Raw genomic sequence first — 72,089 nt, 5'->3', positions numbered from 1 at the left:
AATAGCGAGTATTTAGTCCTAGATAGTCTCAAGAAAGACGATTCAATTACTATCCTGCCAGCGGACAAGGGTAGATGTACAGTGGTCCTGAATTCAAAAGACTATGATCAGAAAGTAAAGACACTCTTGGAGGATACTAAGACCTATACTCCTTTAAAGAGAGACTCAACTGGCCCTTGTAAGAGTAAAGTTACTGCGAAACTTAAGAATTACAGGAGGACGGTGCAATTGATGTGAAGCTTAAACTTCAATTAAACCCCACAGCGGAAACCATCCCAACTTTCTATGGTCTTCCTAAGATGCACAAAGCTAATGTCCCTTTTAGCCAGGATCCTAGGGCCATTAGTCGGTCAATCAGAGCACCATATCCTGAACAGATAAGACTTCGCTGATAAGATTCGTGACTTAACTCTAGAACCTGACGAGACAATCACATCATTTGATGTTACGGCACTTTTCACCAGTATCCCCCCGGTTGATGCGGTTAAAGCGATACGTGTTGAGACAAGATACGAGCTTGCACGAACGTACTGATTTGTCTCCTGATCAGCTGTGTGATTTGCTTCAATTATGCTTGGATAACACCTACTTTAGCTATGCCGGTCAATTGTTGTAGTATGGGTTCAGCAATTCCTCCGATAATTTCCAACCTTTGTATGGAGAACTTTGAACGCGTAGCCTTGTCGACGTTTGACGGTATCGGTCCATCCAAGTGGTATCGTTATGTGGATGATACCTGGGTGTTAATTAAAGCCTGTGAACTAGATCGGTTTTTCAACCACATAAACCAAGTTGACCCCAACATCAAGTTCACTCAAGAAGGCTTATCAGACAATAAGCTCGCTTTTCTTGATTGTCTTGTTCATGTAGAGGAAGACCTTTCCTTGTCAGTATCTGTTTATCTAAAACAGACTCATAATGACCAGTATTTGCAGTTCGACTCAAACCATCCGCTCATCCAGAAACTCGGTGTGGTAAAGACTCTTTTTATAGAGCGGAGTCCATTGTCACTAAGGAATCTGAAAAGAAAGCGGAACAAGATCACCTGCGTAAAGCCCTCCACCATTGTGGTTTCAAGAACTGGGCCATTGACAAAGCCCTGAACTCAGGTGGAAAGGACGGTAAAGAGCCCACCAAACATTCCAACAGGAATTCTGGTAGAACAGCACGTGCTACGATACCTTACCACGGTGATTTACCGGAGAAACTTAAGCGCATATTCAGAGAGTATAATATCACAACTCACTTTAAACCAGTCAATACCATACGCCAAGCCTTAGTCCACCCCAAGGACAAGCAACCCAAAGGCAGGCAGAGTGGACTTGTATGTGGTATTCAGTGCGCGGAGAGTTTCAACTGTTCTGACACTTACATTGGAGAAACATCCCAGCCACTCAAGAAACGGCTACAGCAACATCAACGCTCCAGTTCGGGGCCTGCGGAATCAGCGGTTTACACACACCTAAAAGCCAGCAAACACGAGGTGGACCTAGAGGACGTCAAAGTCCTCGACCGCGAAGCACAGTGGTACGAACGGGGAGTTAAAGAAGCCATCTGGGTGCGAGCAGAACAACCATCCCTCAACCGTGGTGGAGGACTCAGAAACAACCTATCACACGCCTGGGACAGAACCATCAGAACTCTACCTCGCCAAATGGGGTGACGTCATCGGGACTCAAGGTGCTTAACATCACAACCCAGCTGAAAGTCAGTGGTACTGACCGCAACGCTCCAAGGTATGTGGATTAATCTGGTTGAATAGATTGAAATCATTCTCTCATTGTATGATTCCCAGATGATTGAGAGTATTCACAACTGCAGTGTAATTCTTTTTCATATTAATTTATAGGAAGGTTTCAATAAGAGGAACCCCATGTCAATAACTCATAGATCTATATGTTGTTTTTCGCCCCCCCCTCATGCGCCATTATTCGTGATTCCTTTTTCCGATGACGGCACCAGCCGAAATGTCGTATTCCCAAAATGAAATGAACAGAACTCTGTACAGAGATGATGTGTTTTGCGATACCCGACAGGCGGAAGTACCCCCTGGAAAAGTGCATGATGGGAAGTAGGGAAAAGGTCTATATCAAGTCTTGGTATCGCCCAAAGATGTTTTACTTTAGTAAAACCTAGATACGCTTATGCGTATACTGATGCATGTCCTTGAACGTAACCGTCCTGGCTGAAATCCAGAAATGACGTCATTTGTTCTGGTGCTGTCACTTCCGGGTAACGCAGGAGGAAGAACATGCCTTTTGCAAACAAAATGGCCGACAAGTCCCGGCCCCTTTCCAGGGAAAATACAGCTTATTTAGCCAATGTGAACATGGGGTCATCGCCAGAAATATTTTCCTATTATTGGACTAACACGTCAGGTATATAGTATTTCACAATATAACAAGAATGGAAAGAAAAGTGGAAATGTTTTTTTTTGTCGGATCTTTGACGAAACGACCATTTCTAATGACGTCACAATGTAAACAACGTAGCGGTATTAATAATTAATTAGGTAATACCAAATATGGAGATATCCAAAAGTATGCTAATTAGAAGGTTCAAAGAATCAGAATACGATCCTGGTATCCAAAACTATGCAATGAGTTGAAGGAGGTTACGTGAAAAGTATTTCTTCTCTTGTTTATAGTGGACCTCTGTGGTATCGCCTTTATAGCACCCATATCGTCCAATATGTATTTTCAGGTTGTCGACAGACTGAACTAAATCCTGAAAGGTGGATACTAAAACTATGATATATCCCCTTTAAGGGGTCGGATAGCGACGTTTACACAGTATTTTTAGGACATCCTACACACCAAATTGAATACCGTAAAGATTCGCCTTATGGCGCTATGGGCTCTTTGGAATTTTTAGGCACACCCTAACAGTGCCCTCTAGTAAAATTCCCACCAGCAAATAAAGGCACGGAACTTTAATTCTTGTTTTGATTTCAGAGTTGGGAGCTCCTCTCTATTTGCACGTGAAATTTACCCCAAGGCAGATGGTATAAGAGATATACATTCTAAATTAGAGCCCTCTATAGTTTAATCGGTCCATCCAAATAATTAAATATGAACTTTGATGCATTTTAAGTTTGGCCAAAAAGTCCGATGGGGCCAGGCAGTGTTTCTAAATACAAACACGTATTTCTCTTGTTCAAAATTTATTAACCTGTCCTAGATTATCTTGACTTGACCAAGATTATATTGACCTGGCCAAAATTATCTTGACCTGACCAAGATTATCTTGACCTGTCCACATTACTTGATATAATCGACAGTTGATCAGACTTTTAACAAAAGAAATACAATGGATAATGCAACAAAAGAATATGGGTAGACGTATATATGTGGATAACTTTCCTTTTACTTAAGGCCCCAATGGTTACATCATGGAGGTATATAAATAAATGGAGAATGATCGCCAGAATTCTAATCTCTTAAGTGGAGATTATCCTATTACCTCTATTCAATGAGTCACCAAACTTGAATGACTAGCCACTTCAGCCAAGCTATTGATCTCCACGATGGTTATGAGACTCTACCATGGTTCATTGATCGTCACTCCCAAAATTTCCTCATAGGAATTGACCCTACATTGACCCGTACCGGAAGGCTTGTAAAAGAGACTGTATAATGACGTCAGCTAGTCAATTAGCTGTTCAAAGTCGCCAGTTTTGATAGCTTATAGTTTCAATGTATGATTGTGCGAAAACCCGATGAAATTTGGATGTTCTGTTCTCAAGTTATGAAACTGTTTTCTACACTAGTTGTGCCGTAACTTGACAAATATACTTAGTTTTCATGTTCATATATTAAGCTTTTAAGGGGTCTGAGGGAGTTCAAATATAGTGCAAATGAAAGCAAAACGTTTTTACCTTCCGATTGTGAAAAAAATTATGTTGGGCCAATTTGGGCCAATTGAGTTAAGAGCGAGTAAGATTTACCGGAAGTACTTCGGAATTCAGCTAAAATCTTTTCATCATCATTAAACTTCTCATTTTATAATAAATAATTATCAGTATTTAGGCCTAAATGATTATTAATATTATTAGGGCCATCATTTTCTTTGGAGGGGGGTTCCAAATAGGCCTATACCGGGGGGTCATAACTTTTGGAAAGAAAAATAGGGGTCATAGCCTAATTTAATTTGTCAAGAATCATGACCAAAATGTAGGGGGTCACAATATGACCACAGATATAGGCCTACAGATAGGGTGTTTATTTTATTCAAAAGACTGATTTCAATGCAATTTTTGGCGAAAATGACATTTTGATATCAAATTTTCTGAAACATGAGCACTTTCCAATAAACATTATAAGTAACTGCATTTAGCACCCCATTGAAATAAATGACCAGTGAAACAGACTTAACAATGTAATCAGCTTAGCATAATCAATCAATATCCCCTGAAATTGCCTATTCAACAATAATTGGTCATAACCAACGTAGTACAAAAGATGCTTGGCTAGATCATTCTCCATTTATTTATATACCTCCATGGTTACATAAGTGATACTTTAAAGAATCTCTCCTGAAAAAGGGTTTGCAAAAGAGCGATAACTGTATAAATGTAAAGAAATAGAAGGGACAAATAAATCAAATTGTATGCTAGAATTGTGCTGTAATCACCATCCTTATTGATTAAATCTTCGCAAATGATAACGTAATTATACAGACGCCTTGCTAAAAAAAGTTTTGAACATTAACAATATAAATTCCTTGCCGAAGGCTTTATTTTAAGATTATGATAATTAAAACAAAATTATGTGTATTTTAACGAAAAAAAATAATTACATTTATGACTTGTATTTCGATAATTTGTTTTCATATCATGCTTAAAAACAACTTTTATAACTGGAAATCAACTTTAGATAATTACCAAAGGCAAATTGGTATTTTCTGTGCTGAGAACCTCAACTGAAAGGTCCTGTACAAACCAATAGGGATTTCGCGAGGGTGTTCCCTTTGACAGACGTGAGAAGTGAAGTGGCCAAGTGCAATTGATGGAACAGCCCCGAGAGATACGATCACTGCTACAGGCGTCGACAAAACGAAACTGACTCCCTACACGATCCGTACCGGAAGAAATCTATGCAAAGCTATTTTGTAGTGAGTATAATTATGTAAAAAAAAAAGACATAGTTTGCGTTCATCATCGAAAACCAGTTTGAATTCGGACATTTTTTGTCAAAGTTACAACACTATTTTTGTTATAGTGTCAATTTGTAAGTAGAAAAAGTTCTTATTTCTATAAAGTCGGAGAAGTGCGGAAATTGAAATTGCGGTGGGTGACATATGAACATGAACACTTAACTTTAAACAATGATTACAAGGATAACCCACTTCTGCCCTTTTCGCGGAAAATTTGAAAATATACCAATGAACGATGACATCTGGCACGAATTTAGTTTTACAAAAAAAAACCGTTTTTAGACAGTAACATTAAACAATTTTTGTAATTAATGATCAGGGAAACAAACTTTTATAACAAAATACCTGTGTAGCTGAATGCTATAATCAGTTTCCAACACGGGAATAGTGTCTTTAAATGTTTCACTCATTCTGAAAATGTAAAAGAATATTGCTAAAATCAGTTTCCTTATCAAGTAACCAAAGACGATATATGTTCAATAAAATGTGTGTCAATCTGATCTTTAGTAGTTAGAACAAATATTTAACCTATTCAAAATGTAATCATTAAGTACTGAAGGGAAGTAATTATCGTTACCATAATCAAAGTTTTATACTTAAAATAGTGCTAACAAAACCTTATTCTTATAAATTATCGATGAGCGCTTTGGGTGGTAAGAAATTATGAAATAATTAGAACAGCGTGTTTTTGTAAAAGCTCTTTTTGCTATTTTTTTACATCTTTACTCTTAAAATATAGTTTTATCCAATTTAGCCCGTGGCAACACTTGGGTAACCAAAACAAAAAAGATTGGACTACTTAGACAAAATTTGAAAAATTGCCAAAATCCAGACAAATCGTCCAATCACCTGAGGATAACACAGATAAGTTGGAATTTGACAAGGTTGATAAGTGTTCTCCCAATAGTCAAACGTATTAAGCTCAGATAGCAATTTAATTTGAGTTACCCGATTGCCCAAGGGAGCTACTTCGTAAGATATAGGACAACTTTGCTAGTGTGTCAGAACTCCCCTTATGAACAATATTTTTAGTAATCAAAGACCTTAGCCCGCAAGGTGTGTGAATATATAGGCTATGCAATATTATGATTTCATCGATTTGGGTCTTGAATGGAAAAGAGTCACTATAATTATAGACAGAGATAAAAAGAATTTATCGCGTCTGACGTCATCTGTCAATCATATTCGAGCACGGTTTGTTTACAAATGTCGAGATGATGACTTGCTAAACGCAGCGGTTTAACCGGGCGCCTTATTGTTAATTTTGCACTTTCAAACATGCAAACCATCTCAAAAGTTAGGTCTTTATAGTAGGAAACTTTCTTTACCGAAGGCACCATGTCAACAATGCCTAGAAAAGCTGCTTTTTGCCTTATAAAAGTACATAATTTTTCGCCATTTGCTGCTATTCCTTTTCTCCAATCAGCACCAGATAGATCGGTCTTTTTACGCTCTGATTAACCTGTGTAAACCAATCAAGGATCGTAATTGACAGTGACATCATACGCGATAAATTGTTTTTATCTCTGTCTTTAATTATAAAGTGGTTTCATTTTCAATGGCACAGTTTATGGACCTCCGATTTCACAATCACATCTCAACAGTTGACTTCAAGTTGTTGAGTGTGACCTCTTGTATCCAACCCATTCAAATGTCATCGTATGAATGTACAAACATATTGAGGTTACAGAACTGCGTATTGTACGATGAGAATGTTTGGTATCCGACTGAGTCAGTAATATATCTACTTCATGACATAATATTGAGTAGTAAATCACATTTGTGTTAGAAATTATTGACGCAGAAGAGGTGGTTGATTTATATTACTTTTCAACACAGAAACATAAATCAGTACTATGTTGTACACTAAGCCAAAAAAGAAACTTATAATTTTTCTCAAGGTCATATCTTAAAATCCTCTCCATAAAAATGAACAAAACTTGCACACAGGATTACTTCAATGCTCTACTCTAAACACTGGTCAGTAACCAAACAGTTGCCCAACTGACACAACAGCAAAATGCACTGACATGCAACACCTTCCTGGACCACATTCACAGTGCAACAGATTTCTTTGGCTGGGTTCCAATTATTCGCCTGTACATGAACAAAAATTACACACAGGATTACTTTTCAATACTCTACTCTAAACACTGGTCAGTAACCAACCAGTTGTCCAACTGACACAACAGCAAAATGCACTGACATGCAACACCTTCCTGGACCACATTCACAGCGCAACAGATTTCTTTGGCTGGGTTCCAATTATTCGCCTGTACATGAACAAAAATTACACACAGGATTACTTTTCAATACTCTACTCTAAACACACGTCAGTAACCAAGCAGTTGTCCAACTGACACAACAGTAAAATACACTGACACGGAACGGCTTCCGGGATCACATTCACAGGCGAATAATTGGAACCCAGCCAAAGAAATCTGTGTATTGAGGCAATCCTGTCTGTAATTTTGGTTAATTTTGATAGACAGGATTTTAAGATATGACCTTGTGAAAAATTATAAGTTTCTTTTTTGGCTTAGTGTATTATGTTCTGTGAAATACAATATGTCTTAATGTATTGGATTATAATGATTGTGTGTGCCCGGGGACATTTGCCCTACGTAATTGTCAACATGGATGCTTTTAATAATTTAAATGAGATGACTGACATTACAATTAGATTTAGAGGTGCCTACCACAGATTGTCGATTGATATCTTGAATTGGTATACAAATCTACAATCTTAGAAATAATTGTTCGAACACTTTAAAGGCCTTATTGGAAATGGTCTCCCTTTTATCCCGTACAATATTGGCATGCCTTATATGCTCATCTTCACCGTATCTTCTTCCAACATTGTTTGGTGGGGAAAGGATAGGGGGTACGCGTAAGATGAACATTGCGACAACACTATTATAATTCTTAGTTTCCAGTGACTCATATAGCGTGCGCACTAGGCCTATAGTAACAAGAACATGGAAATTAGAGTAAGTGTTCGAACACATTTTTTCCGGGATTGTAGGCTGAGTCTCAATCAAATTTGAAAGATTTGAAACTCTAGAGAACATATGATGAAAATAATTTTTAAGTCCAGATATACAATGTAGGCATTTTAGAAACGTTCTGGCGTTCAGGATGTGAAACGGGTATCCGGTGTACAATTACTCCCTAAAATGTCAGACTTTTTAAAAATAACTTCTTCATATTGTAATAGTTTGCATGTTTTATAGGTAACGGTGTGCAACTTGAATTTGTCATGTTTGTTGGAGAAGAAAAGTTTTAATTCATTCATTTAATTCAAGTCATCAACTTTTTTTCAGATAATTACTCATTTATTTTTTTACGTTTCTCTACTGTGAATAATAAAAAGTAAATAATTTTTAAGGAAGGTGTGCTTATCGGTTTCCGGCACGGTTATAATTGAAGACCGAACAAAACAGACTAGTTTGCGTCTGACGTCAGGGTAAAGGCCCGACGTGATTGGTTGGTGACCTGCGCAGACGGCATTTTGGTCTTGTTGACAGGACGTCATACGCAAACTAGTCTTTTTAATTCGGTCTTCAATTATATTATGTTTGAATGGATTGTGCGGAAATTAGTTTGCTGAACAATTTGGCAAAACTAATATTTGTTCATGAAATGTATGTTAATCAATCTAATCTAAAATAAATTAAGCTACAAATTAACCCAGTAAAATGTGATTATGTCATAGTGAAATAAGTTTTATTCGTTTTAATATGATCAAAATTTAGTTAAACAGTGATAAATTAACTTTTTCGACAAGTTTGAAAACTACCGTCGAGTGTTTTGAAAGGTAAATAATTGTAAAAGTAATTAGGACAAATTAGGTGACTGCGGAAACCTCGTAGTTCTTAAATAATAATAAAAAACACGTTACAGAATAAGGAACACGTTGCAGTGGCGTACCGTGGCCGCTCCTACCCAGGGGGGCTGAAGAAAATTCAATTTTGCCGCCCCTTTGAATCTGCTATGTACAGTGTTACGAGTCGTACTTCGACTCAAGGCCAAAATCACCTTTTACCCGAACTCACACGAATGCACAACACAAATACACTGTTTGATTAAGCTAACATAATCTAAGTCTTTAATTGAAAACAAAGTATGCTTGGTACATTATAACAACAATTACAATAAAATCACTCAATCAGTTTTATACTATAGGTACTTAACCAGCGGTCTTCTTGTTGGTGATTCTAGAGTTCTTGCAAAGTTCTGGACGACTGATGTAATATCCTTATTCACTTGTCCTGCGAAAATCAGCGATGTCCATTGTACACTTGCACTTATAAATCCTTGCGTATAAAGTCCTCATACGAAAATGATGATGCTTTCTCCAATCTCCTTTGCGCTGCTATCTCCACAAATATATCTCCTTGAGCTGCTTTCTCCACATATATATCTCCTTGCGCTGCTTTCTCCAAAAATGGTGTTTCTTTCACCAATCACTATTTCTCCAGGGAACAGGTTTCTTTAACACAGCTCCACTGTTTTTTTTTTTGACAGATGCGTGGCCTTCACAAACCCAGCAAACTCCAGCAATTTGACAGAAGAACTTTTAATCCTTTGATGAGGAAGAGCACTTTTGTGTGCTCGCTGTCTTCTTCGTTGCTGTATTAAAATTAGCTCAATTATTGGCTATATAAACTGGTTAAAATGTACTTCTTTGAAGCACGAAGACCATCACACACATGTGGAGTTTTCAATCTCCCATGGCATTCTGTAAAGTCCCAACAAAAACCTCCAGCTTTTTATATCAGTACTCATGCACAAAACCCATCATCTATTAATAAACCATTACTTCAATCACATTTTCACAACATTGCTGCAATCTTGGGATTTCCCAAGATTAATTATACATTCACATTACATCACTTCCTGGGGGTTTTCCTGATGGTGCAATAATGAACTGGGGCTTTACAAGTTCCAAACATAGCTCTGACTTTGTTTACAATAATTTGGGGAACTCCAAAATACAAGGGGTTTCCCATCTCATGAAATACTTTCAGCTTGTAAACAAAGTTAAATAATTAAATTAAATCAAATTACTCAGGGCACATCACAACAGCGATACACGTGTATTGATTTTCAGACAATAAATCTTTGGATACTGGGGTAGAATATCTCCCATCATTCTAAGGAAACCAATTATAAGCCTTGCACTTGAATATATGTGTTGAAAGAACATGATAGTCGTAAGCGTGCGTATTGGCAAACAACCGTGCGTTTTGAAATCAAAACTGACAAAAATTCGGATTTTATATTTGCAGAACAAAAAAATGGGCGAACTTCGCTATTCCGAAGGTTCGCTATTCCGAAGGTTCACTACTCCGAAAATTAAAAAGGTTCTCTATTACGAAGGTTCTCTATTCCGAATATGAAAAAGGTTCTATGAAAAAATGGGTTCTCTATTCCGAAAACGAAAGAAGGTTCTTTATTCCGATATAAGCCACCGTGTTCTCTACTCCGAAAATGAAAAAAGTTCTCTATTCCGAATATGAAAAAATGGTTCTCCATTACGAAATCGGGGGCCCGTGACCTTTGACCTCTGGGGCCAAGATATATAGACCTTTTTCCCTCTTTCCCATCATGCACTATTCCAGGGGGTATGAGTGTCGCAAAATACATCATCTCCCCTGGGAGTACAGAGTTATGTTCATTACATTCTGGAATACGGACATTTCGGCTGGTTCCTTCATCACAAAAAAGGAATCCCCGATCATCACGATAATGGCGCGCGATCACTAATACCTTTCGGGGGCAAAAAACAACATTTCTATGCCTTATGGACATGGTGTCGTCGCCAAAAAAAGTTTCCTGTTATTGAAACCTAACTTTGTATACATTTTATAGACCTAATGGTGAAAAACTGATGGCGGGACACGCAGTGATATTTTACCGGCGTCCGTTTCACTTATTTTTCGAAGTTGAAAATAAAACGAAAACAAAATCTCTTACACAGATGTTCTGCATTGCTCCGTACCTGCATCACTCGTGCATTCAATAATTGCATAATTAGTAACATCGATGGCCTTTACGATTATCCGCATATATGGAATCAGTATGCCCATATTAAGACAAAATAATTGCAAAGGCCTGGTAAAGACCATCGGATGCACACGATCTATGAGGTTGATGAACTACGTGATACCCTCCTGGAATAGTGCATTGTGGGATAGAGGGAAAAAGGTCAATAGCGAACCATCGGAATGGCGGACCTTCGGAATAGCGAGAGGACCCAAAAAAATGACTGCTACTCTCATTCGTCAACCCTGCAGGGCTACTGAACATAACACGGTACTAGCGCAGTGTAGACCACTGATAGAGGTAGTCTAAAGCAGATGACGTACCATGCTCACTGACATCTACAGAGGTCACAGTGGCCAGGATATTGTCAATGGTCTCAAAACTATTAAACAGGTCGGAACAAAATGGCCATGCGTGGCTGTTGAAGAACTAGTGGATTCTGTCATGAAGATTTCTGTCATGAAGATATCGGGGCGATGACACTGTGCCACAGCGAGTCTGTTACCTTCCCGGCATAGAATTAGCCGGTACCCATTTGTACACTAGGGTATGGAGAGACAATAGGGGTGAAGAGCCATGCCTAATAAATTGCACACATGTTGACCAAGACGTCGACGCTCGGGGTTTCAAACTTATGACCTCGAAATTATGTGTCTCTCCCGGGAGTCTCTATGAGCCAAAATGTTCATTTCCAGTTGCATAGTCCATTTATCAAGCAGGTATGAACATATATTAGATCATATTATGTCTCGCCCTGAAGACGATATTGTCAGTGAATGCAGTGTTTATGAAAACCTAATGTCTTGACCATTTCAGAGTCTCCATAAGTAACTCTGTTTGAATCCAGAGACGAATAAACTTTCAAGGTTTCAAGAAAATGATGGTAGATTGATTCATGGATGTGTCGGGTGGATGAAATTATCAGTCCTAGAATATTGGCTGCTGCTTCCAATTATGATACTATGATATCTGTTTTTGTTTTGAATATACAGGGGTGAACATAACTGGTACCTTTGTGTAGAAACCACGCGCGTAACCATATCATTACAATCGAAATTCATGAGTCCCCAACCCTTGCAAAACGTCAGCCATATTTTATTGTTATCTTCATCCAAGCCCACTTCGGCGCAACCTTCTTCCATCTCCCTGATACCTGCAGAAAACAATTAAGGGACCATTTGCTGGCTGTAGTAAAGGCATCTGTGTACTAAATACTGTCCAAACGTTGCTATCAGATTCCTTAAAATAAACTGGCCTCAAAAAGAAACTTATAATTTTTCACAAGGTCATATCTTATTAAATCCTGTCCATAAAAATGAACAAAAATTACACACAGGATTACTTCAATACTCTACTCTAAACAAATGTCAGTTGTCCAACTGACATAACAGCAAAATGCCACATTCACAGGCGAATAATTGGCACCCAGCAAAAGAAATCTGTGAGAATGCGTACAAGATCCTTACACAGGTGATTATTCCAAAGAGTAAGTGGAATAGTATGGAACGGGGCTGCTTCTGCTTTTCATACACTTTATTCAAGAAACAGGTCTTGATCCACATTATTCCAGTGACTCACAGATTTCTTGTGTTGGGTGCCAATTATTGGGCTGTGTGTCAGTTGGACACCTGTTTGGTTACTGACCAGTGTTTGGAGTGAAGTATTGAAGTAATCCTGTATGCAATTATATTATTATTTTCATGGACAGGGTTTTAAGATATGACCTTGTGAAAAATTTTAAGTTTCTTTTTGAGGCCAGATTATTATATTGAATTGTTTTGAATCGGTACTAATGACTAAGTAATTTCAATGTCCACAGTTCGGTTCCTCTGATTTCAACGCTGAATATTGTGTGCGGTTTCCTTTGTCCGCTGAATATTGTGTGCGCTTTCCTTTGTCGACGATAAATAGAGGAACTAAAGACAAAATTGTACATGAACTCAAAATGCAGAATGATGTAGTGTAACTTCCGGTTGTGTCGTATGCCCATCCTGTAATGAGATGAAATTATAAGAAAAATAAGTTCCCGTCTGACGCCATCTGTCAATCAAACTCAAAACGGTTTGTTGACGATTTTTTGTGATAACTGAAATGTCTGAACGCAGTGGAAAAAACAGGCTAGCGTGCCCTATGGTTATGGTTAAGCTTGCATCTTCAAACGATCTCAAAAAGTTAGGGCTTAGTAATAGTATCGTGTCAGCAAAGCCTTAGAACTTGGTCAGTTCCTCCGATCACAAGCCCTAACATCAGCCAGCGCGAGCAGAGGGGCGAAGTGCAGACAGCGAGGCGCAGAGCTCACCACCTATAGCATCGATTGCTTGTGAATAGGGTAGTGGCAGAAGCTCTTTACTAGAATGTTGCTAAAATCCTGTAAAATCAGCAATTTTTGACCAAAATTGATTCATGTTGGCTTAAGGTGGTATTATATCCCTGCCTTGATAAATTTGTGACTATTTTTAGATTTTTCTCAAAAAAATAATAATACACTGGTAACAAAAGTTATGTATATTATAGGGGCAAGGAATCCAGTTACTACCCTGGAATGTCAGTGCCGCAAGACAAGCGGTACGTTATTTATGATTAGAAAAGAGGTACCGCTAGAATGTACCTCATTTCTTAACATATATAATGAACCACTTGTCTTGAATCACTGGAATTTCAATAAAGTAATTGGATTCCTTGCCCCTATAATATACATAACTTTTGTTACCAGTTGTAGTTATTTTTTGAAAAAAATGCAAAATTAGTCACAAAATTGATCAGGGGGTGTAGTACCACCTTAATTGTGTGGTTAAAAAAATTACATCAGATATTGAGACAGCAATACAATACGGGAAGTAATAGGAGGTCATTGTAGCAAGAAACTCACCTGACATAAATCCACTGGCAATAGATCCCAGACTATATGACACATTCACCCACATAACTGCATTGGTCAGTCTGTCATCTTCGATGCATTCTTTCACAACTTGGTACAATGCAACTATTGCCATACCTCTTCCGCATCCGAAAACAACCGATGCAAACATTAAACCCACGTAGCTATGACATAATTCAAAACTTGGGTTAACCGCCAATGCCAACCCACTGATAGCTGTTGTAAGGTAGAGGATTGTTTTAGAAGAGAATCTTCGATTTACGAAAGGAAAGACAAGATTTCCAATTAGATTACCGATTCCTCCAAATGTCGAAATTTTTAGGACTTACGATAGAAATATTAAACTTAAGTTTAAATTTAAAGTTTTATGAAACGGCGCCCAGGTCCCTCTTGCCTATGACGTTTTATGTTAGCTAGTCACCAGTAGGCCTATATATAGCCATTAAGTACGCTCTGATTTTATGTGGTACCAACATCTCTCCACACACTAAGATATTTATTTTAACACAGCCAAATTAAAAAGTCTCCACTAGTTTCATCCCCATTTAATCAGAGTCTGATGAGTTTATGGTAAAATAATTTATATAATAATTTTCTATACACTTTCCTTCGAAGGTTGTTACCAAATTTGATATCAAAAGTTTAATCATCTTGAGCATAGGAGCCGTTGTTTGGAAATTTTTAAAAATGACAAATTACGAAATGACCACGCAAAAGCCAATGCATGGCACACAGTGTCATCGCCCCGATATCTTCATGGCAGAAATCGCCATGGTAGATTGAATCCACCGCCACGCATGGCCATTATACATATCGACCTATTTTTAGTTCAGTCGCATAATAGGCTGAAGGACATCTGACTAAGGCTACTGACAATAGCCCCGATTAGCTCGGTGACTAACCTCGCTGTGTGTCAGTCAAGCATGGTATGCCATAGGTCATATTCTTTTAGACAACCTTTACGATTGGCCTATACACTGCGCTATATAATTCGGCACATAATAAATCAGAATTATTGCGGAATTATTGTCAGTTTTTGACTCAAGACGCAAGCTACTGTCTCAAAGCGCACGCTAACGACTATCATATCTGTTCAAAATATATATTCATGAGCAAGGAACCACATCTGGTTTCTTTATACGAAATCATTTACGGGAGATATTCATCATTTTCTACACCGGTATCCAAAGATTTTCTTTTCATATCAAACTCGTGCATAGCAAATTCACGTGTATCGATCCCGGGTATTTATTTTAGTATCTCTGCTGTACCAAGTAATTATTAGCCAGGCGATGTCGGTGTGTGGCATCAGCTTATTATGTGGCCGGAAGCAACCCGTACAGGAATTATTGTACACTTGCCTGCGCACAATTGAAAGAGCGGGATATTTAATTTGCCTTTTGACATGCATGGGTAAACCTTTAACCTGCCGGCCTATTCAGGCGACGTAATTCTTGGCACTCACGCTAGCTCCGCTACAATTCCCTATTTTTAAAACTGCACGAATTTCCGAACAACGGTTCCTATGTTCACGATGATTAAACGTTTGATATAGAATTTGGTATCAACCTTCGAAGGAAAGTGTATAGAAAATATTATATAAATTATTTTGCCATAAACTCATCAGACTCTGATTAAATGGGGATGGAACTAGTGGAGACTTTTTAATTTGGCTGTGTTTATAATAAATAGTTACTTTGTAATACTAACACTATATATACTTAATATTATCTCATACTTTCCACTATGTAATGATACTATTTTGTTTACAAATATGCCCATTGTGTACTGTTTTTTTTTAATATAATTTTTTGAATAGAGTGCTCAATCCCAAAAGGGAGAGCGTATACAAATTCAAAGAACAGACCTTCCAGAATAGGAAGTGGTTACTCTGAGTTTCATGCCTATAAGGCCCTGTATCCACAGGGCCTCGTATCCATAGGCTGTTCCCTTGTGGCGTGTGCCCTTGTTCCTGTTTACTTTTTCCCATGTGACCTGCCACACAGACAACGAACCTTTGTTTTGCTTAGTGGCCGTATCCATAGGTTGTCTGTGTGGCAGGTCACATGGGAAAAAGTAAACACGGAACAAGGGCACACGCCACAAGGGAACAGCCTATGGATAACAAACTGTTCCCTTGTGGCGTGTGGCCTTGTTCCGTGTTCACTTGTTCCCATGTGACCTGCCACACAGACAACGAACCTTTGCTTTGCTTAGGTTCGTTGTCTGTGTGGTGGCAGGTCACATGGGAACAAGTGAACACGGAACAAGGCCACACGCCACAAGGGAACAGCCTATGGATACGGGGCCTAAGGCACTGAATCGTGCCGTCTGCCGATTGCCTTTTAGGCACAAAACTCAGAGTAACGACTATTTTTTCTGGAAATCTGTTCTTTGAATTGTTATATATATTATATATAATAATAAATAAATAATTATACAATATAAAATAATAAGTAAATAAATATATATAAATATTTATTTGTAACAATGTTGTGATGAAAATAAATCTGAAAACAACAAGATTGTGTTTTGTGATGAAAATAGATCGGAATCTCAAACCTTTAGTTAAAACCAGTGTCATATACCAGAGCTGATGCACAAATATTTCACAGCGTAGCATGCATGAAACTTCAAGCGAAGTAATTTTTAAGGTACAAAATACCTTCAGCCACACACACGCTCAAACTCCAAAAACTATTCCAAAAAGCAGGATGGAAACAAAAAAGGTTCAAACAACAAGCCTGTACTAAAATATTTGTGCATACACATTAAGATTTAATTGAATATATGAATACAAAAGCCACCCAAGTCCATACTTTGGCCAAATTGAGTTAAGCATGGGAAATTGTTGCTATACATAGGCCTGTCATATGTATGAAAGAACAACTCAAATTCATCCTCTGTGTCTATTGAGCATGTGAAAAATAGCATGTATGAAAGAATCACCCAATTCCATGATTTGAGTCTTGTAACACATTGATTGAAATCCAGTATGTATAAAAGTCCACTTGTAATACATTCATTGCTAGAGAGTGACTTTTGAGAAAAAAAATGGGTTTAATAAAGGAAAGTGTGTGGTTTATATTACATGGCAGAATGCTTATCAACATTATACATACATGTGTGCTTTATTTTGTATTATCTTACTAGTGGTAATCTCATTCTAACATTGTTGTCTTTGTATATGATTCAAAAAACCACCCAAGTCCAAAATTTAAAATGAACCCCACGAAGTCCCTGAAATGCTAATCGTCATACCTAATACAGGTTAATCCACTCATTTGCAGGTAAAACTTACCATATTGACCAGGTAAATCTAACTGAAGGAATTAAAATGATACTTGGCTTTTGTATTCATGTATTCAATTGAAGGGCGAGTGTAATAAAGTGCTAAAATCAGCTGTTTTCAAACGACTGTTTTTCACTGTTTTCACAGCCCAATAATTGGGAAATAAAAAGAAACTTGTAATTTTTCACAAGGTCATATCTTAAAATCCTGTCAATCCTGTCAATACAAATGAACAAAAATTACACACAGGATTACTTCAATACTCTACTCTAAACACGAGTCAGTAACCAAGCAGTTGTCTCACTGACACAACAGCAAAATACTCTGACATGGAACAACTTCGTGGACCACATTCACAAGCGAATAATTGGCACCCAGCAAAATAAATCTGTGAGAATATGTACAAGATCCTTACACAGGTGATTATTTCCAAAGAGTAAGTGGAATAGTGTGGAACGGGGCTGCTTCTGCTTTTCACATACTTTCTTCAAAAACCAGGCCTTCCCAGCAAACACAAAACGTTTTCGACATCATTCGCAAAAGACTATAAAAGGTTGTCCGAAAACGTTTAAATGTCGGGTTATATAAAGGGTATATTAAGGGTATAAAACGTTTTCATAACATTAAAAATCATTTTTTGATAATCTACTGCTCAGCAAACAAAAAATGTTTTACAGAAAACGTTTAAATGTCGGGTTATATAAAGGGTATAAAAACGTTTTAATAACATTCCAAAAACATTTTTGAAACTTGATACAAAACATTCTAAACAGAATGTTATTTTGGGGTTGAAAAAATATTTTGCGAAAAACGTTTGCCCAATATATTTGCAATAACGTTTTGAAAACGTTTTTATGACCTTTATATAACCCGACATTTAAATGTTATTAAAACGTTTTGAAAAAACATTTTAAGAACATTCCTGTGTTTGCTGGGTGCAAATATTTTTAACATAATGTTATTTAAGTGTTGACAAACTATTTGGCAAAAAATGTTTGCAAAAATAGTTTACAATAACATTTTGAAAACATTTTAAAAATATTGTTGTAGTGTGTTTTCATACAAAACGTTTTAAAACATTTTCATGACCTTTATATAACCCGACATTTTAATGTTATTAAAACGTTTTATGTAAACCAAAAGCCAAAATATAACTTATTAAAAACGTTTTTGTGTTTGCTGGGTTATTCCACACTATTCCACTTACTCACAGATTTATTGTGTTGGGTGCCAATTATTGGGCTGTGAATGTGGTCCAGGAAGCTGTTCCATGTCAGTGCATTTTGCTGTTGTGTCAATTGGACAACTGTTTGGTTACTGACCAGTGTTTAGAGTAACGTATTGAAGCAATCCTGTGTGCAATTGTGGTTCATTTTTATGGACAGGATTTTAAGATATGATCTTGTGAAAAATTATAAGTTTCTTTTTGAGGTCAGTTTACATTGTCAGTACCCACAAAATTGAGATATGGTAAGGATTTTTTCGCCTCTTTGCAAAATCATCTAGACACATTGTTATTTCAATTTGGAATCCTGAATATTAAAAAAAAAAAAAAAAAAAAATTACCGTGGTTTTAGAAAAAAAAGGCTAGCAGATCCAATATTTCTAGAAAATCGGTAATATGTAAAACAATTCTTGGGGCAACAAAGTGCTATACCACAAGTTTACAAGTGTCTGCTTCCTACGAAAAAGGTTGCCAATTATTTCATGCATATTCTTTTAAAACACTCATGTACTCCATGCTTATGACATTTCCTAATCAGATTTATCGCCTATTCGATAGAAAATCAATCATCTCTAAACCAGTAACATGGGTGAATGTGGATTAGCACTTTATGGCGCCCACCCCCTTCAATTACATAAAGAAAACATTATATTTTTTAATAAAATAGTTCTTCAGTTGGTTTTTTTGTTCTTGTTTTTGAATAGGTAGGGGTAGTAGGTAAGTTCAATCTACACCGTAAGGTTCCTCTGATTTCAACGTTGAATATTGTGTGCGGTTTCCTTTGTCCGCTGAATGTCGTGTGCGGTTTGCTTTGTCGACGATTAATAGAGGAACTAAAGTCAAAATTGTAAATGCACTCAAAATACAGAATGATGTAGTGTAGTTTCCGGTTGCGTCATATGCCCATCCTGTAATGAGATGAAATTATAAGAAAAGTCAGAGATAAATGAACTACTGTACAATGTTTTAACATGCGTGTCTAGCAGCTCCGCGAAATAAGCGCCACTCCTTTTCTCATATGGCTCACTTATTAGCACACCTTTACCATGAGTTATGACCACAACAAATTTGACGTACACTGTAAAAACAGTAGAGCAACACTTTTAAACATTTGAATACTTTATAAACACTTGTGTGTATAATGAAGAGGGTTGTTAAAGCCATATTATAACATTTTCATACAAAATAGATTAGCATTTCTTTGCCATAAAATGTTAGCTTTTACTGTCAGATATATCCCTTTTATTTTTGAGCCGAACAACTACGGCAAAGCAAAGAAAATTGGAATTTACTACCAGTGCATATGTCGCCAATACGAACCACTCCTTCGGTCATGTTATGGTACGACCCTTTGTTGTGTAGATCACCGTCCCGCACGCCATGTACGTACTGCGTGTTATGAACATCGTGTATACGTTCGACTAATAATTCCATCGTAATAATAAAACGCCGGTTCCGTCGTTTTATTCAAAATCTCAGATTTTGACAAATTACAGCACCTAGAGTCTTGATTTTTGCAGGGAATATTGGCTTAATAAAGTACAATATAATCGTGTAAAAATGAATTTTAAAACATCAGTGAGGGCGTCCTCCTCAGGAAATGTTATAATATGGCTTAATTTAAAAACACTAAAATAATACTAAAACACGTAAATATATGAAGATGTTTAGCACACTTTTAACAGGTTAGGTCTTAGTAATAGTACCGCGTCAGCAATGCCTTTAACTTTGTCAGTTCCGGCCCTCCCATCACGATGCCCTAACAGAGAGCGCGAACAGAGGCACGCAGCTCAGTCAGTGAGGTGAGAAGCTCACCACATCAGCTTCGATTGGTTTAGGTAGTGACAGAGGTTCTTTATTAAAGATACCATGTGCGAATGTGGCTATCGTAACACATTTCAGTCCTAGCTTTTTTTATTATTATTATTATTTTGCTACAATACTGTAATATTAGTTATTTTTGGCTGAAATTATTTTGAAAATATGTTGCAAAATATTTTCGGAAGCTTTTCAGATTTTGGTGATATTTTAGGATCATTTTATCATCACCAGAGGATATTTTAAAATAAAAACAGGGTTTAATTCCTTTGACATCATGAAGCGACGGAATTCCGGGGACGGAATGCCTTCACGAATCCTCTCCTTTTTACACACTATTATCAGTGGACTTCGGTTGTATATATAAATGCGCATATATAAATGCGCACGTGACCAGATGGCCAGTGCCATGTTCGTGTTACCTCACTGTCAATCACTGAAATTGCGACCACAGTTCCAGGTGGTGGCCGCATTGCATTATCTAAATTCAGTAAATTTTCATCGTCAACCGTGTAATTGAATGGGATTATTTTGAAATTTTAAAACGCTTGAAATATCACAAACAAATAGGCCTATGTTGATAAATAATATAAATACAAGCTAAAACCGTTGGGGTTCGATAATGAACCCCACAAAATTAACCGACTATATTGGAAAATGCCATACGGCCGGGCGGTTTCACAAGTTGCCGGCTCGATCATGTCATCCGCCGCCTGCACAGTTCTGACCTTAAAGCCAATCATGTCCCCTTTCATACTTTCATGCCGTTGCGACAAGAGGCATGACTTATCAGCCATTCACAAGTCTTGATTGTGTCTGTTTGTCTACAATGCGCGTGTGTCACGCCGCTCGGCGGCAAGCAGCATGATAGTATGAAACCAGCACTACGTCATAGATATGGCCAATTGGCACGCCCATTTAGCACGGAAATTATGAAATATAAGTTTGTAAATCAGCTATATCTAGCTTTTCCGTAGTTATTTTTTTTTTCCGTGATGGAAAACGTTAATAAAGAGTTTATCTTTTGGGTCAAGTTATTTTACCCTTTGCAATCAATGCCACTATTTTGCAAAAGCAATTTTCCTTGCGACCTGTCATTTTCCCCTATACTTTTGCACGGGGAGTTTATGTACATCCGGGTACCTTATATCGTTTAATACGGTATGGCGACTTGTAAATGTCACGTGCGCATTTATATATGCGCATTTATATATACAACCGAAGTCCACTGATTATTGAGACAGCAATACAAGACGTAAGTTATGGAGGGTCATTATAGCAAGAAACTTACCAGACAGAAATCCACTGGCAACAGATCCTAGACTATATGACACATTCACCCACATAACTGCGTTGGTCAGTCTGTCATCTTCGATGCATTCTTTCACAATTTGGTACAATGCAACTATTGCCATGCCTCTTCCGCATCCGAAAACAGCGGATGCAAACATTAAACCCACGTAGCTATGAAATAATTCAAAAATTGGGTTAACCGCCAATGCCAACCCACTGATAGCTGTTGTAAGGTACAGGATTGTTTTAGAAGAGAATCTCCGATTTACGAAAGGAAAGACAAGATTTCCAATTAGATTACCGATTCCTCCAAATGTCGAAAGAGACGTAGCTTTGTAAGGAGCTAACCCTATATCTAGGCCAAATGGTACAAGGTATATCACCCATCCAGTTAAGCAGTAGCCATTGCCAAAGTTATAGATGATCAAAGAGACAAAATGGGAATTGATAAACAACTTTAAGTCGATGTAGTAAAGAACATTTTCAAATAATGACTTTGGTTGTTCACCCGCGCATTTTTGCGAATATTGAGTTTGATGAAGTTCATTGTTGGGTTCAGTGCTTTGATATATGTGGAACTCATCATCATCGTCATCATGAAAGTTTGATAAAGATTGGTTTATTGGTCTTAAAAGTGCTCCAGATATGATCATATGTAAGTTAATACCACCAAGTATCAACATTGTTCCACGCCATCCATAGATGTCACGCAAAAGCTGTGTTAGAAGTGGCATAATCATAACACCAACAGAAAGGCCAGATTGTGAAAAAGCATTGGCTAAACTGTAGTTTTCGTCGAAGTATTTTGCCATTTCGCCCATCACTATAACTTCTGCTCCAATGCTGAAGCCTGAAATAACAAAAACTGAAAAATAAAAACTTGGAACCTAAAAAGTAAAATTTTACACAGGTTATGAAGACCTGCAGCATAGGTCTATTATTATTATGAGCCTTTTAACAACACTTTTTGAGATCATTTTGCATTATTGCATCATATGTAAGTGAACATAAATTATGTTTATTACGTGCCCGGATTGCGTGCCATTGGTCTATTGCCATTTGGTCTAATACCATTTGGTCTAATACTCATTTGATCTATTTATATACAATAATTGGTCTATTACCAGGAAGTCTAATTATCAGCAGAAAGGCAAATTACCAGTCTAATCATATAATGTAATGTACATTTAGTCTAATTTTGTTTGGTCTAGTCACCAGTATGTCTTCTAACCATATAGTCTAATAACATTTAGTTTAATATATCTTAATAATCATTGGTCTAATAACCGTAAGATCCAATAATCGTATGGTCTAATAAGCAGTTAGTCTAATACCATTTTGTTTATTTGCATAATTTAAAGGGGGCACAAAATTGTGTCCCCGTTAACTAGGCCATAAAACACTGTATTTTACGTGTGTCTGTGTGCATAACGCTGTTGCAATAAATTTCAATGTAGAGCTCTGAAAAACGGTAATTTATAGTATGAACGTATGAATAACACATGGTCTTCTCTCTATTCCAGAAAAATACAACACTAACTTGTTTAGACTAAAAAAATATTATACAGTTTTCCTTTAGTTAGTTCTAATGTTTCACTTTCAGCAATGAAAGTCAAATTTTAATGGTCAATTTTGGTAATAAGGGCCAAAACATGTTTTTAGACCATTTTGGTATGCTGTGACAATCAAGCCCAAAGACTTGTACAAAGACTAACTTCAAGTTATACAATTTTTGGAAAACACATTTTCTAATAAAAAAGAAAACTTATGAGCTACCTTTAAGCCTATACTCAAAATGTTGATTGCTTAAACTTGTGCCAAGTCTTAGAATTTTGTGACTACAATTGAAAACAAGATAATTTTACCCCTAATTTATGGAATTACCCAGATGTAATTATTATATTGAAAGGCGAAATTAAAAAGACTAGTTGCGTATGACGTCATCTGTCAATCAAACTGGATCCCTGTTTGTTTACACTATAGTGTCGTGATGATAAGTTGCTGAACGCGGCGGTAAAACCGGGCGCCTTGTTAATTTTCCACCTTCCACACTTTATAGTAGGTAACTTTCTTTCCCGAAGGCACCTTGTAAACAATGCTTAGAAAAGTTACTTTTTGCCTGGTAAAAGTACGTAATATTTCGCCATTTTCTGCGATTCCTTTTCCCCGATCGGCACCAAACGAATCGACCTTCCTTTTACGTGAAATGAACCAATCAAGGGTCGTACGGAGTTTGATTGACATTGACATCAGACGCGAACTAGTTTTTTTTAATTCTGTCTTTAATTGTACCTGCAATGACAAGAGATACCAGTAAGACAGGTACAGATGGTGCTAGTGAACCTATAATGAATCCCATTGATGAGATGAAACTAAATATCATCACTGTGTAACGACCTGAGAAGCGTTTACTTAAGGCACCTGCCAGTGGACCTTCAAAATAAAAATGAAAACAGATTTTAATTATGAGAGAATTCTTTCAAGCTTAAATCTGTTCGAAATTTAAAATTCGGGGACCATCATGGCCATATTCATAGTAGATCTAAATGGAAGGCATAAATATTACGATTTAGATTATATCAAGGGGCTTTACGTATAAAACTCTTCCAATAGAGGTTGTGCATGTGACGTATCAAACTATCATACCGTAAATATGGCGGATTACTCAAATGCATTCAACAAAAGCACAATCTACCGCGACAGTTCGTCTCACACATACAGTAAACCAAAAAATTAAGGTACCAGTTATGTTCACCCCTTGTATATCCTATACGAAGAGAGATATGTCATAATTGAACCAGCTGCCAATAGCTGCATCTTTTTGCTCGAATTTAAGACCTCATTTGTTGAAGTTGGCCAGAAAATAAAGATATGACGATCCAAAAACCCAAGGAAGATGCCAATGTAAAAGTTGCAGTTTGCTCCATTGCGTGCCCTATATTGATTTGCACACAATGCGTTCACGAACAAGAAAACCAGCGCCGTGCTTCCATTAAAATTAGCGTCGTGATTTTATTGATTAGAGCTCAAAAGTGCAACTTTTGATTTCGTTTCTTTATTAGGTTTTACACAACCGTTTCTTTGATTTTCAACAAACGAGGTCTTAAATCAGAGCTAAAGAGTACAAGTATTGGCTGCTTATTCTAATTTTGACACATTTCTTTATATAGAATATCCAGGGGTGAACACAACTGGTACCTTAGTTTTTTTTGGCTTACTGTATAACAAATGCACTACGATCAAATAGGTTGATGACAACATTTGATTAAATGAACTGCGCTGCGCCATGCTTACGGTGAAGGACACTGGTTCAAATCCTTTGTTTGGAGTTAATCAATAATTTCACGCACAGCCTCTATTAATCGATAGCATCTAATTAATCAATTAGAATTAAAGCAACCATGGGCGCCGCCATAAGAAGTTCACCAAGTTCACCAAATCACTGGTGTGTAGCCATTAATAAATATTCAGTGGCAATTTTTGTGAGCCAAGTAAAAATGCAGTTGGGCGAAGTCAATTAAAACCAAAGCAACATGAAAATTGGGCTACTTGTTTGACAACTTTTTACAGTAAATGACAGTCTTAGTCTTCCATATGGCCAAGAGGGCTGGCCCCCGGGATGGCCACCATTCGTCTGTAGGCAGATATCAGCTCTCCTCAACCATGTCAACATCCACACCACGAATGGTGCTTCAAAGCAATCACGCGATTGCCAAACAATTCTGCAAGGCGTTCTGTCAATTACAGTAACGAAAGTCGTTAAACTGTGGGTTTTTTTTAATTGGCTTCGCGCAACTGCATTTTTACACGGCTCATAAAAGTGGTCACTGGGTCCTTATCAATGGTTACACGCCAGTGCTTTATAGTTGTGGGAGGACAAGATATTGATACAGCTATCAACTAAACCATTTTGACCAAATACCTTATACTTTTTAATCTAGTGACATTTTTAAACTGTATACTTTATTATGATACACCCTGTAAGCCTTCGCCACATTCTTTACTACTCACATGTAACAGCTCCGAATCCGGGCACTAACGAAATCATTAATCCAACGATCCATGTGTGCGTTGTAAACTGTTCACGAAGGTCTGGTAGAAGTACACCAAGTGCTTTAACTGTTCCAGTTTCCAGAAGTAAGGCAGTAAATGCTCCATAACAAACCAGCCATGCCCAGCCATGATCGATCTGTACTCCGGCCATTTCAAAACTTTCAAATTTATATTGTAATCCGTGATGTAATTGGATCAATTAACTGTGATAAAGAAGAAAACAATATCGAAATTGAACATAATCTTATTTTATAAATCTGCATTAATGATCGATAATTAACTAAACAAAGAGATAATATTGTGGATTTGATCAAAGTTTACATGTACAAATGGTTTTTAACCTGTATTATAATTCTCTATAATACAAACGCAACAGCCAGTGGTTCAGATTCAAAATGTTATGCCAGTGACATGTAGTAAAATGCTGAATAACGAGTAGCTGTGCAAGCGTTTCGATGTCATACTTTAGCTATAAATAAATATATAGTAACAAATACCAAATATTTTGGTCATTTTCCAGCAGTAAATCATGGTTGTTTTGAACAGGCAGCCTGAACAGGCCCAATTGTCATTTTTCAATAAGTCCATATGACTCGTCCTAATATGAACTAGAGCTGCTGTGGCTCAAGAACCACGAATATCAAGCAGTGGCTTCTAATTTTGACGACCTCTACATGACATTTGACGTCAACAATATATCACTCTCAATTAGTTGTTTGTCATGTTTAGTCCAATTAGACAAATTAGACCTCTAGATAGCCATGATCTTTAATCTCAGATGAGCTCATATTGATTTTATGAAATATTGTCCTCATATCAAGGATGATTTGCCCAAGTTTATGCCCAATCGGGCAAATTTGGCAAACTTATATACATGACCCCATTTGACCTTTGACCTCGGATGACCTCACGTTCTCCTCAAATCCAGGTTACTTTACACCAAGTTTAAACTTAATCAAACATATTTTAATATTTCACATTTGACCTCGGGTGACCTCATGTTGATTTTTCATGTTCCTCTCTTATCACAGATTAGATGCTTTGCACCAAATTTAAGCCCACTTGGGGAAATTTGAGCCCAGAGGGTGTTTGTAAATGAACTGGAACAAGCAACCCAGAGGGTGTATATTAATTTAACCGGAACAGCCAACCCAGAGGGTTGTAAATTAACTGGAACAAGCAACCCAGAGGGTGTATGTAATTTAACAGGAACAGCCAACCCAGAGGTGTATATATTTTAACTGGAATAGCCACTACCCAGCGGGGGTATGACAGCCAGTCCCGAGGAATATGTAATTTAACTGGAACAGCTAATCCAGAGGGAATATGTAATTTAACTGGAACGGGTTAGCGTTCCAGTTATATTACATACTCCCGCTGGTCGGGCTGTTCAAGTTAAATTACATATCCCCTCTGGACGGACTGTTCGAATTAAATTACATACCGCATAGATTTGTTCTCTCTGGACTAGCTGTTCTAGTTAAATTACATACCTGGCTGTTCCAGTTAAATTACACCTCTCATTTGACTGTTCCAGTTAAATTACATACCTCTCTGTTTTGGCTGTGCCCATACGCGCCAATCCGGCTTGAAATGTGGGGGACATTCGCCGTAGAAGCCGGGCGTAGAAGTAGTGATGTAACAGGAATAATTACCATAGCAATGGGTTTACACTATTCTTGAATGTATTGCCATGCACTGTGAACTGCGGAAGGACTCATCACCTGCGTATGTGTGCAATGATAGATTGACTACAATACCGCTGATGATGCGTTTAGGATGGGCTGATGATGCGTTCAGAATCGAACGTGAAAATCTCCCACCCAAAAACATAAGTCCAGTTGCCTAGATTGTAGTTCAAAATATTATTATTACAATACCGCCCTTTTCAAAAACACAGGTTCGGGTGATCAGCATGATGTGAACATTTTATAGAATTACGATCCAGGCCGGGGTGTATTTTAGGAAAACATAATTATCATGACTGTGTCAGTGTTGGACGGTAAATACCAGGTGGCGTCGGTAAACATTGTAAATACAGCGTGTCGTTAAAGTCCCTTATATCATTTTTAAAATGAATGATATATCTCTTGTACAAAGCGTCTTATGAACATAATATGAATGGATTTTTGCAAAGAAGAAACGTGTACAATTGTTTTATACCTAACCTGGCCCGTTTTCTTGCCAATTTTAGATGCACTATTTTTTATCCAAGTCATACATTATCGCTGTTGGACTACAACATTGCATAAATTGGCAGGGCAGCTGTTCATTGCATCGACAATAAAATCATTAAATAACACATCAAAAACCGATTAAAATGGAATCATTTATTTTGATAAGCTACATTATTAGATGACCTTGATATTAATTTACATGCATAAATGCAGTACTTAAAATTTGAAGTCTCATGAGAATCCAACATGAAAGCCTACTTTGCCATTGAAGAAATTTTATGGTCCTTTACCTGGAACTTAAAGCCTTAAATGTACGATTTTCGTCAAATTTTAATTTTGTTATTCTTTATTCAAAATGTTGAAATAATATTAGTAATAACTACCGGGAAGGGTTGCTGTCCATTTTAAGCTGAAATAACATGGTAAAGTGAAAGAAACCCCACTGGTTATTTTGGCCATTTAACATGCAGTTCTATGGGAGGACATATTATCATAATTTTTTCATTATGGTAATATGTCGAACTTTGCTCTGTTGACATACAATGACAACAAATTTGGCCGATTCCATTTAGGTGCAAGTTGGGACATGTGTAAACATTACAAATATGCAAAAAAATCAGGTTTGAAAAAAAATAACCAATTTCATATTATAAGATCGTACATTATGGCTTTAATCAGGTATTGCCTTGATTTGAGAAGTCTGTAGTAATAGAATTGCAATCAAGCTTCGGAATTCCAAAAGCAAATATTTAAAATTGGTAAGCATGGGGATTTTGACTGAAATGAAAGATTTGGGAAATACTACCGGTAAATACTGGGAAATGCAAATAAGGGTGCATTTGCAACGATAAATACTTGGCTTAGCTAGCATAGTAAAAACCGGAACAGTAAAATCACCATTGGTAGCAGGGAGGTGTAATGTTTTTATTTGGTATAGTGAAATAAAGATTTTAACTTTTACTCTGTAACTTGACTAACTTCTTTCCACAGACACACATCAGGTTATGAATATAGTTACCTACTTTGGCTGAGTGGTATTTTCTAAAATGTTTAGAAATTATTTGATAAGAAATTATGAAAATATGTTTTGCGTAATTAGACAATTGAAACAGGAACAACACCATATTTCCAAAATATAAAGTATTGCCAATTCAGTATTTGACCAGGTATCAACTACCATATACTTATGTTTACAAGTGTTTCCCAGTATTTCCGGTATCAGATATGCCATTTTTCCTTCTTTTGCCTGAATTCAAAATTTCCGCACTTTTATTCACCTTCAGCCCATTTTGGGGTCTTTTTTTATCCCAAACGTACACACTATTTCAGTTTCTTTCACGTTTCTGGCATTTTGAGAACATACTACACGTAGGGTGGCAACATGAAAATTTAAAACCCACCCCTGGAATTACCTTTTCTGTCCGGATTGTTCCTTCCGCAAAATGATTTTCAAAACTTTTTGAATCGCCTGAATCGGACAATCCGTTGTGAAGATTCACAAAATTTGCCATTTTTACCCCATTTTTAGGAAAATCTTGCTATTGACATAAATCTGCATATTAACAGAGCGATAATTGTGGGAATGAAACCAAAGAAGGTATGAGATATATTGTTTTTTGTTTATTCTTTAATCATAATTGCTATATTTTCTTCTGTACAACATTTTAAACATGGCTGAAATCACAAAATAACACTTTTGCCAGGACTTTTAAGGTAAATATGTGTGATTTTCACCGTTGAGGGTGCTATTTATGTGCAAAGGCCCGTATTTCCTAAACCGCACAACCAAATTGTCTGATTTTGCACAGGATTTTGCTCTTAGGGTCTAGATTGTAAAAATCAAGAAAGCATAGGCCTAATTGTATATCTTTGGGAAAATAGTTTTATTTGATGACAAAAAATTATTTCGTGCATAACTTTTTCATGCGTGACCCTACAAAAATCCCGGGAAAATCCTATATTGACCTTCATTACGAGCAAAATCTAAATTAGGTAGTCGGGTTTGCACATTAGTTACTTGGAGACAAAATATAATATGGAGTTCAAAGTGCCCACTGCTGCAGATTCTGTTACATTTCACACCGTACATTTGTGTATGTAGGCAGGGGTACACACAATACCACATAATTGTGGTATATTTCATATATTAAAATAATTCAAATCTATTATTAACACAACTATATACCATTGTGTATGTGTGATATTTATTCTTGCTCCGAAGTTGTAACTATATAACACCACTTTCAAAAAGTTAAATCAATATAAAAACGACATGTTTAAAAACTTACAGTACAGTAGCTAGTACTCAAAGCCGATGTTTTTTTTAAACCATGACTCGAGCCATGATTCCAGCAAAACTTGCAACATGGCAAGTGATAATCAAATCCTAACCAACTATGATTGTCATGGCCGACTTACTGTACGCTGCATTCGCTTTGTTATACCCGGTTGTATATATGATATAACTTCGATGACATAAATGGATTTCAGGGTTCAGCAATCAAGTTAAGGCTATATCAAAAATAGACAACGAAAAAGGTTGCTTCAAGTTGGAACATACTACTAGTACATGTAGTCTTTTTTTCAGGGTTCAGCAATCAAGTTAAGGCTATATCAAAATAGACAACGAAAAAGGTTGCTTCAAGTTGGAACATACTACTAGTACATGTAGTCTGTTTTTCAGGGTTCAGCAATCAAGTTAAGGCTATATCAAAAATAGACAACGAAAAGGTTGCTTCAAGTTGGAACTGAGTAGATTTGGATAGGCCCAGGCCTATGTCGCGTTTTTTAATGGAAACCCGTGCTGCACTTTACTACCAATGATCTCTTTTTCCAGGCCAATTGTGATAGGCCTATGAATGGGTCCTTTTATTCTCTCTTCTTTTATTTTTCGAAAAATAAAAACATTTGCTTCATCGCCAGCCTCACTGTATACCCAAAATTGTGGAAATTTCAAAGTTGTAAAACATTGCTCTATTTCTCTAGGGTTCTCCGGCATTTCGCACAGCGTCATCATCCCTATATCTTCCCGTCAAAAATTGTCGTGATAGTAGGGCGAATCCACTAGTTCTTAAACAGCCACGCATGGCGATTTTGTTCGAGATAGGCCAAGCGACTCAGGCTGAGCACACCACATGTACGATAAAAAGATACGCATCTTTCCCACTGTGAATGCGGCATTGCCATTCATCAGCTGAAATAACTTATTTTTACGATCTGCGCATACTCATACAAGATTTTTTTTGTCAGTTTTTGTTTTCAAAGTGCAGAGTGAAGTTCAAAGCACAGTCATGCGATTACCACATTCTTTCATCACATATATTCAACTGCAGGTCAAGCAATGGGTTTTTACATAGACCAAAAACCACCATCACCATACTACTAGTACATGTAGTCTTTTTTCATTAGGCCTATAGCTAGGAATAAATACCAGAAATTGTTTAATATATAACGCCGCTACATATGCTTTTTTTTCCAAATTCTAAGCTCTTGTAATAATGTCCCCGGGTATAATATATTGTATGAATGAGCGTGTTTGAGCCAGATTATCCCGTATTTAGAGTATATTAGCATAATAAGTGAAATCTATTGTTATTGCAGTACAATCTAAGTCTCCATCTTTCTCTTCCATGCCATGTGAGATTACCTCATCACGAAGCTTATAATCAGTACCTTGGTTTGTACTTCCCATGTGCATTCGTTTACACTTAGGGCCGGCCTTCCTTCCTTCCATATACGTGCGTACCTCAACTGATTGACGCACGGGCTTTACATGCAGTTTTTGCCTATACACGATCCTGGAACCTAGGATTGATTGCAGATATCATATCAGAACCGGGGATGGTCCCCCTTCTCTGACACTTGCATTAAATCACGAAAACGATTGCTCCAAGAACTGACCCCTGTGGTACACCACTATAACATCTGTCCATTCCGACTCTGTACGCCTATGTCCAAGTAAGCATGCTAAGTGCTACATATTCTGCTTTCTACCAATCAGGAAGTTACTTATCAATCACACACATTCCCTGAATTCCGTACGGTATGTCTGTAACTTTGCCAATAATTTTGAATAGTCCGGGTAAATCATGTCAATATGGCTGAAGTATAGCAGGGAGAAGTTGTCTTCTTACAGTCTCGCTCGTTGTTCTGACTGGAGCTTTTTCATACTAGCTGATGACTCTGTCTCAAAGTTGGTGTTAGCTCCGGACTGCATCCAAAGTTTGGTAGGCCAACATGTAAAGCAATCAGGGACTATTTTAGTGGAGAAAAGACGGGAGAAAAGACACTGCACGTTGGCTTAGTTACTTTTGCCTCTGTCATGTCTGTGCCCAAGCAAACTATGTACGTGGGCAGTCGAGGGGCTCAGTTTCTGATTTTTTTAGAGAATCACTCAGTTTGGTGATTCATTATGATCTCAATCAGTGGCGTATTTCTTTTTGACATGAGGGAATGTATCCTCGATGTCGTTTTGCAATCCATCACCCAAGTGGTGGGAGGCACATATCGTATTTATCAATGGTCTAAACCCTTCCCTGGAAAACTGTCCTTTTATCTTGTTACGTTTATATTCCGTTTCCTTTGGTATGAATAAATTGATCCCCTTTTTTTTTTTTTTTTTGTTCACAATGCATTATGTCTTACTTTAAAAATACCTTATTAATAATGATATTCTTATTTGAGAATAATATCGTTCTGTAATCAGCAGAGAGAATAAATTGCAACATCCTTCGTATATTTTGTTATCGTTTATATATAATATCAATAATATTAGGATCCAAGAATTAGTTTACATTCTAAAATTTAAGCTTTAAAATAAACATAATTATCAATATTGAAATTGTTTGCATCGGTGACTCTGCAATTGCCTTATCTTCAAAAGTATGTAATTTAGGTGCAATTTTTGACACTCACATGGCCATGCAACCTCATATCTCTAATGTCATTCGTTGCTCAGCGCTTCAACTATGTAACATCAGCCGCATCTGCAAGTACCTAAACCGCGATGCTTCTGAACAAATTATTGACTTATTCATCTCTTCTCGTTTGGATAACAACAATGTACTTCTCTGCGGATTACCAGCAAACTAACTCCATCGTCTTCAGAAAATTTAAAAAAACTGCTGCTCGAATTCTCACTTTCACCAGAAAATCTTGGCATATCACACCAACCCTAAAGGAACTGCAATGGCTTCATGTCACCCAAAGAATTATTTTTAAACTTATTTTGATTGTATAGAGGCCTGAATGTAATAATGATATTGCTCCGTCATATGTATCTGAACTGCTTTCAATTTATGTTCCACTCGTACTTTTCGATCAGGAAATATGCAACCTCTTCAAGAAATAAAATCCAACAGACAGATCATTTGCAATTGCAGCTCATGGAAAATGCCTACATATATATTAGAACTGCTAATAATATAATTGTATTTAAAAAGATTTAAAACTCATCTTATGTCAGAGACATTCTGTATTTTCCTTGATTTTGCTTCTAGTTTTCTTTATCTTTGGTTCAGATTTTTGTTTTATTGCATTGAGCTCTCTTATTGAGTGGGTATGTTCTTTGTTGCTATTTTTTGTTATCATTTACAATTTTACCGAATGTTCGCGTGATACCACAGGCCTTGCCGTTTGAGGAGAGCGATCGCTCTCGCTCGCCACCGCTCGCCCAAACTCAATTTCTAGGGAGCGATTTTCCACTCACCATAGACAATAAATATCGCTCGCTGCGAATCACCCAAATTGAATCTAAATTACATTCAAGTTTTAGCACTTCCAATGTATTCAATTTATCGTAATAAATTAGTCTTGAATTCTGAAAGAGAGGTTGTCAGCAGTGCGTAAGTGTGTCATAGGCCTACTGATTGCTCTTTCAGACCTCAAGAGTGATTCGACCACTAGCGAGTGATTCGACCACTAGCGAGTGATTCGACCACTAGCGAGTGATTCGATTACTCGCCTAGCATCAAGGAAGCGAGCGATTGACAGCTATTGACCACTCGCCTTTGATATCTAGACGGCAAGGCCTGTACCATCGAAAAGGACATCTTATTGTTGTTTCTAAGAATATTTTCTACGATTGGTTACACAATTAGGATTATTTCAAATAATTAACATGTTAGACCAATATTCATACTATTTCGTGATGTGACCCTTTTTCTGCCTTCACTAAATAGCTACATAGACTTTGAAAGTGCGAACTATACTTATGACTCGATTCTTGTTGTCATTTTTTGAACCTATAGCTAGAACTCGATGAAAGTAGGCCTACACACATGGTTCACGAATGCCAAGTTAACGATTAAAAAATGTAAATCAGAATGCAAAAACGGATGAAAACACTGCAAAGATGGACAAACATTTTGTAAACCTGTGTACATACACAGATGCCTACAATTTCATAGAATTGCAATCGTTGTAATATGTTAATCAGAAAATAAAGTAGATTTTCATTTAAATTTTCAATCCATTTAATTGAATAAAAATTTTTGTATCTAGCTGCATCACAGTGAAGTACACAGCTGGTTTACTGATATCGGGTGAAATGATGTTTTACTAATGTTAGTGAGAATGCAAAAATGCATACAAACTCTGCAAAATAGTATAAAAGACACACATTTTACCACTCTGCCCCACGCATGTTGCGATTCCGCTTGTCCTCTGCCCTGAATAATTGAAAAATTGGGGGAAAGGGCGTTGCCAGAGGCGTTATGTAAGGCAATATTTGTTTGGTTTTTCTTGCAAATTGAATTATTGACTGATTACCAAAAATTAAACCTTTTTGCTTTTAGGAGGACTCAAAACGTGTTATAACTTTTGCGGTATTTTTTCTTCTTTTTTTCAAAACTTTTTTAAAACATTTAAATGTCGGCTTATATAAATGTCCTGAAAACATTTATACGTTTTTCATACGATTTCTAACATATAAGCCGACATTTAAACATTTTCTTTAAAACGTTTTGTGTTTGCTGTGGAACTGTTTAATTTCCTGGTCATTAGTGTGATTAAAACTTGAATGATATCATGGATAGGCCTATAGTAATATTTTACGCACCCGCCCTATATTAGCCTGACTATTGACCTACTTTTTCACATGCAGTGTTTGCAGAAAATATTCGTGCTGGTTTATAGGCCTACCCAGAAACCCACAGAGGTGCTATACCGTACTCGGGGAGCTACATGTAGGCCTAGGACCACTTTGTGTGCACCCCCCCCCCACAGGACCAAACCAAACCAACTTTTTAGGTTCCTGAGATGACCCCAAAACATAATGAGGATGTTCCCAAAATAAACTGGCCCTAAGGGGGGTAAAAGGTCATCGAACTTTGCATGGTCAACATACAGCTGCCACACATTATCCAACCAGCATACATAGGTAGACACGACCATCCCATACCTGAAGTCACCATAGACTGATATGCATACTATCCTAGAGCGGTTAGATTGTGGAACCAACTACCATCAGCGACAGTGTTAGCACCATCTTTAGCCACTTTCAAGGAAGCCGCCCTACCACCTGTGCGGGGGATGAAGCTACCGCTATCTGTTGGCTCAAGACTCCTGTAATTCACCACAATAAGTTATTATGTTTTTATCCCGCACATTAAGTTCTTCGTTTGGTATGGTCGTTACTTTTTTCTTCACTTAGGCCTACACTTTTCTGCACTTTGCCTGTTGGCATCACCTCTGCACCATCTTAGTAGGCCTATAGCTTTTAAAGCTGCAAAAGGTACCGTAGGCCTATATCCTATAGCGAGCGAAAAAATTGAAGGTTTTATGGGTACAAAAAATATCCAAATTTTGGGGAAAAATCCACTTTTTCAAAATCCGCCCCCCCCCATGTCCAAAAGGTCCATTTTTTTTTTTTTTTAAGTCCACTTTTTCAAAATCAGCTCAACGCCCCCGAAGGGGCCTGGTCTTGTGCTGCCTGCTGTTCATTACAGAACTAATTTCATTGGTCGAGTTGTCCGGGAGTCGAGTTGTCCGTAGGCTATCCGTATGCGGTCACGGGTTAGGTGAGGCGTGAGTGTATTTATGAAACACCGGGATTAAAAATAGCTGTTTAATTATAAATTCTTAGGTGAGTATACTGTATGCATCCATTTATTTCTTCCGAGTTGTTTACATCAAAGATATTTTGAGTAGGTTGGCCTATATGTCTTTATCGCGTACTGGTATTGGGCCTAGGCTAAGCCTACCCTAATTTAACCGTCCATAACCAACAGTCCATCATGCCATGATGAGTCAACGACACGGGCATTGCATGACGGGCAACAATGACACTCAGTGATACTGACACTGTTTAGTCAAATTAGTGTTAAGTGGGTGTTAAGTCCGAGGGGTAACTTGGTAAGTGGATCGAGGTCTGGCTAACTAACTGTCACGGGTGAGTGCGTGAGTTTATGAAACACCGGGATTTAAACAAAGATCGAGCTAAAATAGCTGTTTATCTTATGAGTATACTGCATGCATTAATTTATTTCTTCCGAGTTGAGTAGGTTGGCCTATGTCTTTATTTTATATTGTCGCGTACTGGTATTGGGCCTAGGCTAGGCCTACCCTATTTAAATTTAACCATGCATGCATGCATGCTAACACCGATAGTCCAAGTCCATGCCAGGAGTCAGTGACACGGCAATGACACTGATGCTGACACTGAGTGTTTAGTGTTAAGTGGGTGTAGTCCAAGGGGTAACTTGGTAAGTGGATCGAGGTCTGGCTAACTGTATACTAGTACTACCAGTACTAGCTAGGCTAACTGGCTTAAAGCCTCAATTAGCATGTTATCCGACGGATCTGCAGTCGACCATTCTGTGAAGTTTGAAGTTGAGCATGATCATGCTATGCATGGGCTAGCAAATCGGACCAGCCAATTTTGCATGCTACAGAGCCTGAAAAATTGACACAGCTGCCATGGGGAGCTAACGCCAACGCGGGGGTTGCCGGGGTGCTAACGAACGCGTCACCAGCACAAGCGTCCTACGAGATCAATAACGCGTATAGGGTGCATTCAAGTGCCCCGCACGTGACAGGAAAAATGCTCCTGCCCCCCCCATTTTAATGCCTCCTCTGCCACTGATAGCTCTTTGCATTTGAAAGTGGATAGTTAGTAGATACCCATTTATAACTGTTAATGTTATATAGCCTACCTGTTTTTGTAGCATCCCAGAGCTTCATCCAATTGTTCTTTGAAAGGAATTTCTAGTTCTAGAAAATATTGATCACATGTGACAACTCTACCCCACCCCACCCCCCATTTTTACAGCAAAATGCTCATAAATGCACCACATTAATTGTATAGTAACATATCCCTAAGTAGAACAAGTATGTAGAAAAACAGGGACTGCCTTTTGAGGAGAGCAAGAGGAATCGCTCTCTACTGCTCTCCTTAAATCTGATATAGGAGATTGAATTTTAGCTCTTTTGACCATTCTCTTCTTACATTCTATTGTAAATGTTCTGAAAAGCTCTCCTTGTAGGTGGCCAGAAGAGCTATTTAATGCTCTCCTGCAAATTCCAAAAGGCAATACCTGAAAAAATGGTAGGCTTATACTTCTCACCACCTTTCTCTCTTTATGTTTGTTTGTTTTGTGAATTGAGGAGTTTTTTTATTTCTGTTTTTTTTTTTTTTTTTTAATGCACATTTTGAATCTAAAATCTCCACTGGTAAAGTATTTTGGTTCATCATTTTCTGAATTTCTCTTTAAGATATAATAGCACAATTCACCAGAGCAATCAGCATATCATCATGACTGAAGACAAAGCCAGCACATCAACAGTTGTTGACACTCAGTGGCCAGTGGTGGTGAATTCTTCTCTTCAAGACAGTGATATTACCAGAATGTTGAGCCAGCAAAAGCATAAGCTGAGATGTAAGGGAACCTAAAATAAAAACACCTAACCCTAATATCTTGACCTGTAACAAACTAGTAACCATTTATAGCTGATTAGTAGTATAATTATCTTTAATGGGTGAACAATAGTTTAAATAGAACAGCCTCATTTGAGTAATTACCACATACATCATATGTTGGCATATGGTTAAAATTAAATGCCAACATCTGACATTTAAAGGTGGCACTACACCCCTTGATAAATTTGTGAAATTGTGAAATTTGTGAACACTGCTAACAAAAGTTATGTATATTATAGAGGCAAGGAATCATGTTACTAAACTGGAACTTCAGTGACTCAAGACTAGTGGTACGTTATTTACATGATAAGAAAGGAGTAAAGAGGTATCGATAGAATGTACCTCATTTCTTGACATATATAATGAACCACTTGTCTAGAATCACTGAAATTTCAGTGAAGTAATTGGATTCCTTGTCCCTAAAATATACATGTACATAACTTTTGTTACCAGTGTGTAGTTATTTTTTGAGAAAAATGCAAAGTTAGTCACACAACAGTGGCTCAGGATCAAGGGGGGCTCGACCCCCCCAATAATTTGGATGCCTATGGAAAATTACCATTGCCCCCCCCCCCAATCAGTTTGGCAAGGCACCATTGCCCCCCTAATATTTAACATCTTCCGGAGCCCCTGCACAATTTATCAGGGGGTGTACGTAGTACCACCTTAAGGCTCATGAATTTTGCTCACAATTCCCAACCAAGATTACTCTAAATTTGTTCCACATAAAATTATAGCCAAATGATGAACTTTGTCGCTGCTCATCCCTTTTAAGGGATTTTTTATTTACCATATTTTTTATCCATATTTACACTAACATTATTCTATAGACATCTTACTATTCGACCTAATTAGTGCCCCTCCTGTAATAAGCGTCACCTATGGAATGTTTGAAAACTCTCTAGTGCCCCCTTTTTATGCAGATCTGAGGTCTGTACAACTTAAGGGCTGGGGTATGAACGTTTGGACAGTATTTATTTTGGGACATTAGAGCACATCAGACACATCGATTGCATTCTGAATACGAAGAATGTCATTCTGATATCAAATAATTTTGATTTTTTGAAATTCGCAATTTAATACACATTTTATGGCAAATCATTAAAATTGATATTTTGATATTTAACAGTACTTGAAGTAAACTTTTAAATCTGATGATTTATACTTTAAGTGTATGTAGGTGGGATGAAAAGCCGACGATCAATTGAAAATGTTGACCTTTCGTATTGAAGATATGTATTTTTTAAAAAAAAACACCAAAAAAAAATTACGTCTTTTGGGGAAAAAATCCATATCTTCAATATGAAAGGTCAAAATTTTCAATTGACCGTCGGCTTTTCCTCCCTGCTACATACACTTTAAGAATATATCATTAGATTTATATAATTTACTTTGAGGACTGTTATATATCAAAAATTGAAAAATATCAAATTTTTATAATTTGTCATAAAATTTGTATTATATTGTGATTTTCAAAAATGAAAATTATTTGATATCAGAAAGACATGCTTTGTATTCAGAATGTAATTCGATAGGTCTGAGGTGCTCTCATGTCTCACAAAAAATACTGTCGAAACGTAATAAATGCTCATTTTAGATCCCTTCACTCCATCAAATTTCTGTTGTGTAAATTAAATACCTTCAGCTCTTCGCATCATGATGATTTTTGCTGAACCTAAGATTATTTTTACAGGTGATGAATCACATGTTAAAACTTTCATTACGTTTTGTTACCTGGAGAGGTTTGATCATGTCTCACCTCCTTTTTCAACCAAATCGACGGTAATAACTCTTGTAGTGAGGGATCAACATTTAACCACAAATTGCCTCAGGCAAAAATCACTTCCTGGGAACTAAATACCACACAAGGTCATTTTTATGTAACTCATTGACCGTTTGTGTTATATATACTGCCAATAGCTATATCCTTGTGATCTGGTCAACTCATTGACATGTACCAAGCTCAGGAGGGAATCTAATTTTGATCAATTTCTCCAGGTAGTGAAACGTAATGTGTTTCATAATTACTTTATCAATATTTCCTCTTCCAGATTCCGACTCCTCGATTCCAAACACATTCATCTTCCCGTTGTCAGCCGTCGCCTTCATGGTCTTACCTCTCAGTGACGCGGCTCTGGAATGGCCGCCAAAGTCAGGAAATATAAAACTGGATGAAGATATCTATGACAGGTAACAACATGTGAACATCCCTTTGTGCTATATTTATGAACTGAACTTACCAGCAGGGGAGCATGTTTTTTGTAAATTATTTTTGCAATGGAAGCAAATATTTGTTTTCTGAGAGGGGAAATCTGTAATGAGGGTTGTAATGACTGGGTAAAACTTGTTTTTGGATATTCCCAACCAACATTCAACTATTTGAAGAGAAACTTATATTCATAAATCCAATCATCCTGATGTAGGATGTACAAAATATCCATTCATGACATTTCAAGGAGCAATACAGACATGTTCAATAAAACAATTACTTACAACCTTGTGTCTATAGAGCTGTGCAACAATTATGAACCCTGGGTAGGTCAAATTGGCGGGGAGAATTGTATGGCAAGCCAAAAGGAGAGCAAGCAATTGGTAATTTTGACAAGTTTGGTAAGTTGAAAGGGGAGAAAGTAATTTTGGTAAACATTTACGGGCACCTTTCAACAATTATAACATTATACGCTCTACTCTATTCAAATATGTGCAAAGGTTTTTAGGCAGGGCAAGCAATTTTGGCACACCAAGAGGGGAAAGTAATAGTTAGCACACTATTTGGAAATTTTACCCTACCTCTGCAGCTGGTAATTAGGGGCTGTGCAATAATTATGAGTCCCCCCCCCACGGGGGTAAAATTTCCAAACGGCTCGCCAAAAATCGCTTGCTCCCCCTCTCGGCCTGCCAAAAATCGCTTACCACCCCATCCCTCTCGGTCGCCCGCCATAAAATCTTTGCCCCCACCCTTGAACATGCCAAATCTTTTGGATCCCAATTTGCAAACTTTAAATGGTCTAGATGTATGTTGCGAGCGCAGCAAGCAGGAAAATTTGCATATTTAAGTGTTTTCGTACTGTTTTCCTAAGCCTTTTTAGAGCATTTTATTATTTTAAAAAAGGGCGCCTAATGAATGTATTGCACAACCTAAGTAAATTGAACACACAAAAGATTCCTTAAGTTAATAGTTTCCTAAATACCGCAGCTGACAAATAATTTGTGTTACTATCACTCACTCCACAGACTTGAGAAGTTTGTCAAGGTCCATAAGAATTGTTTTTTATTGGCACTGGCATCACTACACGGACAACATGAGAGGGCTGTAATGTCAGAAATACAAAAGAGGTAATGATATTTCAACTAAAATGTATTTTCTGTAAATTGCCTTTTTTTTCTTCAGTATTTTATTGTCACCATCTGTCACAAATCAATCCCCCTGTAAAGCCAGCAGCACATTCCAATTGAATGCATAATACCTATGGAAGAAATCAGCTGAAATTACATTACGTTTCACTACCTGAAGAGAATTTATCAAAAATTGAATTCCCTTCTGAGGTTGGTATCTGTCAATGAGTTGACCACATCACCAGGCTGTCATTATAGCTTGAGGCAGTATATATGGCACACATGAGTTACATACAAATGACCTTGTGTGGTATGTGGTTCCCAGGTGTGAGTTTTACCTGAGGCAATTTGTGGTTAAATGTAGACCCCTCACTATAAGAGTTATTACCGTCGATTTAGTTGAAAAAGGAGGTGAGACATGATCAAATCTCTCCAGGTAACAAAACGTAATCTCACTACACACACATTGAGTGTGAATTTTAAATGGAATTACCCAAATTCAAACTCCCTTTGTGCATGGTAGATTAAAGCCATGTCTTCTATAGGGGTAAATGGATTTTAACTGTCAAGTCTTCCAATGATGAATCAGAGGTCGAATCTTTCCAAAAGAAAGAATTGTACGTAATTTATTTTCAAGCTTCTATGTATTGTGCCACAAATTCAAAAGGGGTTGCCAGGCAGATTAAGGTCCAACAAAATCATGAAGCCAAAGGGGGAAGCTTCCCTTTTTGAGTAGTCCCCCTCGAGATGCTGGCCACCCTGATCGATATTTAACATTATTAAGCCTTTTGTGCTTATATACCATTTTGACAATCTTCAAGAATTTTCCCCTTGAAACCTTGAAAGTTGCCTTACCCCCACCCCTTTGAAAAAGTCCTGGCTATGTCTGTATAGCTGCCAATTTTGTATAATCTTGAAATGGTCTTTAGGTGACACAGTACTACATGTACTAAATTCAAAGTATTGTAACTGCACATAAGAAAGCATTCAAAGCAATAATAGTCTGATAATTGCACAACATGCCTTTGAGCTTCTTTTTTTTATTCATTCACAGATTTATGTGTTCTCCAATGCGAATACTTCCTGCTCATAATGCCAGTGACTGTGTGCAATGTATGACCACAGTTGCAAAGGTGAGTCTATGTTCTATGATAAAATATCAACCTGGAAAGTGCCAGTCTTTTTTCTTGTTGGCTAAAAGCTGATCATAACATAACACAATACAGAATACATTTAAATATACATTGTATGCAGAAATAGGTTGAAAAACACTAATGTGAACAGGGGCGTAGCCAGCTTTCTTGGTCAGGGGGGGCAAAATAAAAATTTGGGGGCACAGACGAAAAAAATTGCAGTTGCATCATACAATACATAGAGACTGTATGTCTTCGGGCTTCCCGAAAAGGGCCTTATTGGGATGATGTGCGCAAAAAAAGAAAAAAAAATGGTATTTTACACTATTTTCGCCCATTATCCGGCTAAAATAGGGCTTTATTGTTACAATGTGCGCGCGTAGCGCGGAAAAATTTTGTATTTTACACTATTTTGGCCCTGAATTTTGCTAGAAAAGGGGCTCCTTGCCCTTTTCTTTTCCTTTGCCCTCCTGATTTTCTCTTTCATTTTTTGCCAGGGGGGGGGCACTCTGCCCCCGCTGGCTACGCTTACTGAATGTGAACCAAAATACTGAAATCTGCTGAAACAATTGTACTTTCCATCAAAGAAGCCAAAGACTGCGAATTGCAAGTCAGAGTCTGAGAACTGGCCTTCAATACAGGACCAGCCAATTATTCCAGAGAGTCATTTAATAGTCCGAAAAGGGTTAAGTTAGGATTTAGGGCATTATACGTTAGGATTAGTGATAAGGTGTTTTTTTTCGGGGGCATTGAGGGGCAAAGTGAATTTCAGGGGGCAAATCAACAAATTTTGTGCAAAATTACTGCAAAAAGGTGAAATTTTAGATAAGTTTGGGTTTTTACTGGGGGGCAACAGTTCTGACTGGGGAATTTGCCCCCCATGCCCCTGTGGCGCCGCCACTGGGGTTAGGGTAAGTGTTATAGAATTCGTTATTGTTAGATGGTTAGGTTTTGGGTTAGGCTTATGTTTAGGGTTAGGATTAGTCCTCAGGTTAGGATTTTAGAGTTAAGTTTAGTGCTAGGATTTATAACCGAGTTATTGAACTTTCTGACTAATTGCCCTTCAGGTCTACCTGTACCTTCAATATAGTATACTATTTCAATTATGTTAAGTTTCTGTTTCCCTGCAGGCTATGAGCAAATCTGTAAGCAGTGTATTAAAATCCAGATTGGATCACCTGTTAAAACAGCAATTTGATGAGCAGACCATCCTGAACATCTTGGCACAGTTTGGACTCAACAACCATGATATCCTTTGTGGTTTATATAACATTTCTGTCATGAGGGTACAGTTTGTCCACTTTAAAGTACAAAGTGACAACGCTCGTGTACACAGTGTGTAAACAGTGCGCAGTGCTGCGTCTCTGCTGAGGTATGCACGCCTTCAAAGTTGGCACAATGTGTGCGTTCGCGTCGGTACTTTGTCAGAGTAGACTGACTGTAGATTCATTGGGGTGATGTATTGGGGTCAAAGTGGAATGGGGGGGGGGGGCAAAAACTTAAAATAGTGGGATTTTAAGGGATTAAAAATATACATACATACATACATACATACATACATGAGAGCTTTTGTTACACGCCATTTCAAAAGATCACAGCGTGAAAAACCAAAACATATGCAAAATATATACAAGAAACAATTGAAAAACAATTGAAATATACAACTAATTTGGGTGAAGATATAGCTTCTGGTGGTATTCCCATTCCTTTTGAAACAGGCTCACTGCTGTATGCCAGGGAATTGGGCATGACAATATAAGAGGCTTTGTAATTGGTGTATTAAAAGGTAAATTGCTATTTTTGAAATTCCACCTATGGGGGAAAACTTCCAAGGAATTGCATTAAAGTCACATGCCAAGTGAGGTATCAAAATGCCAAGAACAAATTCATGAATCTAAAGAATACCTCAATGTTCTTATTTGTTTCTTCAAGAATTTTACCTCTAATTACCTGTATTGAAAAAATACTTCTTGCAGTAGCAGCACTGGAAACTTCTTTCAGGGTATGGATGGGCAAAAAGAAATTTGAGGGTCTGAAAATTGCCTAAATATTTGGCATTTTTTGCCCACAAGTGGGATATTTTTGTTCCGACTTTCCGGCCAAGTCCAAATTTCTGTGGAAAATGTCCTACCCCTGTCGCAACGCCATAGCTTATGCCCAGATGAGAATGAACACATGTGATTATTTTCTGTTATAATATCCTTAATTCTTTCAGTACAGTGTCTGGTACTTCAGCAAGGATGTGAAACAATAAGTAATGTGGTTATGGCAAACAGGGAAAAACTTCTTGACTGCAGCCTGGACTCTGAAACTGTGACAACGATCATGGAATTTCTGAAACAAGACTCTTATGCAAAATAGATGGCTAGAATGTGCAGATTCTGTAACAGAATTCTGTCATTCAATACCCTTAGAGGAGTTTAAATCTCACCCTGGAATGCACTGCAGATCTTTCAAATCAAGGGTTAATTTTGCTGGCTTGCAAGTAACCTAGGTGTCAGCCCTGCTTGGGAGGACTGATTTGGTCATTTTGATGTATACTACTCACAAATTTAAAAGATCAGAAAGTGACAATCCTGATTTGCATTCTTTCTTTGTCTGTTATCATGGTGATGGCCAAAATGTATTTCAGTGCCATGGGACCTTACACTTGGGTACAGGTGCAACCAGCCTGGTTGATCTGAAGGGGCACAAGTATGTTTTAGGTTTTTTGATTTTGATTTTTTTTTTCCAAAATTTTTCAAAATGTTTAATGACATGTAAAAGTATTGTGTTATTTAAAATACTACCAAAATGTTATGATGATTAATATTTTCACATTTAAATAACATTTGATGCAAATAAATGTTTGTGGAAACATTTGAAAATATTTTACGAATGTTCTTTAACTGTTAAATAACTTTTATATTATCCAACATTTAAATGCTTTCTGGCAACCTATGATGCATGCCAATTGAATTTGCAAGTGATACAAAAATAGCTAGTTTGCTGGAAAATTTATTTTGTGATCCAAAAAGGGATGATTTAACATTAATTTCCATTCTTTCTGTCCCAACTTCATTTTACATTCAACAACACTTAGTATACTTTTGCACAGGAGATGCTGATGAATCCACATAACACTTTTACGCTTACATGTTGAATTCAGTACTTTCAGATTTTGGAAGTAGTGGCTAAACATTGCCATTTTAAATTCCATAGTTTTAGGCACCAGAACCAAATTTGTTTGATCTCTGTATCGACAGTTGATGCGGCTTAGAATGCTTGACAAACTAACAACTAAATAATGAGAATTAATGCTAAATTTATATTGGTCAATATCAATACATACTAAGATTCATATCTTACCACAATTAACAATAGTCAATAATTAATTGATTTCATAAGGATCAACCAAGCATCGATGGTGGATTGAAATAATTTGTTTCTATTGCCTTATTGCTGAAATCACTAAACTTCTTGTAAGGTTGAGTGACAATGACTTACATTTTTCATAAAATAACCATGTGAATTGACGCGATTCCAAATACAGCGCGCCACCTACGATCACGCCTGGCTGATCTACTTCTCGCAGAGCATCATGGGTAAAAGTCGACATCCATGACGCGTCGACGATGAACCATCGACCAAGGAAACGGAAACGAGTGTTGCTATCGATTACTCACTCAACCATTTTTGTTTATTTACGTTGATGATGATCAGCTGTTGATTCAACCCTCCGACGATTTTTTTTTCATTTCTGCCTCCTTTTAAAGTTAATTGCGACAGTCATGGTTTAGGCCTACCTCTGTGAATGTTCAGAGTGTAAGGCTTATTCCCACATAAAATAATGGGCATCAATTAAACCCTTATTTTCAAACTTTTCCGAACTTTCCGAGAGGCTTGGGAAAATATTTTAGGCTCTCGTTTACAAGAAAAGAAAACACTTTCACTCAGGTCTTTAAGCTTTGTTGTAAGTAGGGCTATGATAGACTTGATAAAAAAAAATATGATTGGGGATAGGCCTACTTAGACCCTCATGCATATATCCTTAAAAAAAACCAATTTTAAAACCTTGCTTGTTTTTAGTAAAGTAGGCCTAATTCTCAATATTTAGAATAACGAAATATTCAATACATATTTTAACAGCATGGACAGCGTAAAGCATTTTTTTTAATGTGTTTTTTTTTCTGCCTCCTTTTTAAAGTTAATTTCGACAGTCATGGTTTAGGCCTAGGTCTGTGAATTTTCAGAGTGTTAGGCCTATTCCCACACAAAATAATGGGCATCAATTAAACCCTTATTTTCAAACTTTTCCGAGCCCTATCCGAGGCACTTGGGAAAATACTTTAGTCTCTCGTTCACAAGAAAAGAAAACACTGAAAAATATGATTGGGGATATGCCTACTTTATATATATCCTTTAAAAAAAAACAATTTTTAAACCTTGTTCGTTTTAAGTAAAGTAGGCCTAATTCTCAATATTTAGAATAACGAAATATTCAATAGGCCTACATATTTTAACAGCATGGACAGCGTAAGCATTTTTTTAATACGATTAAAACGTTTTCGAATTTCAAATGTACTCTATTCCTATTCAACCATCTACGGTTAAAACTCGATGTCAAAAATGTTGATGTCTCTGATCGACCATCTAGGCCTATAAACCCGATGTCAAAATGTCAATTTTCGAGTTGATAATAGCAAATGCTTTTGATGCAAGACAATTTCAAACAGGTAATTTAATCTAAAACTCAAATTCGTGCCTTTTTTATTTCTTGATTTGATAACTTTTCCCATAATTATTACCATACATATGATTAAAGGGCAGTGGCGTAGGCAGCATTCTTGGTCAGGAGGGGCAAAATAAAATTTCGGGGGCACAGACGAAAATAAATATACCGGTTTGGGTTTTAGAGAGGCTTTATTGGGACGATGTGCGCGCGTAGCTCGGAAAAATTGTATTTTGCACTATTTTCGCCAATGATTGGGATGAAAAGGGCTTTATTGTGACAATGAGCGCGCGCAGCGCACACAAATTTTATATTTTAGCCATGATCGGGGGTGAATTTTGGTGGAAAAGGGCGCTCCTTGCCCCTTTTTTTTCCTTTGTCCTCCAGATTTTCTCTTTCATTTTTTTGTCAGAGGGGCACTTTTTCTTTCATTTTTTGTCAGGGGGCACTATACCCCCCTTGCCACCCCACTGGCTACGCTACTGTTAAAGGGCATTTCGTGATCCACAGCCTCATCCCCCACTTTTCTCAAAAAAGTTGAGATTTTTATATCACTGGAAACCTCTGGCTACATAATGTTTATGTACAAAATATTTCTTGCAGATTAATTCGTTTTGCAAAGATATCGTGAAATTTGAATTTCGTTCTGGTGCACCAGAACGAAATTACAACGATTGTCTATGGAGCAGTGTAATACACATGCATAACTCGCAAACGCAAAATCGGAATCAACTGAAATTTTGGGAATAGGCTTTTTTCGTGGATATGTACCGAAAAATGTCATAAAAAGAGGATGCTAGGATCACGAAATCCTCCTTTAAGATAAAAGCGTTTAGTTTTCATAAATGTTTTGAACGCTTGTCTTATTTTTATTTTTATTATTTTTTCTTGCTAACCTAGGTCTATCGAGATGTTTTACATTTATAACCTTTTTAACAAACTTGAATAGATATTATATAAGCATTTTCGTGTGACGTTTTGAAACGCTCTTTGTAGCATGATGTAGGCCTACTGTATGATCATGAAAGGTCGTAAATTTAGAAGCCGTTTCCTTCTAAATAGCCCTATAAACAAAACACTTTGGCCCCAATGTATAATGTCGGGAGAAAATATATACTTGCACTAAACAAATAAACCTGTTAATTTTTAAAATAAACTCTCGTGGTGCAATTCTGTCAACAAAATTACATAGGCTTATGAACCGGGGGCTGGGAACTCAGCGGGAGCTCGAATAGGCCTATACCTCCTGTATGAATAGGCACGTTTTCATTTTCAAAGTCCACAATGCCGTAAAGGTTGGACTACACTACAGTTCAATTCTTTTCACAGTGTTGACTTATAATTTCATGAGAAAGAAAAAGAAAATGGGAAAGATTTTAATCTTTCTCATTGTTTTTCTTTAAAAAACAAACATGTATAGGCCTAGGCCTAGGTGTTTAAAATTGTCCAATTGAATATTTAGTCGAAAAAGTTTTTTGATTTTTCAATGTTGTGCCGACCGATAATATGGCTAAAAAGAAACTCATTCCAACCAACGTGTGCTATTTAGGAGTAGGCCTAGGCCTACATTAAGAGTAAATTTCCTTGGGTTATGAATTATTATAAAGATGGTATGACATGCAAGAAAGCGGAAGTAAAAATAAAATATGAAAAAAAAACCATGAATTAATATTAAAATTGGGCATGACAATTGTCAAATTTAAACCTTAATTGTGACACGATCTGGTTCATGGGGCCAAAGGAGGCATTTTTGACAATTGTGTTACTGTAATTAGGCTATCATTTTAAATTGAAAACACCAAAGGTCTAGCATACTTGGTTTTTTCATGCAGATTTTCTTGATATGCCTTAAAATAATGATCTTTTAAAATTCATCATGTACTCTTTTACAGTTTAAAACTTTTTTCATCTTTATTATAATGCTAGAACTCTATGAGGTATTGTTGAACTTATGCATTAAAGTCTCAAATTGAAATATTAACAAAAAATCAATGCTATTTTTATGCGGTAAGCTATGCCTACAAAGTGTTTTTATTGCGATCGTAATTTTTTTAATGTTTGATAGTAATATAATTAAAAATACAAATTTAGGCTAAACATAAAATAAGGACAAATCAAACAATTACAATAATAACAAAAACGGCAAACCAATGTGATACATGTTTATAATGAGTATTAAGAATCTTTTTAAAATTTACTTGAATTTCTTTGCTGTAGGCCTATCCAGTACAAGCGGCGGTCGCTATAAGCGCTTTTCGTGCAAAAAAAAAACCCACATTTTTAGTAAATGTAGGCCGATTACAAAAACGCAACACCTATATAGTATGGATGTTGGTGTTATTATTATCGTATTGAACAAACAGTAAATTCAGAAAGAATTAAAACAATTTATTATAATAACCAAAATAAAATCTATGCGTTTTCCATTAAAAAATAGGACAGGCCTAGGGCTACTTCGCATTGACTAGGCTCGCGCGTATCGGGCTGAAAAGCATCGTAAAGTTTAAAAACAAAAAAGGGCGGTTCAGAAAATGGGATAACAAAAAGTTAACACTTAGTATCTGTAACATCAAGTTTGCGGGTTTTAGAAAAGAACATCTATGAATATCAAACTGCAATATTTCACTTCAACACCGAAAGTCTCAAAAAAATTCAAAAAGTACTACAAAACATTGTGTTTTTAGAGTAATAATCACAAACATGGTCATCTATGGTTGATGAAAAAGGATGTCGACCCCAGACACGGGAAATGCCAATTTTCACTGCCGTCGTTGGCGGCGCGCTGTATTTGGAATCGCGAGAATTAGATGATCTTATGCTTGTTTTCATTGTTGAAAGGGATTCAATCATGTTTCACCATTTAAAAACTAAAAACTCGCGTCCAGCGTATCTGTGTACATGCAGACAACGCATCATTGTTCTATGGTGATGGATAACAGTGAAACATGATTGCATCCCTAAATCAAGGCGAAAATAATGGAGGTTGAATTTTAGCCATCATTAATCTAGTCATAACATAATTTGCCAAAGTTAAATAAAAGGACGTTTGTTGTTTCCGATCAAGTTTTGCACAATGGGAATTAAAAAGGAGACAAAATGACTTCATAATTACTACATTCAAATAAATTTCATTTAACTTTAATAATATAATAACATTTTCTGTATGCACAGCATTCAAGGATATAACACTGTATTGTGAAATCAACAAAACAACCAGTAACTAGATTGAAAATTTAAACTTTGTCACAATATTTTTTTTTAATTAATAGCATTTGCCTATTTATCCTTCGTAAAACTACCACGGAATTAGCCTAGCACAGAAGTCTTCTATTCGCTACTTGCACGGTTCCGCCATTATGCACTATGTGCGGGAGAGCCTCGAACTGGCAGCATACATGAATGGGAATTGAACTAGTCATAACGTTCTGTGTAAGGTTACATAATTCTTCCTTTCATGTATGCTGCCAGTTCGAGGCTCTCCCCGCACATAGTGCATAATGGCGGAACCGTGCAAGTAGCGAATAGAAGGATGACTAGTATACAGCTTTATTCAATAAGCTGCTTAATTCCTCAGTGGAGCCTCTACAGAAGTCTAACTCATGAATATCTGACTCCAAGGATACATGCATTTGCCACTTAATTGTAATCTGTTGGACTTGGGTGATATATTACAATGTTTTTGTGAAATCTAGATGTGGTTCTTACAGATATTTTGCATACATGTATGACTACAATGTACTGCTGAGAACTTTATAGTGTTCTACATGTATCTGTTGGAGTTTAAAATGCAACCAATCAATTATACATGTAAATGGTGGATTCAAGAATTGTACCTATACAATGTGTACTACCCATAATGCTCTATACACAAAATTGATCAACAACAAAATGGGGCCGGTAAAGCTTTGTGCATGCCTTTATTTCCATTGCCATAAACAGGTGCATCAAAATTATTGCTGCCTGTATGTCACAATGACATGCAAAATGTTGATACTCACCTCCATGGAATGAACTCCATGCATGCATTTTATAATTTCCCAGAATTGAAAACACCAGCTTTTCTTTTTCAATGCAATCTTATATTTTTACTGTTCTGTACAAATAAAATGTCCTCAATTTCTGCCAAAACTAAGTAAGTGCACATGGCAAGTTTTTGGAAGTTATATCTGGTAATAGATAGTACCAAAGAGATTAGACCCAAAGAGTACCAACTCAAAATTTCCCTGTGTGTAAAGCTCTGGTAAATCAGCCGTTTTAGTTTGTTGCTGATGGAGGCCAAATAGTGTACTTCAAGTGTTTATCTGCAAACCTGAAATGGAATGATACTTGGCTTCAGTGTTACAAAGGTTTGTGCATTCAGCGCTTGGTGCATATTTTTAGCACAACAGGTTACACAGAGAATGCAAACCTTAACACACTTTGAACAGGGCCGAAGTTTACCATAGGGCCAGATGGGCTCGGGCCTAGGGCCCCCCAAATCTTGGGGGGCCCCCAAAATTGCCCTGTGAGGAGTGCAACTTCCATTTTAGCTGAAAAACACCATGTTTTGGGCCAAAATAGGGTACAAAAATTGCAATTCAGCATCTATTTGGGCTAAAATTGTCCAAATTTTGGCCTGGCCCAGGGCCCCCAAAAAGGTAAATCCGGCCTTGACTTTGAATCAAAGTTTGCCGGGTTAATAGCAGAAGTACACAAATTTACACTCCATGATCGACACACAAACATGGCAGCGTCGGTACTCTTTGGTTCTACCTCATTGTATCATAGTTCATAGTTGTGATAACAAAAAATGTGATAGCATTGGCTTTTCAATCGATATCAACTTTGCAATCTGTCGATGCAAGTCGCCGTAACTGGGAAGGTGCAACATAACATTTAAAACTCAGCAGCAGAAAGATGTATATACATGTATCTGCATTATATCACTGCCTGTGGATAAGCATGAGTTTTCTTGTGCACTCCTTCCTATACATGACATGCATTGCGCCTGAGTGAACCCATTCATATCACAGGTAATCACATCCAGCTGGAGGTACATGTATATTTGTGGGGGGAAACCACACACTACAGTCAATTGTTTTAATTCTTCCATGGTCTGGATAAGAGCTGTTCATTATCCATTGCGTAGAAGAGGCAAGGTCAACAGCCCGGTGATCAAAGGGTCAAACGTCTTGTTCTCATGACTGTTGATCAGGCAATCAACGTTAACAGCGTGATTGTTTATCACTTGTGTTCACGCTCTTGGACGCTTGATGCTCAGCAGACACCGCGGAAGAATTAAAAAAATTACTAAATACATTTCAAAGAACATAAAGCCAAATATACCAGTAACAGCAGTCTCACAATTGCATACCAAAACAATTGTCATGTTCTTGTATCATAAGCACTGAGCAAAATATACTGTACTACCGTTAACTCACCAATTATTGGGTGGACTCAGTGAATTCCAGTTCAGTGGGTTTTTTTGCTTCTCACAGGGAAGTATTCTCGTATGAGTATTATGGATAGCAATTACATTTTGGTTAACCCCCTGAGCACTACCTGCCAATCCAACATTGTCTCTGATTGGTCAATTACATGATATCTTCACTTTAATCACCAATCAGAATGGAGCTTTGCAAATAATTCACCCCAACTTTTTTGTGTGGTGAAATTATTCTTAACAAAAAAATGCTGCTGATTGGTCCAATTGATAATAATAACTTCTTTTTGACCAATAGGCAGGTAGTTCTCATGGGGTTAAATCTGACTTGCGTATTTAGACCATTCATCCTCAAGGTAAGGTATTGAATGTGTCTGATCCAAAGTCTTCCTCGTCTAAAGGGCAAATGTATCTTACACATTGTCGTTGGGCAGGAAAAACGTCCTATGTGTCATTGGCCCCTGAAAATGTTTAAAGCAAAACTGCTTACGTAACCTGTTGGCAGTTTTGTTTTAAACATGTTCAGGGGCCACAAGCACATAGGCGGTTTTTCCTGCCCAATGGCGACATATACATATTACAGGTTGGTTCATTTATATACACTCAATATAAGCACAAACAGCTTGGTCACTTCTAGTTGGATTTCTCTATACAAATCATGGGCAGAGTGCAAGTCCATCCTAAGTTCAGTAGAATGTAATAGCTGCCTTATGTAACACAGCTATTGTTTGCAGCACAACCCTCTCATTGTAAATTGTTGATGTTCTGTATTACTTTTCTGATTGCCTCTTAGCTAACCCAAGATATCATCTTTATCTTTACATGTAGTTGGCATTCTTCATGTGTTATTGATCCAAAGTAAGTACTTTTATTGAAATATTACAAACGGCAGCTATTACATTCTACTTCACTTACGATAGTCTTGCATTCTGCCCACAAAATGTGTTCAGTGACGGGGAAATGGGTAAAAATACGGTGTCACTCAAACTCGGCAATAATTTGTTTGGTTTTTCTCATCTACAAGTTATCCTATAATATTCAGTTCTTGCATGCACGCTAATACTGCTACCAGAAATAGAACCTGGTCCCTGCTTTGGCTGGTGGTAGCTGGTCATCTGGGGGAATCTCCGGAATAAACACTGGTTCTGGTTTGGGTCTCACATCCTTGATTGGTAGAGGACGATCAGTTTTAACAATTGCATGCTGCAATAAAGAAAGGAAACAAGAGCTCATCATATTAAGGGTTCATTTTAGAATTTATGCTTTAAATTCATTGTACTATTTGATGACAGCATTAAATTTACCGTATTTTGTCTATTTAACTCCCCAAGGCATTCCATTTTCAAAAAGAGGGGCATTAGAGGTCATTTTTACAATGATTTTTTTTTAAATGTTAGGAACTTAGCTTCAAAATCAAGCTAAAATGACAAACTATGACCCTGGGATCAATGACTTCTGGGTCTGCGATGTCATTTACGGCAATTATCGATTGTGTGTGGACCGTGGTATTGGTGGTAAGCTTATGTACACAAGATAGCATAAAAATTTCAGCATTGTAAGGCCTATATTGATCTATTTTAGCTGAAAACTGACGGGTGTTTAATGGAAGAGGGCGTTTATGAGACTCTTATAAACGTCCTCTTCCAATAAACACCCCACCAGATGAAATACAGTAAAACTAGAAGATGTTGAACTTAACTATGAATTTGATTGCACTGGGAAGATCTACATTGTACATTATGCAGAACATGGTCAATAATTTTTAATACCTACACACACTACATGTATAAAATTGTGGCCTTTGTTAGTCCTGATATTTCAAGCCAGTGTACCTGAGCGAAAACCACTGACTGCAGATGGAGTGAAGTAAACATCTAAAAAAAAGTAACTAACCCCCTTAAATAATGACCATTATTCAAAAAACGGGCTATTGTATTACAAATGTGTTGGAAGCAGAATTTATTATTGCACATTTTGACACCTCATTTGATATGTGACCCGGCTGCACAAACGAGCCGTGAATTCCCTAAATTGTATTCTGTGTACATGTAAAAGATTGTAAACATCTCAACAAAAGTAACTACCCCCCCCCCCCTTAAATAATGGCCATAATTCAAAAAAGGGGCTATTGTAATACAAATCTGTAAAATGCGCTGGAAGCAGAATCTATTACTGCGCATTTTGACACCTCATTTGATACGATAGCCCAGAGAACAATAAAACACTGATCAATTTAATGTAGCGAGGTCCAGATTTGAAAGTTGCACTTACAATAATACAAAAACACACAGATATCATTACACAGATTTCCTTCCATTATACTGAATACAAATCAATAGAATTTACTGCAACTTCCAAATCTTGGATTACATTGATTTCAATGTATGCTGTGACGTCAATATTTAGTCATTTGGTACAAATGTACAAATGAAGTGTCAAAATGTGCAGAAATAAATTCTGCTTCCAATGCATTTTACAGATTTGTAATACAATCGCCTATTTTTGAATAATGACTATTATTTAAGGGGGGTTAGTTACTTTTTTGAGATGTTTATGAATGAAGCTTTAACAGTTTGGTATCAGTTCTATATTACATCTCAAATTTGTCCTCTTTCAACAAAAACCTTGTTCACTCCTGTTTGGGTCACATGCCAGATAATCACATTTTCAGCATTTCATCAATTTTATTTTGAAAAGCATCATTCAATACATACCTGACCAATCCGGCCGAGTTCAGGTCGCTTCCATCCCAGTTGATTTTCCATACAGGTATCAAACTTGGCCTGATGTTTTCTACATCTGTAATTTAAGATTACAACAAATAATGATATTCAACTTTAAAGATTGTTACCGCTTACGAGACAGTCTGAATTAAGCTAAATGACGTAGTAATAAAAGTATTATATAATATATCAAGATTCTGGATAACACATTTATTTCAGTATGCTTAAATTTTACATATTTCCCTCAACGTTTATAATTAGCAAGTTGAGGTCAGTGTCATCTCATCAGCAATTGATGTCTTTAGATTTGATATACATTACATATATAGCATTTACTACAGAGTGTTACTGGGCCTGCCTACTCTTGATTTGCACTCCTTGTGAATAATAAGCCAAATCGGCATTGGAAGCTTGCAATGCATTGTAGGACAGTTTTTGCAGTTTTGGGACACTTTGTCCTTTGACCTTTCAGAAAATTCAGAAATATTGGATTTTTGTACATGTACGTACAAAATATATTCTAAAATGTTTTACAATAATTAAAACAAATATAAAAAATATTAGTATTTTATAAATTAATTATTTAGTATTTTTAATGATCAACATTATGACAATAATAAGAAAATTAATAATAATTACGTAAATTTTCCCGATATGTCAGAGGTCAAAGTGTCCCAAAACTGCTCTAAAAAAACGGAAGTTAGAATGGCGATTGGGCTTATTACTATGTAGTCACACAAACATGACCTTATTATCAATTGATTTTCACCATTCACGTGCCATCCATAACAGACCTCTTTATTTACTACTTTAACATATGTCCAGATAGTGTTCTTAATTTGAGGCCTGAGTCTGCACAATATGTAGTTGCAGTTGCACACTTCATATTTTTCTCACACACTTTTATCATTTTATCAAAATAAAACCAGTCCCGTATTCATTCCATTAAGTGCCCATGCCTCACTAAGTGCCCACCAGGGTATTTTCAATTTGCTAAATGGTACCATTAGTGTTGAAGTGACGGATAGACGTCGATACAATGAAATAGCTGGGGGATTAGAAGTCCTGTGTAAACGTGCTATACATTTTCTGCATCAGAAAATCTACTAGAACGTCTCAGGACCCTTTTATAACATACATAAATTCGTCTCTAATAAACTCCTCTTAGGAAAAAAATAGGTAAATCATAGAAAAAATAAGCGCCCACCCAAAATGACTTTGTTAAGCGGCCTGGGTGCTTATTGGAATGAATATGGTAATACCATTAGGGAAATCTAAAAGCTCCTTCCCGGGATATTTGGCATGTTGCAGATGATTTTCAGCTATACCAGAAAATAAAAAATATAAACAAAGGACAAAAAGTGAACAGCTCCCACCAAATGAGCATAAAGTTGCTAATTGGGAGACCCCTACAAATGTAGCTGATGTATTGATGTACATGTTCTTTGTTTGACCCGCACCTGTACATGCCAGAAGTATGCAGTAGTATATATCCTTTGTGAATGGGGCACAACATGCACATTCTCAATGGACATATATTACTGGCTTGTTTGTATGTGTGCATGAAACACAGATCATCAACTCAGGCAGCCAGGAGGTCTTGGAACTACCAATTTATGTCTTTACACTCATTTTGTGGGAACAGGTCACATTTGTCTTTTATTTTTACTTTTTATTTTCTGGTATGGCTGAAAATGTCCTACAAGCACACCAAATATATCGAGAAGGAGCTTTAATTTTTGTGTATTTAGAGAGTCCTAATACCTATAGAGACAAATGCTAGCAATTTTTTTTTTTTATTATTAACATTTTAAATAAAATGTAAAATTAAATTTTGTATCCAAACAGGGTAACTTTGTGATTTGTGCTCACTTCACTATCTATTCAAGATTTAAAATACACTGGTTTTGTATGCATCTCTTAATATATTGAACACAAATTACAGTTGTGCCCTTTCTAAAAAATTTTTTAATTTGTTGATGTTTTTTTTAAAGGATATTCCTAGCATCAAAAAAAATGAAAAAGATTTTATTGATTTTTTTATGTCAAAACATGCAACTGGCAACAAAACCATGATTTGCACCAGAAACAACAATACATTTGTCAGAGCCATACATATACATGTACAATGTAGTAAATAAATACAAATGTAATGTACCCGGTACATAACAAATTCCACACACACATGCCAGTGATCGGTAACTTGCAGGTCTTGCTGTGTCATAAAAGCCTACCATTTATAGCAGAGGGGCCTGAATTGGGACCCCAAACGTGATCTGCAATGTCCACGACAGGTGTAATCTCTACCCTATCTATGCCCATCATGATTTTCTAGCTATGTGTAGATAGACAACACTGTAAGGTTTAAGGGGGTACTACACCCCTCGATAAATTTGTGTCTATTTTTGCATTTTTCACAAAAACTAATAACACAGTGGTAACAAAAGTTATGTATATTATAGGGGCAAGGAATGCAGTTACTACACTGAAATTTCAGTGACCCAAGACAAGCGGTTCGTTATTTATGATAAGAAAAGAGGTACCGCTAGAATGTACCTCATTTTCTATCATATATACTGAACCGCTTGTCTTGAGTCACTGAAATTTCAGTGTAGTATTTGGATTCCTTGCCCCAATAATATACATAACTTTTGTTACCACTGTGTTATTATTTTTTTAGAAAAATGCAAAAATAGTCACAAATTTACCACAGGGGTGTAGTACCCCCCGTAAGTGCCCTTGGTAATGACATTTATACTGATACCACAAAACACATGACTTACTTGACAAGCTTTTGTTCATTGTAATCCAGACAAGTCATGTACTCTGTAAAGGACTCAGCACAGTTGCCTTTCACTGTGTTAAAGAAGTCCGTCACACACCGGGTAACTTCACGCCCTTCTTTCAGACATTTCCGTGGGTCCTTCTCTTCTTCTTTGCACAGCATAAACTCCTAGAAAAAAAATTAAGCAAGATGCGTGTTACATGTCTGCAAAATCACTTATATAGTATCTGTATGATTTCGAAAAGGGCATTCTCTGACGTTTATGTTTAAGGGCAAATATTTCATCAAAAAATAGGCATCAGGGGTATACATGTACATGTAAAGTTAAAAATCAACAAAACACAACTCATAATTTCACACTGGCAGCTTTTTAATCCCCTATCCATGTGGCATGAATCATTCTATCGTGGACAATTCTTCTAATACTTGAGTGTTTGGATAAACGAACAGCTTTAGGAGGTTTCGCTGGATTGAAAAAAGACCAGGCTTGATTTTTTTTAATCAAAAAAATCAGATTTTTATGATTTAAATCAGATTTTTTTGGTTTAAGTCAATTTTTTTAATTCCAAGAACTGCTATACCCCATAATAAAGTCAAAAGATTACCAGTGGAATGCTAGTTATATGCACAACCTTACCAGGTATTTACAAAAAATCAAAACATGTTTTTACATTTTTTGTACATGTGAAAATTTCAAAGAAAAAATTTGGTAAAATCATGGGGAACAAACCTGTTGAATTCTGCACCTCGAAGATCAATTTTTAGCAATAGATAAAGTGACATCATAGAGGTATTTTAATTGTTTCCAAAAGTTGTAATAAGCATTCAGAATGAAGTAAAACAGTCAATTTAAGCAAGAAATTAACTTATCAAAAATGGTAAAAAATGGAAAAAGTTGATTTAAATCAGTGATTTAAAAAAAAAATCAAGTGAGGGATTTAAATCACTAGGGATTTAAATCAGTGATTTAAATCAAACAACCCTGCCACTGAGTCAATCCGTACTTTCAGATTTGAATATAAACCTGTCCTACCTACAACACCTCCTCTCGCATCTCCAATTCAGCAATCGCTACACTTGAAATTTGTGCAATTTTGCTAGCAATGTTTTTAAAATGGTGACTCAAATTGTAGGTTCTCTCGCATGCTCGGCAGCCAGATAGCTCTTCCGCTATGCTCCACCACAGAAGCAGAACAAAGGAGGTTGTGAAAGAGACTACATGTACGAAGTGTACGATGTACGCACTACATGAGCAGGGGAATTTCATAGTTGGTAACCCACGCTTTAGAAAGCGTGGGTTTGAAGGGTTGCCAAAATGCCTAAAAGGGTGGGTTTGGAAAATTTCTGGTTAAAATGCGTGTCCAAATATAAAGCATGGTCACTGATAAAAAGGGTGTACGTTTGAAAGGCGGCACTTGCAATCTGAAAGCTTACAGTAATTTCCGATTGAATAGCAACAAATGAAAAAAATATTGAAAAACCTGCACGTGTGACGGTCGTAGCGCGTGGGCAGCTCAATGTTTGTGTGAAACTCGCAGAACTCGTTGAAAATGTTGATTGGCATCTTCAATACATGTACATGTGACGTTGTGAATAATTAATGTTGTTGTTCAAATAAGTAAACAAAATAAATGAAATAGTAAATAAAATAAAACAAAAAATAAATAATGATAATTTAAAAAATATAGTTGAAAATGTTCCGATTTATGTTACTTCATTTTTTTATTTAAAAAAAAAATTCTAGTGCAAAAAAAATAACAAACAGTGTGGAATGTATGGTCAGTTTATTTGGTTACTACACTGCAAATTATTTGTCACCCCTGACAGTGTTCGAAATAAGCACTTATCCTCTTGTCCTCTTGTCCAAAAATCACTGGGGACAACCATATTGAGCTATGTACTTATCCCCTGGACAACCACTATATTTTACCTCCGAAAGTATGACACATTTTGGGGACAACCAAAATGTATTGAGGACAAGCAGAATTTATGCTTTAGTTATCCTCGGGATAACCTCCATATTTTCCTTATTTCGGACACTGACCCCTGAAATTTCATTTTCACCCCCATTCTGTGAGCTCGGGGTGAAAAATAGCGCTTAATTTTCATCATCAACTAATGATTAAGTTTTGTCTGCGTTAACATACAACAAATGCATGGGATATGGACGCAGATCGATCTGCCTTCATGTTCAATTGGGAGCACAAAATGAGCTCCTCGGTTGATTCTACCAGGAGTGTAAGTGCTCAAAACAAAGTTGCGCTCCTGAACAATTCCAGGAGAGCAATTAAAGGAGTATTTTGTGATCCTAGCATCCTCTTTTTATGACATTTTTCAGTACATATCCACGAAAAAAGCATATTCCCAAAATTTCAGTTGATTCTGATTTTGTGTAACTTGCGAGTTATGCATGATTATGTGTATTACACTGCTCCATAGACAATACGTTGTAATTTCGTGAATTCTGGTCCACCAGAACGAAATTCAAATTTCGCGATATCTTTGCTAAACGAATTAATCTGCAAGAAATATTTTGTACATAAACATTATGTAGCCAGAGTATTCCAGTGATATAAAAATCTCAACTTTTTTTTGAGAAAAGTGGGGGTATGAGGTAGTTCCAGTAACTGTAACTCGTCATACCTAGAGTTACAGTGCACTCTATAAATATCCTTTCCACAAATAAGAAACATCACAATATATGTGTGCTCATTTTGGGCTCTAAGGATGTAGCTGAGGAACTCTGTCAAGGACAGTTTGGGCATGCACTGATGATTTTAATCCCATTGTACCAGGGTTTGGGCGTGCGTGGATGATTTTAATCCCACTGTACTACTACTACCGTCGTTTTATCTTTTCAGTTTCTGTTTCCGTAACCGTATCCGTTTTTGTAAGTCATTGTTATTCTGAAGTGGTAGTCTCCCAGGTGTGACCAATCTTTTATTCTAGCCTTTTGTTAGTTACTGAAAATTTGAAGCTCGTGAATTTCAGTTTTCGTTTTGGTAAGTTATATTGATTTTTTACATAAAACCTTGAGATGTGCGGTTGGGTGCTAATCTAGACAAAAGAAGAGTCTAAATTTTACGGTCCTAAATTCACGGTAAATTGTACGGCTTCAATTGACTTGTGTTTGGTGTATATGCACTTACGGCTCTAGAGACGTAAGTGGCTCGTAAACATTGTCTTGCATTGAAATATATACTAACCATGTTGCCAAGTTATAAGCAAAAGTCTTTCTTATTGGCGAATAAACGAGTGTCTGAAATAGTCAAATATCTCCCAATGAGGCGCGTACAAGTGGTGATTTGGTAATCATGTTTTATATTGAAATGCAATACAACAGAATTGCATTGGAGCAAAGATAATGTATTCTATTCATTCGTACCAATGGCAAGCTAATCTGATAATTGGTTGGGCCTATATGCATGACTCGGGTTTATTTTAAATGTTTATTTTGGCAGAGCTTATTTTTAGTCATGGATCATACTGATAAATTTCGCAAGGGAGGGCCGGGGGGGGGAGGGAGATACTTGAGTGAACAAGTGAGAGTGGGAGGGGGTGAGGAAGAAAGAGAGGAGAGGAGAGACGGAAAGGCTAGAAAGAGAAAGCTCAAGAGGAGAGAGTAGGGACCGGGGAGGGAGTGGGGAGCCTGATCATGGGGGGGGGGCAGGAGGAGGGTTTATTCTAAATGTTTATTTTTGCAGAGCTTATTTTCAGTCATGGATCATACTGATAAATTTCGCAAGGGACGGAGAGGGAGGGAGGGGGAGAGGGAAATACTTGAGACTGAACAAGTGAGAGTGGGAGGGTGAGGAAGAAAGAGAGGAGAGGGAGAGACTGAAAGATTAGAAAGAGAAGAACTCGAGAGGAGAGAGTAGGGACTGGGGAGGAAGGTGGGAGACTGATCATGACTTTGAAGAATACTTTGCAACGCTTCCATACATGAAGTCAAGCGAAGGGATGTGAGGGGGCGTACATGTAGGTTGCTTATGCTTGTTGTAGTTGCTTTCTTCTTAGGTGATCTGTAACTTCGGTCTTGAATGTTGAGGTGATTGGTATGTTAACTATATGTTCAGGCAGGACATTCCACTCTTGAATTGTTCTTGGGACGTGTAGGTAACTGTGCAGATTTCGTTTGTCGCCGTATCGTGATAAGCTAGGCTGTTGTTATGACGAGTGGGGGCGGACAACTGGTGTGAGAAACGTTTGCGCCGGTATGGCAACCTGGCCAGAGTTGATTTTGTGAAGCATAGTCAACCTTGTTGCCTGCCGACGCATTTGGAGAGAATCCCATTGTAGTGATTTCATCATCTCTGTGACGCTGCTTGTTCTGCCGTAATCTCTGCAAGCGAATCTTGCTGCTTTGCGTTGGACAGCTTCCACCTTCTGTATGAGTTCTTTATTAGCGGGGTCCCAAACGCAACAGCTATACTCGAGGTGTGGGCGTACCAAAGCTTTATATGCTGTGGCTTTTAGAGTAGTTGTACAGGGGTGTAAGTTTCTACACACAACTCCAAGCACTCTCTTTGCTTTGGCTACAGCTGGGTTAACATGAACATCCCATTTTAGGTCTTTTGTAAGGTGTACACCCAGATAAGTATGAGTCTCAGTTTCTTGGAGTATGTTTTGACCAAGTTTGTATTGATGGTCTGGTTTTTTTCTAGAATGAGTTATTTTTAAAGTATAACATTTCTGCACGTTAAACTGCATCTGCCAGGTCTTTTGCCAGACATCCAGTTTATCCAGATCTTGCTGGAGGGTTTCAACATCAGAGTTGTCGTGGATGGGGCGGTACATTACACAGTCGTCCGCGAATAAACGGACCTCCGACGAGATGTTATTCGGGAGGTCGTTTATATACGCTAAGAACAATAACGCTCCGAGGACGGTGCCTTCGGGAACGCCCGATCTAACTGGCACCCACTGCGCATGGTCGCCATCCACGACAACTCTCTGTTTTCGCCTTGTAAGGAAATTTGATACCCATGTATGAGTCCTTCCAACAACGCCATAATTTTCAAGTTTGTGTAACAACCTCCTGTGTGGTACAGTGTCGAACGCCTTGCTAAAGTCCATGATGACCATGTCAACAGGGATTTGGTCATCAAGGGCTTTAGCAAGGTCATCGACTGTGAGAAGTAATTGGCTTTCACAAGAGTGGTGCTGGCGAAAGCCGTGTTGCTTACTGGTAAGAATATGATGCTTATTAAAGTGTTGTATGATGTTGCTGTGCAGGATATGCTCGAGTATCTTGCAACAGATTGGAGTTAGTGACACAGGGCGGTAGTTAGAGGCAGTGGCTCTATCGCCCTTTTTGAATATGGGTGATATGTTGGCGGTTAGCCAATCAGAGGGCAGTGAGCCAGTAGACAGTGATTTTTTAAAGATATGGGTAAGCGCCGTGTGAGTTCTTGAGCAAATGTTTTCAAAATTTTTGCAGCAACACCATCCGGGCCCGGTGCCTTGTTTTCATCTAGGTCACTGAGCAGCTTTTGGACGCCATCTTGGTGTATTTCAAAATCTGTCATTGGTGGGTACTTACGTTGGCTTGGTAAATCCACCATTGGCTCTTCATTCGTAAACACAGATTCAAATTGACTATTTAAAATCTCTGCCTTACCACCACTATCGGATATCAACTCACCGTTCTTTCTAAGGGCTTGAATACCCGTAGTGTCTTTACGCAGTTTCTTGACGAAACTCCAAAATTGTTTTTGTGACAAGAGCTGCGCACCCATCTCCAGTATGCGATCTTAGTTTCTTTTTGGATTTCTTTTCTAATTGCTCTAAATTTTTGTCTGTCAACTACACTGCCTGTTTTTTTAGCCCTGTTAAAGATCCTCTGTTTTCTCCTGAGTTTCCTTCTAATGTCTTGTGAAATCCAAGGAGTGAGGTTCTTTTTAGATGAAAATTTAAAGGGTATGTGATCATCCATAGCTTGGGAGATACCATTTTTGAACTCATTCCAATCATCTTCCACTGTGGATGATTCATTAGCAGTGACGTTTGTGCTAAGCTTAATAAGATCTTCTTTAAGCCCATTATTGTTTGCTTTATGATACTTATAAACTTTCCTTGGTTTGGTTTTAATCAGATTTGGTGAGGTAAACATGTCGATCATAGGAATGGCATCATGATCACTAATGCCAGGGGTTGAGATAACCCTTTCAATCAGCGTGGGATTGGAGGTTAAAAACAGATCAAGCAGTCTGTCTTCTCTGGTGGGCTCAGTAACAACCTGAGTGAGATTAAACTGGTCTGCTATCTCAAGGAGTTGTTTAGATATAGCGACCTCTCTACCTCCTGAAATGACAGAATTTGATGGCCAATCGATATCGCCCAGATTAAAGTCACCATCTAGGCAAATTGTCGCCCCATTTTTGGTGCTAATTCGGGCTAAAGAAGATCTTAGAGCCTCAAGATAATTTGGGTCATTGGTTTGGGGAACTCTATAAAATGCTCCTATGAGCATATCTTTGCATCCGATGAGCTGGATGCGAACCCAGACAATTTCGCACTCAGTGTCCAATTCAATCTGGTGGGTTCCGATTAAATCATTCCTAAGAGCCACAAATACTCCACCTCTCTCATCATTTGAGTCTCTATCTTTCCTGACGGCTGTGAAGTTTGATGGAAAAACTTCATTGTTGCTAATGGTTTCATTAAGCCATGACTCGGAGCCAATTATTACGTGGGGTTTGTGCGTATCAATACAGGCGTGCAACGCCTCACGTTTGGCCTTTATACTTTGGCAGTTAACAAGAAGGACTCTTAGCGAACCTACCTTTTCGCTTTTTTTGTTATTACCAGCACGTGGAGATTTAACATTTTTAACAGGTGAGGAAGACGCTTTTGGCGAGCCAATCAACAGAGTACCATCATCATTCAGAGACGCTAAACTATTGAAACTATTTGAAGTCTCAATACCAGAACTCGAGGTGCTGAATAGATGACACTCGGAGTAGTTTGGCACCCCACAAGCTTCACAAATCCATATAACCTTAGTGTTGTCCAGGTTTTCATAAGTGTGGGTCGACATCCCCATACATGCAGTATGGTACCAGCACATACAGCTGTCACACCTAATACCTTTTTGACCCCACTTTACCGCTAACGAGCAAACCTGGCAAGGGAACTTAGGTTTATATGGACCTGGGTTCACTTCAACATCATGAGCATTTATCATAAGCAAGATATGTAAATACGAAAGTACAAGTTTATTATTGGTATTTATGTACTGTGGAGAGTGCTTAACAACACTGAAATTGTGTGTAATATGTGCTGCACGCAATGTAACTTGTTTGGCCAACACCATTGACACCGCACTTTCATTGAACGAAATAGAGTGCCAGGTTGACCTTGGAAGTGCATATTGGTTGTAATGCTCCAGGTGAGAACCTAGAGGGATATATCAAACATTGACAATGAACATGTACATGTATGAAATGCATTGTAGGCGTTTAATGGGTGTGACCTATTGGAATGATTCACACCTTGACTTTCAGCAGATAAGGCATCATAAACATTGAATTTAGTTTTCAAAAATACAAGGGGGGGGCAAGAGGAAGCAAAATAGGGAGATAGACATTGATGGAAGAGCGACACTGTGGCCATGCACACATGCTTTGGGGTTCGACAGGCTCCGCTCATAAGCGGACCTTTTGTGATTTTAGGGCTTATTTGCAACGTTTTTACAGAAAAAAAGTGGACTTTGTCATTCGGATTGGCATGCATTTTGTCAAATTAATATAGATTTGCCAATGTTAAAGACGAGAGGCGCTAGGCCATTAAAAACACTGGTGTTAACATAATCTGTTCTCTCCCGATTTTATTGACATAAGCAATCACCTCTATTGAAATAAGCTGATGGGTACTTCAGAGTTAACAATGAAGTCAGATTACAGTAACTTACTGAATCCCTTGCGTTTTCGTATCTGAACATTTGAAAGACTTACGGAAACTGAAAAGATAAAAAGACCCTATCTGTCCATCGTATAAGCCTGTTACTGTACGATAATGTGGTGAAGGAATATTACACAGTCAAGAATAGGCTCCATCATTTTTTTATTATGTCTAGATCCCTCCCAGTCTCCCGAAACATCAAAACATCAAAAGCGTTGCACTAGTTTTACTTAAGACTGTCCTTTTTCACATAACGCAGACAAAGTTGGGCCAACTTGCCTAGAAATGGTCAAATTTTGGCAGGAAATATATCTCTGTGTAATCCTATGTAAGTCCCATATTACATCGTTATCGGCGATCGAGGGTTTTTTTTCTGAAGTTTGGTTGGTACCCACTAGCGTCATGCATGTGACGTGACACAGCTAAAATAATCGACCGGGGATTGTGAAAACGTCAACAACTTTCAAAACACAGAAAGCAGTAAACTTAATGGCGAGCGGTCCAAATTTTGAGCCATACAAGTTTACGTGGTGAACTAGCTGTGGATCACGAAATGCCCTTTTAATTGAGCTCCAATGATTTATTTAAAGGGGCATTTCGTGATCCCAGCCTCATCCTCCACTTTTCTCAAAAAAGTTGAGATTTTTATATCACTGGAAACCTCTGGCTACATAATGTTTATGCACAAAATATTTCTTGCAGATTAATTCGTTTAGCAAAGATATCGCGAAATTTGAATTTCGTTCTGGTGCACCAGAATTCACGAAATTACAACGCATTGTCTATGGAGCAGTGTAATACACATAATCATGCATAACTCGCAAACGCAAAATCGGAATCAACTGAAATTTTGAGAATAGGCTTTTTTCGTGGATATGTACTGAAAAATGTCATTAAAAAGAGGATGCTAGGATCACGAAATACTCCTTTAAACGAAGGACTGCACTGACTAATAATCAAGTGCGAAGGGCCTTTTATACAAGATCGTCGTACATAGTACATAGTAGCTGTGCACTTAGTCCTGTACATATCATGATATAAGAAGGTCGAGGAGCAGACCTAAACGTCCGAAGGAAACTGAGGTGCCGAATTCTGCAACCTCGCGTAAGCTTAACAGTTTCACAAACCTGATTTGCTTTTTGGCATTGTCTACCGAGATGATGAGCTCCTGCTAGTAGAGTAGATGACGTCAGTGGAACTAGAGGAACATCTAGTTCACTATCATCAGGTAATTCCTGAACGTGTGGCATGGTTTTTACTTGATTTTTATCGCCTATTCCGTCACCATTTGCAGAATGAATAGAGAGGTCGTCGGTGAACTCGACCAGAGATGACTCGACACATATCAATTCGGTCCCGATCCCGCGTCGGTCAGAATGGGGTAACTTCGGTCAGATCTTTTTTTCAAACGGCATATTTCCAAACAGTAATATTATTTTTAGTCTTATTACAAGGTGTCAATTTGTTAAGAAATATAATAGCTTATAATCTCCCATGTCCAATTTCCTCTAAATTGACGAAAAAAATAGCCTGATTGGAATATCAAAACGTTAGGAGCTGTTAGGGTAGGCCTACCTTAATTTAGCGTCGTTGATCATTTTCTTAATTCATTCCATTAACAACCGTCCACTGACATCAACAAAATTCAGACATTTTCTCAAAACATTTGTATTACTAAAGTCACAACTTTGACATTATTTGGCAATTTGAATGGGATCGAATGGGATTATTTTGACATTTTAAATCGCTTGAAATATCAAAAAGAAATAGGCCTATGTTGATACAAGCTAAAACCGTTGGGGTTCGATAATGAACCCCACAAAACTAACCGACTATATTGGAAAATGCCATACGGCCGGACGGTTTCACAAGTTGCCGGCTCGATCATGTCATCCGCCGCCTGACAATGACCTTAAAATAGATGGTGCGCAGTTATTATTGTCTGGTTGTGTGTGCTCATTTGTCGTCAGGCTTCATTTAATTATTAGGACGTCATTGTTCTAGACAATTTCGGCGCGGGAATTTTGAATATTGCGTGTTGAGAGCTGGCTGTTTTTATTCGTTTTGTATGGTTAATATGACTTTGTTTTAAATAAAACCATGTGATTCGTGCTTGATAATTATTTTTCTAACTAAATAAGACATAATGTTGTGATTGCCGGACACTTCCTTTAAAAGGCGCATTATGCAGTCATGTCTACAGCAGAATTCACCACGACATTTGCAGCAGGACTTAAACCCCATTAAACCAAGATAAACCTCATTGAAAACAGATCAACTACACGTAGCTTTAACTATGTTAAATCAGGGATGTATCTCATATCCATGGTTAAATCCACAAACACATGTTTCTGATTTACCTGTGTGATATTACAATGGGCTGTGGTGAAATAGGTATCATGATTTCAGTTGGATGCACCATTACAAAGCAAACGCACAGTAACAATATGTGAGTGGCCTTTGTTTCCCAAATGAGAACAATAGTATGCATATTGTTAACCAGGCTTGTTGATGGTACAACTCATGTCAAACTTGTCAGAGTAATTGTGATTGTATCACACAAGTAAATGAGAAACATGTGGTTTTAGACTTAAAACGGGTTGGAAATAAGTTTTTAATTTTTTAGCTCCCTATCGGGTAGTCAGAACTCCATATTTTGGAGGGCTCGACAACAATCTTCCCAAAATCGAATTTCAATAATATTTAGATGACCATAGAGGGAAATAATTGAAGTTTATTTACAGCTTCTATGGCGAAAATTGATCAAACCGATCACCCGACGGTGCACGGTGCCCCTTCGAAGTTGGAGCTATCATATCACAAGTCAGCTGTTTATTATGTTGAGCACCATTTGCCATTAAAATTACACGTCCGACTGCTATGAAATTTTGGAATTCTCTTTTTGGAAAAATATCTCGACAACAGCTTTCCCGTGACATTTTTTACTTCAAATTGTAGTATGTTAAGGATGAATATTATAATTCACATGTGAGCCTCTATGGCTAATTTTGGGTGAAGGGTTTTCCCACCAGCTCACTAACTAGTTTATTGCCTAGTCTATAATACAGTAAGTGAGCTAGAGGTCAATCAATTGGAGCGCTGTGTGTGCACTGACTGAATAGGAAAAACGGACAGTAACTGCATAATGGCCCGTGAATGTCTGCCAAAAATCACTTCATACTGCAGTTACTGTCCGGTTTCCTATACAGTGCTCTTACCATTGACGCGTAACCTCTTCAAATAGCGTATGTTAGAAGACCACTTGACATCAATGCTTATCAACAAAGGCGAGGGATTGGTCTTTCGATATGCTCGAACGAACCACTTCACTGTTCAGTGGCTTTCTTGTACTATATGAAATGTGTTGGGAGATTTAAAATACACATGCCCTGAGCAAACTACGATGCGCACGCACACTGCAGGGCAAAGAACAATGGAAAGTGCCATAATGCGTGCGCATACTGCCGGGCAATGACGTCACATGTCAAGTGGTCTTGTAACATGTCCTAAATTTTTAGCTAATTTAAATGTTTGGAAATATTCGTACTTTGGTGTTTTAGTGTATGTTATAGGTAATAGTACATATATACATACATACACTGGGCTTTTATATTGCGCCATTTCATTTAGACCACAGCGCATAATAATACATTGCCTAGTTAACGTCGCTGTGTGAAAAATAACCGGCCAATATTAAAAGTACTCTTCTAAAATTCAAGAAAATATAGTTTTGTAACATGTCCTAAATTTTTAGCTAATTTAGGTGTTTGGAAATATTCGTACTTTGGTGTTTTAGGAATGTAAACGACAGATAACACCAAAAAATATGAAGAAATTATTTCCAAACCGTGTTAAGTCTGCACACCACCATGCTTCTCATTTTCAAGAACGCTGGTTAACAATAAGCAGAGTATTGTCTCATTTCGTAAACAAAACCCCACACAGAATTGTTCTCTAGCGTTCGCTTTATAATCATTCACCCAACTGAAACTATAATACCAACTCATTGCTCCATTGTACATGTAAAGCAGAAACATTATGTTGTGTGGATAAAACCAGAGAAGATATGATTTAATCAGTTGAGCTGTTTTCAATTAGTGTTATCTTAGTTTAATAGCTTTTAATGGGGTTTAAGTCCTGCAAAGGTCGTGGTGAATTCTACTGTAGACATGACTGCATCATGTGCCCCCCACCCTCGTTGGCTTGCCCAAAACTTCCTCTCCCTTTCCTGCTCGCCAAAAAATTCTACCCCTCCCCCAATTTTACCCTCCCAACAGGGCTCATAATAATTATTGCACAGCCCTTAAAGGGGCATTTCGTGATCCACAGCCTCATCCCCCCACTTTTCTCAAAAAAAGTTGAGATTTTTATATCACTGGAAACATCTGGCTACATAATGTTTATGTACAAAATATTTCTTGCAGATTAATTCGTTTTGCAAAGATATCGTGAAATTTGAATTTCGTTCTGGTGCACCAGAACGAAAATACAACGCATTGTCTATGGAGCAGTGTAATACACATAATCATGCATAACTCGCAAACGCAAAATCGGAATCAACTGAAATTTTGGGAATAGGCTTTTTCGTGGATATGTACTGAAAAATGTCATAAAAAGAGGATGCTAGGATCACGAAACACTCCTTTAAATGACCAGACTAATAAGACAGATTATGGCCTTGAGTTAGCTACGAATCCACACCACGAATCTATAGACGAATCCAAATCCACGCATTCCTACACCTGACTAGCAGCCTTTAGTTGGGTAGCCGTCGGCTACAATGCACTCAAAATGTGAAATGATTCGGCCATGATCTATTCGCTGTTGAAGTGACATAATAATCGGATTAACTACACGCGGTATCTATGCATTGATGTACTTGCGAACAAAAGGACTATGTATGAATAGATGCGACGGGATTACCTGCGGAATTATCTCCATTATATATATTATTAGCTACTATTCTATTAACCCTCCTCGTCCGGCGTCCTTGCATCTTCTCTAGGTGTTAGGCGGCTTTTATTTGCACAATTGGACGCTCATAACACCAGGTTGGTGCTAGCGGCTACCCAAAGATGTCCGACCAAATCCTGACCAGGACTTGTCTACTTGGATTCGTCTATAGAGGAATCCAAATCCACGCATTCCTACACCTGACTAGCAGCCTTTAGTTGGGTAGCCGTCGGCTACAATGCACCCAAAATGTGAAATGATTCGGCCTTGGCGGAACTTTTAAACTGCATTTCATCACCCGTTTTACACCTTCCGCGAAAACACAGGTAGACAAAAGAATGATTAAAGTTTACAAGCTTCTACATGCTGTTGAAGTGACATAATAATCGGATTGACTACACGCGGTATTTATGCATTGATGTACTTGCGAACAAAAGGACTATGTATGAATAGATGCGACGGGATTACCTGCGGAATTATCTCCATTATATATATTATTAGCTATTATTCTATTAACTCTCCTCGTCCTTGCATCTTCTTGTAGAAATATTTCCAATTCCAGCGTGCAAATTGATCAACCATGGCGGTCTCATACACCATATCAAACGCTACAAATGGATGTACAAGCGAACAAAAGGACTATGTATGAATAGATGCGACGGGATTACCTGCGGAATTATCTCTATTGTATATATTATTCTATTAACCCTCTTCGTCCTTGCATCTTCTCTAGGTGTTAGACGGCTTTTATTTGCACAATGGGGCGCTCAAAACACCAGGTTGGTGCTAGCGGGGACCCGAAAATGGCCGACCAAATCCTGACCATGACTTGGCTCGTTGGATTCGTCTATACGCTGGCGAAGTGACGTAATAAATCGGATTAATTACCATAGCAATAGGTGAAAACAATTTTGAATATATTGCGCTGCACTACAAGCAGATTGCACTCATCTTCTGTGTATGTCTGCAATCATAGATACTAATCTTACAGGCGCGAGTGATCAGCATCAATGCAGAGGTACCGCATATTCGCCATAGACATAGTAGAAGTATAGTGATGTAACCGGATTTATTACCATAGCGATAGATGAAAACAATCTCTGAATGTATTGCTCCGCACTATTCGCTGTAGAAGTGACGTCATAATCGGATTAATAATCGGATACCATAGCAATAGATGAATACAATTTTTGACTATATGTGACCGTACACCACGAATGAGCCGTAAATGTCCTCAATTGTATTCTGAGTTACAGTGTAAAATGGGCAT

General features: G+C 37.5%; 3 protein-coding genes across 4 annotated transcripts; 1 reads left to right on the top strand and 2 right to left on the bottom strand.

Annotated features, from left to right (window-relative positions):
- Positions 1-18,932: 18,932 nt before the first annotated feature.
- Positions 18,933-30,351, bottom strand: LOC140141865 (monocarboxylate transporter 12-like). Its single transcript, XM_072163737.1, has 5 exons — positions 30,227-30,351; positions 25,720-25,964; positions 24,001-24,141; positions 21,707-22,558; positions 18,933-19,505 (listed from the first exon to the last, which is right to left on the bottom strand). The coding sequence occupies exons 2-5, from the start codon at positions 25,910-25,912 to the stop codon at positions 19,321-19,323; spliced, it is 1,371 nt and encodes a 456-aa protein (XP_072019838.1). The 5' UTR covers positions 25,913-25,964; positions 30,227-30,351; the 3' UTR covers positions 18,933-19,320.
- A 5,609-nt stretch (positions 30,352-35,960) lies between these two features.
- On the top strand, positions 35,961-45,168 carry LOC140142085 (protein SPO16 homolog). Of its 2 annotated transcripts, XM_072164038.1 has the most exons (7): positions 35,961-36,021; positions 37,650-37,813; positions 39,906-40,044; positions 41,089-41,190; positions 42,245-42,323; positions 43,454-43,571; positions 44,542-45,168. In XM_072164038.1, exons 2-7 carry the CDS (start codon positions 37,690-37,692, stop codon positions 44,682-44,684), a joined length of 705 nt encoding a protein of 234 aa, XP_072020139.1. In that variant the 5' UTR covers positions 35,961-36,021; positions 37,650-37,689; the 3' UTR covers positions 44,685-45,168. The 2 variants fall into 2 exon arrangements, with proteins under 2 accessions (XP_072020139.1, XP_072020138.1); XM_072164037.1 differs by lacking the exon at positions 43,454-43,571 and having other exon boundaries at positions 44,539-44,692.
- Positions 45,169-50,636: 5,468 nt separating this feature from the next.
- Positions 50,637-67,205, bottom strand: LOC140142028 (NADH dehydrogenase [ubiquinone] 1 alpha subcomplex subunit 8-like). Its single transcript, XM_072163931.1, has 4 exons — positions 66,994-67,205; positions 57,963-58,132; positions 55,171-55,255; positions 50,637-53,659 (listed from the first exon to the last, which is right to left on the bottom strand). The coding sequence occupies exons 1-4, from the start codon at positions 67,114-67,116 to the stop codon at positions 53,522-53,524; spliced, it is 516 nt and encodes a 171-aa protein (XP_072020032.1). The 5' UTR covers positions 67,117-67,205; the 3' UTR covers positions 50,637-53,521.
- Between the last annotated feature and the right edge of the window lie 4,884 nt (positions 67,206-72,089).

This window comes from Amphiura filiformis, chromosome 20 (assembly GCF_039555335.1).
Source record: "Amphiura filiformis chromosome 20, Afil_fr2py, whole genome shotgun sequence".
In the NCBI taxonomy this organism is placed as follows: Eukaryota; Metazoa; Echinodermata; class Ophiuroidea; order Amphilepidida; family Amphiuridae; genus Amphiura; species Amphiura filiformis.
The sequence above is the reverse complement of the archived record's forward strand: the minus strand, read 5'-3'. Positions and strand labels throughout refer to the sequence as shown.

Excerpts from the sequence above, each read along its gene's own strand:
- LOC140141865 (XM_072163737.1), bottom strand. The coding sequence starts at position 25,912 with ATGGCCGGAGTACAGATCGATCATGGCTGGGCATGGCTGGTTTGTTAT. Across the intron at positions 22,559-24,000 it reads GGTATCTCTTGTCATTGCAG|GCTTCAGCATTGGAGCAGAA; the intron begins GTACAATTAAAG and ends TTGTTATTTCAG. Across the intron at positions 19,506-21,706 it reads TGCCAGTGGATTTCTGTCTG|GATGGGCATATGACGCAACC; the intron begins GTAAGTTTCTTG and ends ATCTCATTACAG.
- LOC140142028 (XM_072163931.1), bottom strand. The coding sequence starts at position 67,116 with ATGCCACACGTTCAGGAATTACCTGATGATAGTGAACTAGATGTTCCT. Across the intron at positions 55,256-57,962 it reads AATGAACAAAAGCTTGTCAA|ATGTAGAAAACATCAGGCCA; the intron begins GTAAGTCATGTG and ends CTTAAATTACAG. Across the intron at positions 53,660-55,170 it reads AACTCGGCCGGATTGGTCAG|CATGCAATTGTTAAAACTGA; the intron begins GTATGTATTGAA and ends TCTTTATTGCAG.
- LOC140142085 (XM_072164038.1), top strand. The coding sequence starts at position 37,690 with ATGACTGAAGACAAAGCCAGCACATCAACAGTTGTTGACACTCAGTGG. Across the intron at positions 37,814-39,905 it reads GCAAAAGCATAAGCTGAGAT|ATTCCGACTCCTCGATTCCA; the intron begins GTAAGGGAACCT and ends TTCCTCTTCCAG. Across the intron at positions 41,191-42,244 it reads ATGTCAGAAATACAAAAGAG|ATTTATGTGTTCTCCAATGC; the intron begins GTAATGATATTT and ends ATTCATTCACAG.